Source organism: Pleurodeles waltl, chromosome 6, assembly GCF_031143425.1.
Source record: "Pleurodeles waltl isolate 20211129_DDA chromosome 6, aPleWal1.hap1.20221129, whole genome shotgun sequence".
Taxonomy (NCBI): domain Eukaryota; kingdom Metazoa; phylum Chordata; class Amphibia; order Caudata; family Salamandridae; genus Pleurodeles; species Pleurodeles waltl.
In genome coordinates this window covers 1,691,641,180-1,691,713,268 of record NC_090445.1, presented here as the reverse complement: position 1 = coordinate 1,691,713,268, position 72,089 = coordinate 1,691,641,180, and positions in this window count along the sequence as shown.

Below are 72,089 nucleotides of genomic sequence, written 5' to 3'. Positions count from 1 at the left end.
TTCCAACAGTTTAGTCTGCAGCAGAAAAATCCTTCACTGATTGTCATGGAGGTTCCTAAGGGAGGTCATGTGGACAATGAATATCAGACCAACACGTGAGATCTACTTGGTACCTTCTGAAAAACTTTGCATCAATCTTTGACAGTCAACCTCCAGCGGAGCATGCATGAAGACTACCTTTATCACCCATGCTTGCTGTCTTATATATGAGACCAGTCATTAGAAGGCATTCAGTTAAATAGACAGCTGTCAAGTACACGTAACTGCAAACACTGCCAGTGTAGCTGTCTACTAGGCATCAAGTGTATAGGAGAAGGACAGGCTTGTAAACTATAAACTGAACTAATCTAAGTCACAAATATTAGTGGCAGGAGACCTTCTACTGAATAATACAAAGGTGTTTGAATGAGTGGAATATCTCAGTGTAGTAGATGCAAATCACTCTAATGAGCCATTCAAACTAAGTGCACAACACTCAATCACAAGTGGATGCACTTACCAATATCCTTGTCAGGAAAACTATATACCATTAAAATTATAATACTTTGGTTGTTACTGTATAAAATCAGGGCTTTCTAGTGTATGTCCTTTTATGATTTCTCACACAGTGGATGCACCAGTGTCTAATTTCATCTTGGAAAACAAATGACCTATAAGGGCTATGGAGATACTTTGCTTTCTCTGGGAAAGGGGGTAATGGTCAAGGACTATTGATGCATAACTCAGATAAATGGGCAGAGAAACACCTGGAATATATACAGGAATTCATAAATTACATAAAACAGGTTCCTATTCTGCTGTAGTTACAAGCTTCACAGAATAAGTCCATCTTTGATTACTATCTGACCCTTAATAAAAATGCCAAGTGGAAAATTGAGGACTTGGACTATGTCCTAGGTATCCAGGGTTGCCAACTGACAGATTAAAAATGTTTATTAAATGTCCGGTGAGAATTCTGGGGAATGATATTCATGCAATTTCCGTAGCCAACTTTAGACAGCGCCACAGCCAAAAACAGGTCTCAACAGAAAAACACCAAATTTGCCAGACACCTAAATTTTCATCCAGAGAGTGTTCTTTTTGTGATTTGGTGTAAATCTGTTTGGTAGTTTTGGTGAAATTGGGGTTCAAAATGTAAAGTTATATTGACAGTTGGGCTGAAAATCAAGCCTTCTGATTGGCTGGCTGCAACATGAACAGCAGCACCAATTACAGGATTCAGGAACTTGGTTCCTGTCCTGAAAATGTTTTTAAAAGGATATAAGGGGGCAGGGTACAAATACCATGACACCCTAGATCAGAGTAGGCCCGGGCATAGAAATCGGCTATGCCAGCAAAGTGTATGGAATTCGGGCACTTCGTGCTACGCGCAGAGGCACGGAATTCCCAAATTCCACATTCCGGCACTGAGCGGAGTTCATTCGTGCATGCAAGATTGGATTTTGGTGCTCTCTCACTAGCGCCACGATACTCCCGCATAGATAGCGTGCACGCACAAGAGTTTGCGTTCGATCCTGTTGTTTCCAGCCACAGATGCAAGACTTCACGTTCACTCGCGGTGCTTCTGGCCGCGATGGCAGCAAAAACAGCCCCTCTCGTGAGCGCGAATGCACCTGGAGTAGATTTTCTACTCCAGATACGTCTAAATGTAGGAAAAATAAGTGGTTTTTGAGTGGATTTTCTTCTCCAATGGACCCTTCAAGTTGTTTTTTAGACTGAGAAGCCTTTTTTTCAAAACAGGAAGTAAGTGCCCCAGAGACTCCACCTTTCTGTTCCAGTCCAGCAGGCTTCTCCCGGTGGTTTGTACATCTACTGGTCACTTTTCACTTGGATTTCAAGGTGTAAGGATCACTGTATTTGTCTTCTGGATCTACCTTTCGATTTAAATACTTTTGCCCATATTTATGGAATGTTAGCGTCACCTTAGCACCATTTAAGTTGGCGCTTAAGCGGTGCTAACTTTATATTTTGATGCTAGACGGGTCCAGCGTAAAAACTTTGGAGTTAACGCCATTTTTGGGATGTGCCAGTCCACCTTGTGACAATGAGATGCAAGGTAGATGTTCCCTTTCTAAAAATGACGCTAGCCCCCAGCACCATATTTATCTCCTGATGCAGAAACCCCTCACAACTGGAAGGCTGGCCTAAATAATGGCGCTGAGCCTGTTTAGCGTCATTATTTAACGCCTCGTCAGACCAGGCGTTGAAGTGCAGGCAGGCCCATTTCCATGGGTAAACAACATGGAATGGGCACAAAGATGCCCGCCCCAACCCCCAGCAACCCACACCACAGGGACACTAGAGGATGAGGGAGCCCATCCCAGATAAGTGGCAGGTAAGTGTTTGTGCATGTGTGTGGTGTGCCTTTAGAGGCCCCTTACATAGGGCCCTCTGCCTGGCACTCGGTATGTAGGGCTTGTCCAGGGGACACTGGTCCCCTGTGGTGGGCATTGGGGTAGGGGTAATGACTCCTGTCTATACTTAGACAGGAGTCATTTTTTGGCTGCTTATGCATCAACAAATGACGCTAGGCTGACTAGCGGCAGATATTTTCCACTAACCAGCCTAATGTCATTTCTGAACCACTAGGGCCATTTCCCCTAACGCCATCCCTCACCAGCTAGCGACTTTTTTAAAGACGCTAGTAATTCCTTAGCGCCATTGTGCGTCATTTTATAAATATGGCACACCGATGGCGTTAGGAATGGCTTTAGCTGGCATTATAAAAAATAACGCACAACTGCATCAGCGCAGATGTGCGCCATTTTTCATGAATATGGGCCTTTGTTTTATGTGAAATCACACAAGTAAGTTAAAAAACCTATTGCTGAAGGGTGTTGTTTGTTTGCTTAGGCATGCACCAGTATCTTTTTGTACTTTAATTTGATTTTACAAATTTTATAGTGGTGGGCGGCCTCGAGTTTAAGTATGGGCTTAGTTATTTATTTTGCATTTCACTGATTTTTCATCTTTTTTGTAAAGGAAAATTGTTGCACATGTCTGTACCTTTTCTACGTTTGCAAGATTTGCAATATTATTTTACTATGTGGTCTAGATATCCAAAGGGCCATCTAGCGAGTAGGCCCAGTACTAGTAGTCATTAGTACATTAAATAAGTGTTTCAGTGATATATGTTGTTAAAACTTAATTTAGGACAGGGATGGCATTGGATTAAATAAAAAATGTTGGTTATTTTTTGCATTTCAGTTTTTTGCAAAAAGTGTATATGTTGTGTGGTAACACTGGATGGCAGAGGATGTGTGTAAAGTTGTGAAATTATTATAGCTGAGTTAATTTTCGTGTTTTGCATTGCTGAATTAATGTTAGTGTTTTCTTCAATGTTACAACCATGCTTCCTTGTGGGCATTGTGTTTGTGTTTGTCATCATCCACCATTTCCCTTTGTTCTCCATTCCGTGTGGCCAGGGACCATTTTGGGTAGTCTATGTCCATAGGCTTGCACGTTTTCTTAGTATTCCGTGCCTCCTTGTTCGCAGTTGTTGTTTGACCATGGGGCTGGCAGACTTTTCTGCATCCAGCCAGTGTGTCTTTGCCATAGGCTTGCATGTGTTCCTCTTTGCTTTCATTGCTCCTTGTTGTTGTTGTTTGACCATGTGACTAGCAGCCATTGTGTGCATGCAGCAAGTGTTCCTTTGCTATAGGCTTGTATGTGTTCTTTCTTTGTTTGCCATGGCTCCTTGTTCCTTGTTGTTTGACTATGTGGCTGACGGCAATTTTGCCCATCCAACCACTGTCCCTTTGCCCTAGGCTTGCATGTGTTCTTTGTTTGCAATGACTCCTTGCTCCTTGTTGTTTGATCATGTGGCTGGCAGCCATTTTGTCCATTCAGCCAGAGTCCCTTTGCCATAGGCTTGCATGTCTTCTTGTTATTTAACCATGTGGCATCCAGCCAGTGTGTCTTTGCCATAGGCTTACATACAAGCATCGTAAATTACTGATCATTTGTTTTTTTTAGGTTTTAATTTTAATTTTAATTTTTTATTTATTTTTTTATTTTAATTTTTTATTCTATTATGTTTTAATCCAATTGTTTATTTCATTGTCTATTTTAATTTTAATTATTTATTTTAGTTTATATAATTTTAATTTAAGTTTTTTATTTTAATTGTTATTCTAATTTTTAATTTAATTTTATTTAATTTCTTGTTTTTATTTTTATTTTAGTTTTATAATTGGTTTCTTTAGGTGTATAATAATTCCATTTCCTCCTGGACACCCTAGCTACGGAACACTGCAGACAAATTGGCAGCATAATTCATTTTTTGATGATTATTACATTTTGACTGGCTCACCTTGCCGCCATAAGTTTTTTAAAGGATTATACCATTTACCCAGGCACCTCTCTCTGACTACCCCAGATGTCCCCCATAAAACAGACGAAGATAAAACTAAGAGCTATATCTGCATGTTGTGCTGCCTGATTTTAAATGAAACTTTATGGTGTGGTGGTGTGGTTTGACTTTAAAGTATTTGAATAAATTGTTATTTATTACATAAGTAACCAACTCCACTAAGATTGCATTTGTCTATTATTTCAACCTGTAACAATGCCACGTTCTACTAGATACATGTTTTTCTTGCTTGGTTGCTTTTAGGTGCACAACAAAAGAGACCTCACATCATCTGCAGTACTGCCAAAGATAAGGCCTTACACTTACTTAGGTCCTCCAAACTCTTCTGCTTCTGCATCTCAGTGTCACTTCCGACTTAGAGCTTAACATGGCCCCACCAAAAGTTACTCCCTAGAAAGTGGCCAGTGAGAAGAAGCAACTTTCCACCAGTGGTGTGCTACCGCAGCCTTTTTCGGGAGACCTGTGCCTGCCACACCGGCCTCTGGGGTAGAACTCTGGAAGCAGTACTCCTCCATCAACACCACCACCCCAACCTAAGCCCAAGACCATATATGTCAGTGAAGCAGGCACTGCAATCATGGCGATGCTGATGAGCAGTGACATTAAATTGGATTTGCCCGTTCACAAAATAGTACATAGTTGTTTCAGGAAACAGAGCAAAGTGGACAGCAGCTGCAGCCAGCAACAGTAGATCTTCCAGAAGCTGGAGCAGAAAAAGAGGTCGAGCTTCCTGCCGAGCAGGAACCTCCTCTTTTAGAATCAATGGCTCACAGATCTCCAGCAAGAAAAAGGAAGGGAACTACTCCACCATCTTCTCCAAGCACCACTTCTGATGACAATGATAGGGACATGGAATGGACCCCGGCAGAGTCCGGGAGATGCCAGGAGAGGCAAGGGAAAAGAAAAGTCCCAGAAAGCCTTAGAATCACAGAAGGGGATGATGATAAGGAGGATGATGATGATGAGACAGTCATTGTGGAACATGGCACAGAGGAGTCCGATTTGTTGCCACTGACAAAGGCAGTAATATAGTCAAGGCCATGGCAGTTGGTGGCTATTTCAGGGTCCTGTGTTTGGCACACTGCATCAACCCGGTTGTGCAAGACTTTCTCAAAAAGAAGACATAGGCCCCCATTACAAGTCTGGCGGTCCAAGGACTGCCAGACTTGCGGTAGCGGTCTGACTGCCGCCAAAGCGGTGGTCTGACCGCTTTGGTGGTGGTCAGACCGCCACATTATGACCAGGGAGAAAGCGCCATGGTCAGACTGCCGGCACTGCCAGTTTCCCTCCACAGGAGGGGCTGGCAGTGTCGGCGGTCCTAATCCACTAGGCAGCGCTGCATGCAGAGCCGCATGGATTACGAGTCCCCTCTCCGCCAGCTTTTGTATGGCAGTAGCACCACCATGTAAAAGCTGGTGGAAACGGGGTGCATCCCTCATGCACTTGGGATGGGCAGTGCAGGGGCCCCCGTGGACAGCCCTGTTGCGATTTTCACTCTCTGCTTAGCAGACAAGGAAAAGCTTCACGGGTGCTGTTGCACCCTACGCACTGCAACATTGCCGCTGGCTTGATTACGAGTCGGGTCATTGTTGTGGGCTGTTTCCCACTGGGCCAGCGGGAAACTCATAATAGGGACTGCAGGAAGGTCACCGCTCTGTCAGTGACCTGACTTTGGGAGTTTGGCGGATGACCTTTTCCTCCCACCAAACTCGTAATGAGGGCCATAGTCAGCAACATGCTAACCACCTACATACAATTACTGTACTTATTTTAGCCATTTATTGAAAGCCCAGAAACAGCTGCAGATTATTCATCATGGTAACAGAGTACCAGTTAATGCCCTGATACAGGAGGTACCAACACGTTGGAACTTAACCTATTATGGGGGTTATTCTAACTTTGGAGGAGGTGTTAATCCGTCCCAAAAGTGACGGAAAAGTGACGGATTTACCACCAGCCGTATTACGAGTCCATTATATCCTATGGAACTCGTAATACGGCTGGTGGTATATCCGTCACTTTACCGTCACTTTTGGGACGGATTAACACTCCTCCAAAGTTAGAATAACCCCCTATATGTTGCAATGTCCATTTGAGCATTACACACATATCAATGTCTATGTCATTCTAACAGGAGGGGATACAATTGGGAACACTTTGACCATGGATGTGGGCCCTAATCAAATGCCTGAAACAGATGCTGCTCCCTTTTCAAGTTCTTACGCCAGAAGTTAGCAAGGATGACAGTACGATGGGCCAAACTATCCCATTGTTGCAACTGCTACAGGACCAGCTAAAGAAGGTGTCTGAACCGCTCACAATCCCAGGTGTGAACGAAAAGCCCAAAGTGCTTGCCTTGGTTGAGATCCTAAGCTATCGCTTCACTTGTAATGCAAGGCTGAAAAATGACATTATCTCATCCAAAGAGTACATCTGTGCCACCCTACTTTATCCACACTACAAAAATTATTTCCTCTCTCATTTCTTTTTCTGAAGAGGATATTTCAAAATACAAGTGGTAGGTTGTTGAGCAAGCTGGAGAATTGGAAGAAGAATGTTTAGAACTTAGTCCCACTCTGCAGTTCTGGGGTACTGCCTTTAACTTCCTGAGAGGGTAGGCTTGCCTCACAGCAACCAACACCATCAACAAGAAAACCAGCAACAACAGCATCAGAAGAATCAGGCTCAACCTCTGCATTGGCTTGGTTTCAAGTAGCAGCACTACAGATGATGTTCCAGAAGTATAGGACTGACCCAAAATAAATGTATGTGGTTCAAAACCCATTGGCGTATTGGTATGGGACAATGTGCCAATGGCGAGAGCTCAGCAGGCTTGCAATAAAGTATCTGGCTTGTCCTGTAGCAAGGGTGTCTGCTGAACATGTGTTCTGTGCAGCTGGTGCAGTTGTTACAGTGAGAAGGACCAGCCTCTCGCCTCAAAATGTGAAGAGATTAACCATGATCAAAAGGAAACAGTATTTTATACCACCTGTATACACTGTTCCCCAAAACACCACAGTAGGGGGAAGAGGACGATTGGTCAGAATCAAATGTGTTTGCTGACTAACTTCTGGGTGAACCACCTGATTTTGAGGATGACCTCTTCTTACTGGACTGAGTACGCCAGGACAACCATAGAACCTTTAATTATTTCTTATTGGATTTTTCTTTCTTTCTTTCTTTGCAAAAAAGAAAATGCTGCTTTAACATTATGTTTGTATTGGATTTATGCTGCCCCACAATTTATTTGTCACATATTACTATATAGCAGAATTGGAGTTGGACCCATGCGCCATGTACAGTGAAGAAGCCCCCAAATTCTGTTCCGGACATTGGAGACAATGCCTGCCTCCCTCACATGCTGTTGCCTCTCATTTGTTTGCATCACCTAGCAGGCCAGCCACAGGAGATCATTGATTGAAAGACGGCCAGTGCCAATGTCAAATTCCAATGTGTTGCTTCTTGCTACCAGTGGAGGAGATAATATTTTGCTCAACCACATGCTTGGATTGAAAGAGATAACTAGTAACTATTGCACCAATGAGTGGTAATATATAGAGTGATTGTGAATGATGATTGATGATGTATGTGATGGCTGACAGTGAGGGAGGGAGTTCAACAAATAACATTTGTAAACATGATTCTGATGATTTGCAGCGTTTTAGGGCTGATGGGTGATAGTTTATTCCTCAAAGTGATTGGTCTTTTGAACTAAGTGAAATTTACCTGCAGGATCTACCTCTTTTTTTTGGTTCCTCAGACCAGACCATTCACTTTAGTTACCAAGACAAATCTACACAAAATGCTTCAGTTCTGTTTCTCTATTTGTTCATCAACAGCAGTGCACTTGACTACACCAGTCTACTTCGCTCGGTTTGGGACTGGGGCGGAGTTCTTAAGAATAAGGAGGAGGAGGAAGGAGGGACTCATGGTGAGCCTAACTCAACAGCTAGAATGTTATCAACTTCAAAGAGAAACCATGATGATGGCGAAGACTCTTAGGCCTAGTACTCACTCAGCTCAGTGGACTGGCGAGAGTTGCGTTGTTGGGTAACGCTTCTGAGTATGTGTTTGCTGCATTGCTGGATCAAACGTCAAACGTCTCTTATGTTCTTGCTATGACTCTGAGTCTTCTTGACACCTCATGAAGCTTATGTTGCTTCCCTTTGTCATTCTCCTTTACTCTATGATGCAGTTACTGTTTTTTTCACTACACAGGCTTTCTCCTAGTCCTCTCCTGCACAAAAGCCAAAAGCAAAGCAGACAGTGAACATTGCAACGGTGATGGACAGGAAGGCACCTGTACTGCCCATGCAAGGTGCATGGCTCTCCTGTGGCCCCATGTACCTTTTCTCCACCAGCCTTTCATCACAGTGTTACCACCATGAAAAGGATGGCGGAGAACAAGGTCGTAATCCGGAGGCCAGGACTACATGCAGCGCTGCCCTGGTGGTTTACGATTTCCGCCACCGCCAGGCTGCTGGGATGATAGATCAGTGAAGCGTGTGGCAGTCGGACCGCCACACTCATAATGAGGCCCATACTATCTTGGGTCTCTCTGGGGCAGAAGGATGGTTTTCAACGCATTTAACTAAACTGTGCCATACGTATCCTATCATCATTCCCTTCCAAAACAGATTGCTGATGGTGTGCTTCTCGGCCCCCGATGAATATTTTCATGGTTTCTTTAGTGTAGTATTTGTCTTTGTCATACCTTTCCCCAAATCCCCTTTCCCATCTACTTATCGAGTTCCCTAACCCTCTTCCTCCAGGCTGTGAGATTTGTTGAGATATGACTTAATGTTACACCACAAATGCATCACACACATGCTGGGGCAGTTGTGGTGAAAGCAACACCAGCTCACAGAGTGACCTTCTATTACCTGAGCAATATTCCACACCGGCCACATCAACATCATCAAGGCATGTTGTGCTGTGTGCTGCACAAACGCCTAACCTTGTCCAACCACTCTTGACTCTGAGCCAACTTCTGCTGACACCATGATTTAATTTTCTACGTTTCGTTTTTAACTACTAGCTCTCCACCATTGCTCAGAAGAAGTTGATATTGCTAGTTTTATTGCCCTTTCAGGTCTTCTTTGTTGTGTGTCAAATACTGTAATTGTGGTAGTCTGGTCTTTTTAAAAGTATGATATATATGACCCACTAACTGTTTTCTTTCAATCTAGTTGACAGTGATGGATAACCCTTTGATTGATCTTGCAGCTGGAGTTAGCCTGGTGAGAGTGGCACCTTCTGTTTTCCCTGTTAGCGTGCTAGCCTGCTACTACTACTACCTACTATTCCCTTAAGATGCCATCTTAGGAAAACCCTGCATTAAGAAGATTTCCTCGCTTCATCTATTCAGGTAAGAGAAGAATTACGGAATGAAGTTAACCTGTTGAGATAGTAATTAACTCCTACTGAAGATGTCTATGTGTATCAAGGTTTTTTGTAGGCACAATAGGCAACGGCAGTCGTCCCCTACTTGTCAATATAGTTGCAGAGGGCAGTAGTGCAAGGGGATAGGTAAATGACATACACTTTTCTTAGCAGATTTAGAAAACAGGCTGCACTTAAAGACAGAAGTGCAAGCTAAAACACCAAAATGAACATTTGAGGCATAAACCAAGTAAAATAAAGCATCCCCTTTTTAATTTTAACAAATACAAAAATTCAACCATTCCACCCACAGCAGGTCCACCTCTCTCCCCAAACAAATAGCCCCATCCCCATAAAGTCCAACTAAAGTCCAAAGTGAAGTCCGGTCTCAACTCCCTCCCTACCCTCTCCACCCACAAGTCCCTCCCACCAAAACAAAAAGTTAAAAAAGGGCTTAAAAGAAGGCATTTTCTATGTGGGTTTGGAGCTGGTTCAGCCTCTGCTCTATGCTCCCTAGCCGGCTTTCAATGCGGTTGAGCCTCTGCAGGACATGAACCTGGAATAGCCTGTCCAAGTGGGAGGGGTGGCAGCAATGGCAGTCAGGAACCCTGACAGTTGGCGATGGCACTTGCAATGCAGTGGCTGTAAGACTGGCACTGGCGGGCTGCTGGGCTGGGTCCTGGGTCGGAGGGAGCTATTTCAGCCTCTTCCTCCTCCAGGACAACCAGCTGCCGGTATTCTACCTAGATGTTCTCCAGCCTCTGCCGCCACAGCCGGGCCAGTAACTCCTGCCAGATTGGTGGTCGTCCAGCAGGAGTAGCTATATTGAGAAAAACAAAATTAAAAAGACAAGTTGTAAACAATGCTCTGAACAAACACTTCTTCAAAAGTGGCTAGTGGGTGGAACAGTAGCACTTAATTGCTCGTGCCCAAGGAACATTCAAATTTGATGCGATTATGATTAGGAGAGCCACAGGACCAATTTTATTTGTTTACCCATACGTGCCTCACATAAACAACACTGACTGTCTGGTAGAAAACAATTGAGGCAGGATAACACCAGATTAAAAAAACTGTGATTTAATTTTTTTTCTTCTAAATGCTTTTCTAGTAACTAAATAAACACTTTTCGTGGAAACATAAAAATTAATTACCTCTCATTTATTAATAAGGTATTATGCACTATGGAGTTCAAGTTGTTGTGCCAAATTAATGGAGGCATGCTAGTCATTGCTTTGAGTACTTTGCTACTGTCTGCAGCTAGGGCAGCTGTAGTTGACAAATATCTATCTTTAATTACAATGGCCCTGCTTTTGCCCAAATGCCTTTCACTTAGTTTCTACCCTGACCACAAAGAGGCAGATGAATAAATAAGATATGTCCCACATGCCATGTATAAATGCGGATATATTTTTTACCCTATCTGCCGTAAGTAGACAGTGGGAAAAACAATGCACTGCACTACAGGGAAAGGAACGGGCTATATAGATTGTATTTGGCACTTTCGTCACAGAGTATCCCTTACGCCAAACTTGAAATCAAATTGGGCACTTACTACTCCCACTTTACTCACTGGCCTCGCTCACCATCACAAATTCTTTCCAACAAATTCATTCCCTGAGCAGTAAGGAAAGGAAACTTGAATTACTCTTCTGCAGAGAAAGGGAGAGGGATTAGGAAGGTAGGTAGAGCTTTTGCTATAGAATAGAGGGGTATCAGCAACCACCGATTCATCATGTGCCTAAGCTTTGGCTTATTCAGTCACCTTGTAGATGAAAGTGTAAAGGGAAAAATCTGAACAGGCGTAAAATAAATCTGTTATGGGAAACCCATTAAATATATTTTGGAAACACTTCACATAGCCATAAAAATATGGCACATGCCAAATATGGATTTTTCAATTTGTTTGGCAGGCTGGGATGGAAGAACTTAGGACAGAATAAAGGAGTGAAGTACTAAGGGGTAACTGAGTGAGTGAAGGAAAAAACAACACACCTTGTGTGTTTGGTTTAAAATGCATTGAAAGCTTTGAAAATGCCACATTAACTGAAGCAGGCGCAACATTGCACAGCCAACACTGCAGGCACAAATTTAACCATACTGCACTTCTTCAGTCATGGGTGGCAAAATGCCATGGGCAGGGAGGGGGTTGATGAATGATGATGATGGGTGGGATTCATATCTGCCTCGTTTAACAAACACTGTGAGCCAAGGGATAGAACACAAATTAAAATACCCCACACTTTGAACCATGGCTTTGAAGCCATAAAATATAAAGTAAGCGAAGTAGGTGAGAGGTTTTTATTTTTATTTTAAATGTTCGGAAATCAACCAGATCTGCTGATTTTCCTGACATTAAAAAAAAAGTTTTTTAGCCTTGGCCAGGTCCGTGAGGGACCCCTAGACCTGGCCCCTTTTCTTTTTTTCACTTTTTTGTTGGACTCAGGTGAAGCCGAGTCCCAAGGTGGCTGCCAAAACTTCCTTTTTATAGTGTTGGCAGCCAATCAGATATCAGCATTGAGACAGTTGGCTCCATGGACGATCTCCAACCCTGGATATATCTATATTTTTTAGACTCTAATATCTCTAAAACTACTGAAGGGATTTACATCAAATCATAACAAGCGTCCTTTCTGGACCAAGAGCTAGCTTTCTGCCAAATTTGGTGTAATTCCATTCAGCCGTTTGGGCAGCAGTCGTGTTCAAAATATTGAACAATTCAATTGACGTAGAATGGGGAAAAGGTGTTTTGTTCCCCTCCACCTACGTTTCTAGGTCCCCGCTTGAGGGATCACCTTAAAACTTTCAAGGCAGCAGCTGAACTGACCAAAGTATAAGTTTTGAAACTTTTGTGAAGATTTGTCAAACAGCTCCCAAGTTATTGGCAAAACAAATAATGCTCTGTCTATGGAAGAATGGTTCTAACTATAACTACCTACTGGTGACTATATATATATATATATATATATATGTATATATATATATATGAAATTGATCGTGGTCACCCACAGTGAGTCACACTCATACTCCGGACGTGGTGGGATTCAGAAGCCTTTCATTGTGTTATTGCATGAAGGCACAAACAAACTCCAACGCGTTTCGGTCCGCACGGACCTTGCTCACGGACTATTTCCCCATCTGCAGTTTTTATTGCTCTCCATTCATTTCCTATTTCTGAGAAATTTAGTCTTTTGTGAGTCGAACTAATATTTTTAAGCATGATTTCACTTGCACTGCAGTAAAAACATTCACGTTCATATTTCAAACAACATTCCCTCCCAAAAACAAACAAAAAAATGTTTGTGCTGTGTGACTGTGCAATTTTAAAATGAACGATTTGCTCAAACAGAGGCAACAGTGCGTGCTCAAACATGTTCACGAGATTTAGTGGAAGTTTTGCAATGAACAGTTTTTTTAGATTATCGCAATTACTTCATCAGAGTGCCTGTTTGGCATTATTGATATTCCAACTTGTGAATATTGTTTCTTTATAGTCACAAATCAAACTTTAACATGTTTGTGTTTATTTGCACCCTTTGTGTGGTCTTGCATTGCAGAATATGTTCCCTCACAATCCGTTCTCAAGTGCAGGGATTTACATTAATAAGTTTCACATAGATGTGCTGCATTGACCCTTCATGATACAATTACCCACTCTTCACAATCCATTTTCAAACATATTTAATTATCCTGCATGATAAAATTCACCACTCATTGCATTCTGGTAGTTTCATTGGTTAAAGCCCTCCAGTGAGCTGTGGACATTTGATTTTTGTATCATATTTATGTATGTGTATCCCAATTATACATCATTTTTGCCATGTGTGGGTTCCCGTAGCTGAAATTGCTTCTATCCACTGAAATCTCTGCGACATTGCATTTCTTCCCAAGTGAACATGTAGCTCTTCATCCTGATTCAACCCATAAGGGTTAAGAGTTCACAACAGCATGATATATTTGAGACTCTCTTTGCCTTAAGGTCTGCCCCTCATCACCTCCACCTCTGCTTTTATTAATTGATCAATGGCATAAAACGTCAATTTTGACCAGTCACTGTTGTGATGTCGGGTGATCTGTTTTGCCCCCTCATTGCTCCTGTCATTATTGTTTGTGGCTCTTAATGTTCCAGAATCCGCTTCGTTAGTTCACAAATTGTGCTGCCAATATACTTGGAATTGCACATACTTTCAGTCACATACACTACATACTTTCTTCTCCATGGGATCCTTTGTTTAATTTGCCATTTTAGATTGTTGGCTGTGACAAAGTCCCATGTATTAACTGCAATTGTGCACACCTTGCATTTGTTGCATTTCCAGAAACCGGGAAATTACATTCATCTCCCTCTCTTTATTTTAAAGTGGCTGTGCATCAGCTTCTCTCTTACAATTTTAGCTCTTCTAAGAGTGATTTATGGATGATCTACAATATTGGCAACCGTGGGGTCAAGTCTTATAGTCCCCAGTGTTTTTTCAAGATCTTTCGGAGCTTCTTTGATTCTGCAGAAAATGTTGTGCATAGTCTTATCTTATTGGTTGCCTGAAATTTTTCTTTTCCTTGCAAGATTTGTTGCCTACTGGTGTTCGTTACTTTGTCCATCCCTGTTTGGATCAACTTCTCTGAATATTTTCTTGTTTGAAATCTCTGTTTGGTTGTTAATGCATGTTTTTACCACTTCTGGGGAGCAATATATATATATTCTAAGAAAAGGGCTATTTTTTGTTCACTTCCTCCCTGGAAATGTTGAGGTGATCCTTCAAGAGAGGACTGAGAAAGAGGGGTGTCCCAAAACACAATTTCATTCAAAAGGGATTTTTCAAATGTGCTACTATGGAAATGGCTCAATGGAATTGCACCAAATTTGGCAGGAAGAACGACAATAATCCAGAATGCATCTTTTTTCTGATTTAGTGTAAATTTGTTTAGCAGTTTTTGACAAATTAAAGTTAAAAAATATTAAAAATATTTGCATAGCTACAAGGATTGGTTCGGGAGACTTTCTCCAGTACGTACAATCGCACAAATTTAAAAAATTGAGACATCTGATTAATCAAAACGGATTTTTTTCCTGTCAGCTGTCTCACTACTATAGGGCACTAAAGCCAAGGAATGGTAAGAATTGGGTGTACCTGTAAGTCCACTGTAAGTTTTTGGTATGGTTCACAGTTAGTCTTTTGCACAGAGAACTGAAAGCAGTCTGAGAGGCAGGACCTAAAAAATTTAAACATGGAGGCATATTTACAAGAAGTGATCCATCGCTGCAATGTGGCAGCTATGCGTCAAAAAAACTTGTGCTGCGGTACAACCGTTTTCTACACCATGGATGCATCATATTAACAAAATGGTGGACCACTGCATAAGGTCCCATGGTGCAAAAAAAAAAAATTACGCTTCCATTGGAGGGATGTTATAAAGAAAACTGACGTGCTGCAAAAGTGATGCATGACTGCTTTGAGGCACGTAAGGAAAGGCAAATCAGCTTTGCATCACTTTTGAGTGCGTAATGTGTCAGAAATCCTTCAAAAAGTGACGCATTTCAGAACAAACGTTTTCCCCATTCATAGAAAGGAAAATATGGAGCAGGCAGCAGCAGGCAGGGTAACAACCCCAACAACCACAGGACGAGACAGATGTCCAAGCAGAGTCTCAGGGGAAGAGGAAGAGTAATTTTAGTGAGGAGGAGAATCAAATACTCATTACAGAGGTGACAAAGCACGGACATCAATTGTTTGACACCTCAACGTTGCCATTAGGGAAGAAAGAGGCTATCTGGAAGTCCATAGTGGATAAAATCAACAGTGTAAGGCAAGTCAAAAGGACAGTGACAGACTGCAAGAAGCACTGGCGCGACTACAGGTGCAGGACCAAGGAGAAACTGGCCAGCAACTTGAAGGCAGCCATGCAGACCAGATGAGGAGGACCTGAGGTCCAGGAGGAGCTGATGTCTTTGGAGGAGCAGGTGAAATGAGTCATTCCAGCCGAGTTGGTGGCAGAAGTGGAAGGAAATTACACTGCAACCCATGAGGACCAATAAGCCACACATGGTAAATGGCAAAAAGGGACAGTATCACCTAATATGTTAGGTTCTGCAGCGCAGCATGCTACGTTTCTGCGCTGCGCTAAGTGCAAGGGGAATGGATGGAAATGCCACATGTTCAGTCACATATCATACAAATGTAACTTAAGAAAAACACTCACATGTTGCACAGCCCAGTCCACATCCCTCATGTGTGATAGGTCCATGTGTGATGTGCTGCACCAGTCCAGCTTCACCCTTGGATCTTGGGATTTTTCAAGCAATGGATAACTTCAGTGTTCAAGGCTATAAGTACCACAATACCAAGCAAAACATCTGGACTGGAAACCCACAACATGGCATCACACAGGAAACCTGACCACCCTGACTTGGACAATGCATGTCCACTTGCACCATGAGGCTAGTGGGTTTCTCATGGGGTCATGCAGCTATATCTGGACAGCAATGCAATGGAATGGAATGTGGGTGTCAGAGAATCAATTTCTCACTGAGAGACGAGTTAGGTGTTGGACATGTGAAGTACCACTATATAGGACCATGAGCAGAGGCGTGTCCAGAGGGGCATTAGTACAACAATAGTGGCCCAGGGCAGCACAGCAAGTGAGCATGCTGTACTGCCATGTGTCACAGGGAAAGGGCAGAAATGCTACGTATTTTCAAAAAATCATGTATTCCTGTTCCTTACCCCAACGTTTGTGTCCTTACAGCTAGCTAGTGTCAATGCAGGTACACTTGCAAAAGCTTGCAAGGGTACCTGCACTGCATGCAGGAGTGTCTTTGTGCAGCATGGCACACCTTCCTGCACACTAACAATCCATTGCGGGCTTTACCTCGTCCCATCTGTGCCGCAGAATGCAGCACACATGGAAAGAGGCAAAGAGGAGGAGAAATAAAGTTATTTCCCCTTGTTATGCCTGCCTTGGGGAGGTATATGGTTTTTGCCCATTTCCAGGTTTACACTTCCTTGTAAATCTGGGAATGAGTCACAAGCCATGGGGGTTGCATTGGAAAACACACCACAACGTCCATGGAATTACTCCCTGATGCAGACCAAGGCAACGCAGTCAGTTTCACTGTCTTGCCTTACGCCATATCAATGAGGCCAATCATAGGCATGCAAATAGTCTTTGCGTGGCCTCATACATATGGGTCTGCCATCTGTGCTGCTTAGCACACACTGGCCACTGTTTACACAGATATCACACCCATGGTAGGTACATACACTTACACATTCCTGCGATGTTGCAGGTTGCTAGCTGTGCAAAGCAGGGTGGATGCACTACCAATATGAACCTTGCTCACATAAATGCAGAATGTGCATGCCAGACAGCACAACGAGGCAGACTGCCATGATGTAGTATATATTAGGTTGACAGCAAGTTCAAATTGAATATATGAACAAGCCCTGTTCACTTTCATAGGAGCTGTGACCTGAATATTGGCAACAGGAAATGTTTGGCACACTGTTGACTTGGGACAATGTTGGTGCAGTGTACATAGTAGTGCTGTAAACATATGAAAAAACATTAGGAATAGCCATCATGAAAAAAAGCGCCAATCATCAAGCTTAATGTGTTTCTTACCTCAATATATCCACACTGGCAGGACAGGCCAGCAAGCTGTGCAACTGTGTTCCAATGTGTGGTATGACACAAACAAACACCCTTGTCACACAGTGGCATGTGAACAATGTACAGATACTGACAGCTGAAAGGCAACTACAGTGCAGCTTCCTCTCAGTACATACAAAGCACATAAGTACCACACATCAATACTGAGATGAAAGTGAATGAGGATACATACAGTATAACTACTGTCAACATCTGGCATTGATCAACATTGACATATACCCAGTTGATTGCAGAGGGAGAAACACCTCCTCCTGACCAGCTGCCTATCCAGGATGACCAGCCTTATGCCATGACATCCTTCCCCCCCCATGGATAAAGACACATTTCGTCAAATCCTGGACCACATTCTCTCACCTTCCCTGGGTGTGGGAGGGGCTGTTAGCATCATTGGGTCTTCAGAGGAACTGCCTACAAACCATCCTGTACCATAACCCCGCCCCAGGCCAGCTCTGTACTCCGAGGACCAAGCAGTAGGAGTCCAGTGCAGATGTTGGATCAGGTGCGGGTAGGGATGGAGACCATTGCGGGCACCCTAGAGGGAGTCCATAGGTGCCTCCGTCCCAATAAGGACACCTCTGATGCAATTAGAGGCACTTACACTCCTCTCGAGAGTTTGGAACAATCCCTGGCTGACATTGCTAGTGTCGTGGAGCAGAGGCAACAACAACATCCCTACTAATGTTACACCAGTGAGGTTGCCACCCAGCTGGAGGCTATATGTACCATCCTTCAATCTATGGAGTGAAAGCAGGACTCCTATATTACAGCAATGGATGCCTTCCACCATGATGTTGTTGCTGTGCTGACAAGCCAGCAGCCCTTCTCAGCGCAGTGCTGCCTTCTTTGTTGGCACAGGCAAATTCTGCTGGGGATAGGGGAGCTACATGTTTAGCCCCTGATGTGTATGTGTTTCAGATGCTTCCTTCACAAACACCACCCCCCTCAGGGAAGGCACACATCTGAGGAGGACAACGTGTATTTCCCCACTTTCAGGCAGAGAACTTCCCAGTAACCTTTGTCTGTGGCCCTGGGCCAGTTTCCCCTTGGTCTTGTGTTGAGTAACATGCCATCGCCCTTGTCATCTGGCACTGTCTACTTTGTGTTTCCCTCCTGTTGCTCTTATCCATTTGTGGCCTGTAAATGTGGCCTCCCTTCTCCAAAGGAAATTATGATCTCCTCCTCACTCGAATATGCCTCTCCTCTACATTTATCAAGACATGTGTCCCCCATGGACTCCATCTGGACATCCTTTAGATTTAAAACAATGTTGGGGTTCTTGCTGAAATAACTGCAGTTGTGATCGCTCATATTTACACAGATGTCAATAAATGCACTATCTTCAACCTGCGTGTTGTATGTCTGTTGGTGATTGGCCTAAGTAGATCATGGTGGATGTGCTCACCCTAAAGACACTACCAACTATCTAAAGTGGATTTTATTCCATGGAGCCATGGACAAACCTTCACGGGCCAAAGAGAATAGATTATGCGAACCCTATGTGCATCTAAACTAACAATTAGTTACCCAAGGTCACAGGCATGAAGTGTATCAATTAGCAATCAGTCAATGGTAGGGGTGAATCCAGTTACAGCACAGGTGGGGACCACTTCCATGGATAACAGCCAGCAAACAACACTGCAGTGACAATAAAATAGTGCAAGGGCGAGTGTGTAGGTGGCTGGCATCAGTCTATGACCCAAAACCTCATTGATTACTGACAATTGTTTGGCATAATCATCCATACAATACATGTAGCATATCTTACAAACACAGCGCAACACTATGGGAATACCTGTTTTGGGTTGTGTGACCATTCACAGCAAGAATGACACTTTACATTGTACAATCATGTTTGAAGATCCCTTATGTGACTCCATTGCAAACTTGACAGGTACACATGTATACAAACACTGCCCGGAAATCCAACAGCATGTCCTTAACACAACCTAACAATATATGACTCAGTACGCAGTAAATCATGAAGCAGTCGTGAAAGTAAAAAAACATTGTTTATTATTATTTATTAAACCTATAAAATTTATGACAGCCTGTCCTTAACACAACCTAACAATATATGACAGCTCCTACGCAGTAAATCATGAAGCAGTCGTGAAAGTAAAAAACATTGTTTATTATTATTTATTAAACCTATAAAATTTAAAACTAACTACACTACACTACTTTACTTGTCCTATCTAAACTGAGAGTAAACTAACCTATGCTAACTAACATACACTAACTTAACTAAAATCTACCTTGACCTACCTAACCAAAACTTTTACTACCCTACACATATACAGCAGACATATTAACCATCAACCACCACCCCCTTAATACACGTTTTCACACCATAGCAACCTAAACTACACCTATACACAAACTACCTAAACACTGAACCTAAACAAATGTATATTGTCTTTGTATTTTATATGTATTTATTAAATATATCCTAAACATCAACCCACCGAATTAACAACCTACCCACCCATATCCCCAGATAACAAGTCAGTAACAAAATGTCAAAAATGACTATTACTAAACTAACCGATCACTATACTACAACCTATCCTAAGCTATACTAAAGTACTAATCTATTAAACAATAAATAACAAACAGGGGAAGGGCAGAAAGTCCAATGGAGGCCTACATGTGGTCAGCAATCCGATCCACAGACAGCCTCAGAGAGTTCACCATAGTAATAAGAGTGGTTGTGTGGAGTTCCATGCCAGACACACGTATTTTCACTTCACAGAGGTCTTTAAGGGCCTGTTCTTCGAATGCAGAGGACTGTCCTGTGGTTGTGGTCTGGGACTGTGGTGCATGTGTTGTCTGTGCTGTTGGTGTGCCAGGAATTGCAACAGCTCTACCACCATGGGGCACATTGACCTCCTTGCTGGTGTCTGCCTTTTCTGGACCTTGGTGCCCCTCAGGTCCAGACTTCCATGTCCCAGCTACCTTCCCATCTTTGTACATACAGCCCATCCATCGGTAGGCCGGGCACCATGCCTGAGGTGGCAGTAGCTTTCAAGATGGATACAATATGCTTTTTCCTGGACAGGCATCCTGTTGTCTGTTGAGAGGAAGGAAATATGCATCAGACAGAGCTGAATGTGTAGATGTCATAATCAATATTAGGCTTAACTTACCATAAACATCATATCCCGCCAATACAAAAACATTTTTAATTTAAAAATGAAAAAGCTTCATTAGAAACATATACTTCTAATGTACCAAAGCAAAGGTACTCATGTGTCTGCATTGTAGGTATATGAAATGGCAGTGTATGCACAAAGAACCTAATACCCATAATAATAGTAAGACCGATTAGGAACTGTGTTGCTGTGTACACTTGAAATGGTACCCATGGTCCACCTACCTCCTCCCTGGGGTTTCTCATGCAGCTTGCAAGAGGGTATGTTCTATGGCCAATAACCTATGTGAAATGAGCAGTGTCTTACAAGCACAGGTATTGTGCCTCAGCATTGCATAACTGACACAGCAAATACATGAGGCCACACACATTGCAGCATAGACGGACTCTGCGCCAGGTAGTTGAAACATAGATGAAGGGTGGCCAGCTATCCCCCCATTAAACTGGCCTGTTGGACTCTTCTCCGATACTGACTCACGTAAACACCTTTAACCCTATTACATAGTTCATGTAATGAAATCCAAGCAATACCATGTGACCCTTTACGTATCCTTTGTCCATGTGATGACTGTGTGCATGAATGCTTTGGTTCTCATATGTATGAGTATCTTGTGTTGTACCTTTCAGGTATTAGCCAAAAATTAATCAAGGGGCCAGTTTTTGGGGTAGACAGTATGGGTAACACCACCAGCAGATGGACTGTGTAATGGCCTGCATGCTGACAACAAACTGCGGACACGAATGTGTTACGTTGGTGTTTTACTTCACAAAATACTACAAAGGCATGATCATGTGTTAATAGGACATTGGGTATATGAGGGCATGAATAAAGGCCTTTACCATGTGTGGACTCATGACGTGTGTCACATCTAGTGATACCTATTTTGTCTGCACTGAGGTAGGACTCCTCACATCTTGTGTGGGCCTGCCACACAAAATGCCCACACATTGCCATGTGTACAACTACACTAGAAATACGCATCACACAGGCAGCCTGAAGTTCAATCATCCAAGGGCATGTTCATATAGACTTTCTCTCTAACATCCTTAAAACAAACATGACATGTTGGAAAATGCTCCTCTGCCACCCCATCTCACGTCACTGATATGCATCACTCTGAGAGATGCTCAGGTACCCATGATCCTGGATGACAGTTGCCATGTGTCATAATAAATGTGGTCTAAGTCCAAGTAAATCATTGCTACAGACAAAGTACGTACAAACAAACTCACAGCAACACACAGGGATTTGTCATTTGCCCACAAGATTTGCTATTAACTTATACATATTAACTTTGCGACATCACAAATACAGATGCAGCTTCTATACTAGGAAGGAATCTTGTTTCATGATGCCTAGCCTGCTTACATGGTCACACAAGTTTATTGAATTACAAAGGCCTAGCTACTGCTACATACATGGATCCAAAAACATTTTGATATTTAAATGGCATGAATGTCTGAACATGCCTTCAGTCCTTCACACTGTACCAACTGTGGTGGAGATGACAAATGTATTCTGCATGTATGGGCATAGTATGATGTGAAAAAAAATTAGGAGGACTATTACTTTATAAAGGAAGTTCACTGTGTATTATTTCTCATTTGTTGACTATTGGTAGTGTTGTGTTGGATATGTGCTACACCCGGACCCCACCTGGGTCCTGTTTAAATTTGGACTTGGCAAACATATTGTGTCTTGATAATCTCAGCCTATCTCATGAATTTTTTCTGTCACATGATTTGTGGAAAATGTTGTTACTTTCTGTACGTGTTATGGGTGGAAGACATTTGAAATTATGACCATCAGTTAGTCTTGGGGCTGGTGATGGTACATGTGCAATAAGCATCCACACAATAGCTGGCTAAACATTACCACAACAGATTCTGAGCTATCCATCATATGTATACATTGGCAATACATGCGCATTGACATTTGTTCCTAGTGATTGCACATGCAACTTTGTCTCCCTTTATTAGTGATGTAACATGTCATGAAATTTGTATTCAGGTGACTGATGAAACACCTACACTTCTTAGTGCAACCAATATCAGAGAATACACACAATCCTTACAGAGCACATTAAACATTCAGGTGACATTCACTGGTAGGATCCCCTAAGTTGTCCACCCCAGCAGCCATGTACGGTGCAGGTCCACCTACAAGACAAAAACATGAAACATTTCTGTGAATTTGGAACATGTACTCTGTGTCCATATGAACCATAGTACATTGACTTCACAAATGTCTATTATTGTCTTCATGTAGGACATGTAGCATATGGCAAAGCTATAGCTTAATGATAAACATATGTATGCCATATTGCATTGTTTAGGGATAATATCAGAGAAATTCATGTCTCAAGTGCACAGAGTGGAGACAATGTACCAAACCATCCTTCCTACCTACATGATGCAAGGGTGCCTGGCTTTGATGGCTATATGAACAGAATAAATTGACAGACCACACTCTGTAATGTCTTAATTTTTCTGGCACTTTCTCAAATCAATACGTGTTCTGAACAGTGCTACCCACATCAGACAGTAACCATGAATGTTATTTTTCTTTACTAAGCTCCTTACATATTATTACTGCATGGCAAATAAACATTGTCTGTACATGCCTTGCATGGGCTCATAAGGGAATTGTGATCATTTTCTAAATAACATGTATGTTAAATTGTTAGGGGTGCACCAAACATTCTGTCTAACTTGTGGTGACATGTGAGTGTGCTCCCCTACAACATACATGGTGTGTGGCCCCCCACAGTTTTGAGTCCGTAATGAACTAGCAGGCCAGGTAACAACACTCACTGCACAGTGTTGGATGGGTCCCCAAGCACTTCTGGGCCTCCCCTGCACTGCATGGTCTATTTGGGCTAGTGTTAGGCCACTGTGAACATGCCTCTGTGGCATGATAATTTTTCTTAATACAGTTAGTCTGTGTCATGGTATACTACCCCCAAAACAGATATGACCCTTCCAGTCGACAAAGCAATAACAGAATTGTTGCTAAAGACGCACAGCTACAAGCTCATGGAATATAGGTACTTACCAACAGGCGCACCAACCTCCATTCCAAGATGATCGAGAGGATCAGCCTCCCAGCTAACCACTTCTGCCCATCTGTGCTTTAGTTGGTGGACAGTCCGTTGTATGCCGAAGACACAGGCCATGTTGAAGTATAACCTTCCACATCTCCTTCATCTCTTGGGTTGGGTAACCCTGGCTCACCCTACCCCTTGTGGTGATCATGTTTGGGAGATAGTGGACCAGGAGCCACAGGAGGCCCCTAAACTCTTCCTTTAACAGATTCTTTTATTTGCCCCTCCCTGACATATCCCTAGCAAGATGAAACACCCTTAACTACAACTAACCTTAAACTAACACTTCCCCTTACCCCTAAAAGTACAAACACCTAAATAGACGAATACTCAACAATACAGTGCAAAAAACAATACAAAATACAATGACAATATGCAAAAACACTTTTGGAACACAACAGGGACAGCACAGACACCAAAAAAGACCAAAAAACTCCACTAATCAACTGAGCACACACCAAACACCTCCACCAGCCAGCGCAGACAAAAAGACTGTAAGTGAAACTTCACACTTTCTTGTTTGCAGCCATTGCATCATTTCCAGGATGGACGTGTCACGTTTTCTACAAATGCATTGTTTTCTCTGATGCATTGTTGGAGAATTAGGCAATGTGTGATTTATGCGCAGCGCATGCCAATGCACAATGCATTATTTTTGGTGGATTGGTGTGGATGCATGGCTTCTGAGTGACACACCGGTTACAATGTGTCACACAAAAGGTTAATGCATGTGCTTTTAGTTAGTCAAATAGCTTAGTGTGTGTGGTTTGTGTAGTGTATTGTGCAATTCAAGTAAACACTCCCAGGGATCAGTAATCTTGGTCAAATTTTCTTAAATGACATGCTTGAAGACTTGGGATGTGTTGCAAGTGCATGTTAACAGTGTGCATATGTGTGACTCATTGCACTAATAATGCGGACAAAAGGACACACAATATATCATTGTGAAATACAATTACATATTGTGAATTGTTGAGACCTTGACATCAATTATAAGTCTTATAGTTTGTATCATGCTTGGTTGGACACACATAGCTGCGTAGTAGTTTTATTAATTAGACAGATATTGCAGTCCTATGCACGTGTAATACGTGATTATGCCAAAACTTGAGAAAAACACTAGCTGTCTGAATTCCTTACATAGGATGTGTTACGGACACAATACACACTCAGGGAATGACATACACTGGCTGCTTCGTCCAGTCTACGGTGTACGTGGCATCCCGGTCACAGATTGACTGTCTAGATGTATAAGGTATTTGGCTAGGCCTATATGAAACCTGTAAATATGTGCAAGACAATATTTACAAGACAGAAATACCCAACGACCAGCATATAATGTTGTGGGACACACACATCTGCTGTCTGGGATTTGTGTCTGGGACAATATGTGTGGCACATGCACATTACCACTGCGGAAAAGTTTTTGCCTAAATTGTTATTGTATATTTTGATCATCACAAGGCCAGTTTGAGTAGCCAAAACTAGTGTGATGCCTTCCAAGTAGCAATATATTTAGCATTTCCCTGCATCATATTATTTGGCAGCAAAGAGGACTTTTGTGAACTTAGACTGTGGGTTGGCATTCACACCAGATGGTCATATGTGCATTTACGGACACATTACGCAACTCTAACTTGGAACGCGTCAGTGCATGCTATCTTGGCAGAAGTGATTTTTCATGTAGTTATACCTTCACATCTATTTCGTTTTCTTGATTTTCTTTGGGTCCAGTTTTTACCAGCACACATAGATGGAAGAGTGACAGTATTGCTTGTATCAGAGTTAGACACATCAACACGGTCACAATCATTCCTGCATGTAACAGTTGCATCCTTGCCTAGTGGGGCAAGTTTGTCAACATTGGGCCTAGGTAGCCAATCCAGCAACAGCACAGTTAAGGACTTAACATTTATATGTGTTGTGTGAGATACCACACTGATTGTGCTTGCAAACATTGATGTAGAATATGGTGACTATCTGGGTTGCACTGTGTGCCCATACACATCATATGGTCCTCTGTTCACAGTCCTAGGACTAGGAATTCACTATACTGGCCTCCACAAGTATAAGGAAGTAAAAATGGCTAGATTTACAAAACACACACGCAGTTATTGTACACTGTTTACATTGAGACTCCCTTTGCACTGTGGTATGGTGTCTGATGGTAAGTATGCTATAGCAGCACACATACTCACAACATGTCCACACTGTTCCATGTTGCTACCTCTGTATGGTGTCAATCAATCAATCAATCAATATTTGTAAAGCGCGGCTACTCACCCGTGAGGGTCTCAAGGCGCTGGGGGACGGGGAGCTCCGAAGAGCCACGTCTTGAGGTTCTTCCTGAAGATGGTGAGCGAAGGGCTTTGTCTGAGGTGCAGGGGGAGGTGTATGTCTTTCCCAAGCACATGCATTTGGCACATGTTGAAATGCACACATATTTTGGGCCACATGTTGTTGTCCCGGGGTGAGTGTAACACCTTGCTACATACCTTTATGATGGGCCAAAAACTATTTGGTGAGATGTAAGTGTCTTGATGTTTACAGTGACTGTGAAATGAGATTGCGTACAGAAGGGTAGTGATTCATTCATTCATTTACATTTTTGAACATTCTTTCAAAAACAGAAATATATTTGTGTCCATCAAGCTACAGAAAAGTTCTGGACAATGCTGTTCCTTCAATGGTGATTGTGGCTATATTTTGGCCTCTGTTCTCATCTTCATCCTCCATTTCATCTGGTGGTTCCTGGTCCTCATGGCTCACATCCAATGAGACCTTCATCCACACACATATGTTGTGCAATATACATCACACAAAGATAATTTTGAAGACCATAGGGGCGGAGTATAGCAATCTCCCCCCAGAAATGTTCAGGCAGCAGAATCGAGACTTCAGTAACCCAAAAGTCCGCTCCACTATACCCCTGGTCTTTCCAAATGTTTTGTTGTATGTGTGCTCTGCTGCAGTCTGGGGATGTGCAAATCGGAATCGGTCATGACTAATGGCTGCAGACCATATCATTGGTCAGCTGAAAAGACAGAGAAAGAAAAGTCACTCAATGGTCAGGGTGATTGATCAACCCACATTCAAGTACATGTCAGTTTTGTGTACTGAATGACATATAAATTTCTACCAGTTTTGGACACTATTGGTTACATTCAGGTTAACATTTTTAAATCCACATGTCTATTCCTGTTCTCTGTGTCATATTAAAACATGTGTATGGCCTGCTACTTTTGACAGTGCCACAATGCAAAAATCACATTTGGGCTGTAGCTTAGTGTGATAGGTGTTTTTAGGTCCATTGCCACTGTAAATGACAGTATGTTGTTCATAAAAATGAGGATTTGTTTCATTCCAGAGTAGGCTGTACCTGTACTAACCAGTTTCACATCCACATATACATGTGTCCTTGTGGAATCACTGATGTTGCTGAACTACTTGCCAATGATAGAGCCTTAAAATTGTTCACTTCCTTCAGTGAGTGATATCTGGTTAGTATGCGTGGTGCACTCTACACGTGTTCCCTGGATAGTTGGATGATTTATTGTCAGCCTTCAGGTGCTGATTTTCATCAATCATTATGTCATGATGCACTGGGATTAACACATGTCTATGCAATGTGTGGGCAACTTTAGGTAGGACACCCTGTCTACCACAGACCTGTACACAGTACATTGGTGTCAAAGTAATGTTGAGATTGCTATCTGAGTACACTGTTTTACCTTGTCCAGGTTGCATTACAATCTAGGTTGATGATTGATGAATGCTATATTTGGATACGTTATTTTAGGGTTTGTGACTTGCGCATTGCTGATTTACTATGTTTTAACTTTACCACCAGAACAGGCGGATCAACACATTGTTTTCATCTGTCATGGTGAACGTATACCTGAGCGTATGTCAGTACATGTACTGTCGGTATGGCTGAGAGATATGTTATTTTTGGACTGCTGATGTTACTTTGTGAACCTGTTTAGACATTTACTCATGTTTGGGACTGGATGTCACACATGGCCTTTCGAAATGACTATTCCTGACACTTTGAAAAGCATCCATGCATACTGGCATGTGTGACACACTTATTGTTTTACAAAAAAATGTTTTACACTAGCCAAAAAATTATGAGTCTTGACTGACAGAGAGAGTAGGTATACCAGTGAGGGGACACTTATCTCACACTTCACTATTGTGTTGGTGTAGAACTCATACTGGGATTTCTGTCCTACAATAAGCCTTATTTTATATCCATTACCCAGTGCAGATAATGTGGTCCCATTCATTCACAGAGATTGAAATATGACAGTAATAGCCACTGATGTTCAGTAGGTACTGCCACTGATAGAGTAATGAGTGAGTGCATTTCAATTTGGAACATCATTGTCTAAACATTGCAGTGAGTTGCGGCAGCTATGTGGACAAGAGACACGTGCCCGGATATATAAAAATGTGACACTGTGCAGTGCTTCAAGTATATTATCAGCACTGCACTGCCTCACTGAAATCAATCAATCAATCAGGGAATTTGTAAAGGGTACTACTCATCCGTGAGGGTCTCAAGGTGCTGGGGAGGGGGTCTGCAACTGTTTGAACAGCCATGCCTTGAGATGTCTCCTGAAGGTAAGGAGGTCCTTGGTCTGACGCAGGTGGGTGAGAAGAGTGTTCCACGTCTTGGCGGCGAGGTGCGAGAACGATCTGCCGCCGGTGGTTGCTCTGCGGATGCGTGGGATGGTGGCAAGGGCAAGGTCGGCAGAGCGAAGCTGTCGGGTCAGGGTGTAGGAGAGCCGTCTGTTGAGGCATTCTGGTCCGGTGTTGTGCAGTGCCTTGTGAGCGTGGGTAAGGAGTTTGAAGGTGATTCTCTTGTTGACGGGGAGCCACTGTAGGTCTCTCAGGTGGGCTGTGATGTGGCAGTGGCGGGGGATGTCCAGGATGAGGCGTGTGGAGGCGTTGTTGATGCGTTGCAGTCTTTTCTGGAGTTTGGCTGTGGTTCCTGCATAGAGGGCATTGCCGTAGCCCCGTTTGCTGCTTACGAGGGCTTGGGTGACTGTTCTTCTGGTTTCAGTGTGGATCCATTTGTAGATCTTCAGAAGCAGGTGGAGGGTGTTGAAGCAGGAGGAGGAGATGGCATTGACTTGCTGGGTCATAGATAGTGAAGACTCCAGGATCAATCCCAGGTTGCGTGCGTAGTCGGTGGGTGTCGGTGCAGTTCCCAGTGTGGCAGGCCACCAGGAGTCGTCCCATGAGGAGTGGGTGAAGCAGAAGATGAGGACCTCAGTCTTGTTGGAATTCAGTTTCAGGCAGCTGTTCTTTATCCATTTGGCGATGGCCTTCATTCCTTCGTGGAGGTTGGTCTTGGCGGTGTCTTTGGTGAGGGAGAGGATCAGCTGGGTGTCATCAGCGTATGAGATGATGTTGAGGTTGTAAGATCGGGCGATGTTAGCAAGTGGAGCCATGTAGACGTTGAAGAGGGTCAGGCTGAGGGACGAACCATAGGGGAACACCGCAGATGATTTTGGTGGCTTCAGAGAAAAATGGAGGGAGGCGGACTCTCTGAGTTCTGCCGGTGAGAAAGGAGGTGATCCAGTCCTGGGGTCTGTTGTGGATTCCTGCATCGCTAAGGCATGTGCGTAGGATGTGGTGGCAGACGGTGTCGAACGCGGCTGAGAGGTCCAGGAGGATGAGGGCCGCGGCTTCGCCTTTGTCCAGTTTAGTTCTGATGTCGTCGGTGGCACCAGTGAGGGCAGTTTCGGTGCTGTGGTTGCTGTAGAATCCGGATTAGGATGGGTCCAGAGTGTTATTCACCTCGAGGAAACGGGTCAGTTGTTTGTTGACAATTTTATCTATGACTTTTGCTGGGAAGGGGAGCAGGGAGATGGGCCGGAAGGTCTTGAGGTCCTTTGGGTCCGCCTTGGGTTTCTTGAGGAGGGTGTTGATCTCTGTGTGTTTCCAGCTCTCCGGGAGAGGACAGTGAAGGACATATTTTATGCCATACATCACAGTCTGGCCCACAATGGGATGCTTAGCATCAAGAAAGGCACAATTGCAACATGGGGATTGGGTGGCTGCATTGTATGTGACATTTACTTTGTACATGAGGGGCCTACCTTCATTCATCACATGAACCCTTGGAGGCCTGATTGTCTGTGTGCCATGGACTGCACCACATATAGGTGGTTAGAGTGTGTTGGATGACTCAAATATTTTTTATGTGGGGCACGTGACCAGGGGAAGGTAATTGATTGGCTAGATTTCACAGTTTACTTGGTGGGGGATACACCAAATGCCTCATGAACAATAGGAGTTACACGTGGACACACAGACAACAGCCATGGAAGCCCTTCCTTGTACACAGTGATGCAACAGGTTGTTCCTACTATGGATAGGCATACACAGGGGCATTTTTACTAGAAATTGGTGTAGAGCAGCACCGTAAGCCTTTCTGCTATGCTGCCTATGCCAATTCAAAAGGACAAAAATGCATCATATTTAAAAGATACAGGGTATTTCTATCCCTTCCCCCTGCGCTGGGGCACAAATTGCTGCACCAGGGTCAAGGGTTTCTGTGATGCTGACAGGATTGTTTTGTGCAAGAAGGGACAACTTTGTGTACTAACTCAATACAGAGAAGCATTTTCCTCTTTCTAAGCGTGCTGCAAAATACAGCACATATAGTAAGAGGAAAAAACAAGGACAAATAAAGATATTTCTCCTTGTTGTGCCTGCCCTGGGTAGGTGTACAGTTTTGCCACATTTCCAGATTTCCAGGTTTTTGGACATCTGGGTCGGCGTCAAAACCCATTGGTGTTTTGTGGAAACACCCACTACAACACCCATGGCACACCTCCCTGATGCAATGTAAGGCGACGCAGCAACTCGCGCAGCGTTGCCTTATTCCATATCTACAAGGCCATGAAAACCTACACAAAGTGGCCTTGCGTGGCCTTGTAGATATGGGTCTGTACTGTACGGTGCTCGTGAGTCACAAAAAATCACACACCTGCTGTGCGTGGGGCTTGTAATTATGGCCCACAGTGGCTTAGCATGTCTTAACATGTGTGACTTGTGGGTTTGCATTGAACGTGCCATGACGTATGGTTCCAGTGTGAGGCACACCCCTCAACATATGCACTGTCTCAGGTATGAAACACAGAGATGGCTATTTTGCATAAGCGTTTTACTGTTCTTAGGTATGTCATGTACTTCAGATGTACTTGCCAACCAGTAGGCCATTCCCATATCTCCCATTTTGGAAGCGCTCATTGATGATAGAGTGCCTGAAGATGTAAGGATCATGAGCACTCCCAGGGTACTTTGCCAGCAAATGATGAACATCTCCAGATGGCCCACTATTCCTTGTACATTTATTGAGTAGGGGTGCTTCCTACTGCGGTACAGGTGGGATGTTGTAGCAATAGGCACCAGTTGCATATGTGTGCAATCCATTCTCTATAAGGCATGTGGGAAGCCAGCTAGGGCATAGAATCCTTGCTTGGTGTCCAGTTGTTGCTGCTATGTCTTGTGGAACATGAGGTAGTAGGGTGTCAAGCTGATGATGGCATTCAGGACGGGGGTAGAAAGACCAAAAAGGATGGCTGTGAGATTCCTGCCACTCTGGCGGTCTGGACTGGCCCAGATGCCAGCATGTGGAGGACAGATATAAGCTTGACCTGTGGAGGGAGGTTGGTGCACCTCTGTGATGTTGGCTGCAGCCTTGGTGCAATCTGTTTCAGGAGCCTTGTGATGGACTCCCTCCCGAGCCTGTAATAAATGATGACCTCCTCCTCCCTGAGGTCGATAAGGGTAGTACTTTGGCAGTACATATGCTCCCTTCTCTTGCGCTGCCTGCGTGGTGGTGGAAGAGGTAGTGGTCTTGCTGCTCTGAGCTGAAGTATTGGCTCCTCCATGGTGTAGTTGAGCTTGCCAAAGTGCTTTGGGTACGTTCTGGTTATATACCAGTGCTGATGCATCATTTCGTACACCCGGGTTTCTGAAGCAAAGGAATTTTGACATATTTCAGGCTCTGTGCACCAACTGGCAATGATGGCTCACTTTTCCCTAAACTCGTAATTATGACTGCATTGATTTTACACTGGATTTTACAAAGTAATGCCTACTTGCATATATTTAAACTTGTGTGACACAGCCGGTTCAGGCATAGGAAAATTATAACGCAGGCCTTCGAATGGTGGTGCATTGCCGTAGATGCGTCACCTTGTAAATATTGAGTTCTGACAGCCCCAGCGAAGCTTCACAAAAAATGATGTAATGGTGGCATGAGCTCCTTGTATACCTCATGGTTTCCAATCGAAGATCAGCTACTTTGCTTTCCTTGAAAAGCATGATACAGTTTTTTTTTTACCACTCATGCGATCGAGAATAGATTTGGAAATAGGAGACACTGGTGGCCTGGTTCAAAGTCAGGTGCAACTAAATTTATGCTTGCTTGCGTGCATATGAAAACTAGTGTCTAGGTTTTTCCATACTCAGATTTATGGGGTGTTGAAGAATACAATCTGATTTTCCAGACAGATAAAAGGGCCTGTAAAATCGCAAGAATCTTTACCTGCAGCAGGTGCCAAATCGCATCTCACTTTTTTTGCCATGGGGAATCATACAATGCTGCGCCTTTCTAAAACAAAAATACCATTCCTCCCTTACTTCAACCCTCTATCACTACAACTCCATGCACCGACCCTTGTATACGTTAACCACCTGCTCAGAGCAAGTAGTAAATATAGGCATGAACAGGGAATTACATGTGATTTTCACAGATGGAAAAAGCAGCCCCACACAAAGGGTGGAACTGGTTTAAAGCAGAGGTAAGGTGGAGATGGGCTCAAAGACGGAGCACCCACCTGTAAGACGGGTAGTTGCTCCACCTTCATCTTACCTTGACATCTACTATCTTTAAGTGCAATGTTCTAAATTCCCCGTTAGTGCGCAGAGTGGAGACTTTGGAAACAGAAAACCAGAACTGTGGTTTTCTCAAAGTATCCTGACCACACAATTCGTGATTAGACGTGGGTTGATGTTTTCATCCCCCTCCATTAACCTCTGTTTGAGCAGGGGTGGGATTTATGAGTTGAGTGGCATTTACTGCATCCGGCAACTACTGGGTGTGTTAAATATCTCACCCTTGATAAACTTCAGGAGGTCAAACCGACTGAAATTTACTGGGAAAAGTTGCTTGGTATTTACCATATTGTGGATTTTGGTGCCGTAAAACCCAAAAATCTGCATGTTACTGCTTAGAAAAACGTAAAAGATGCTATTTATCACACCCGGCAAATAAAGTAATGTAGGTGCGATATAAGGCACCTGGATTCCAATAAACTCAGAATCATTATCTTTGTGTGATTCTTGGCAAATTACACCTCGTCCTGCTGCTCAATTCCTTAAGCTCTCACCGTTTAGAAACAGGCAGAATGATGTCTTAATGTGGCATGTAATAAGTCTTGACATTGCTAAATGGCATCCTGCTTGTGTATGTGTGCTTGACCAGTGCTAGACTACTCACCTTTGCTGTGCTGGACAGTTCTGACTTTGCACCTCCAGAGAGCCACAGAGAAAACTGCAAAAGCACACCGAGGAAATTCCAACCCAGGACTTCAACTCACATCTTCACTGCCAGAAACTGAAAATTCTGTCGGCTGCCATAAAAATGACGACTGCTCCCCCTCCTTGGTGGGTTCTGTGGGAGCACGCGCACACAAACCCGTCTCAATCATCCCCTCTGCCTAATTATTCCGTCTCTCAAAGGCTGTCGGACTCAATTAGAATAATCTTTCATGCCTACATTTTTATGGAGAACTCTGAGAATCTGCACCAGGAGCTGCTCCCGCCTCCCCCAGACCCCTGCCCACCCCTTCCTTTGGCGGTGAGCAGCGACTAAAGGAAAAATAAAAGTTTTTTGAAATATTAGTTTAATAAGACATGAGAATAATATTAAGGATATGAGTCTTGCTTATTTATTATTTATAAGCGCCGCTTGATTTAGAGAAGCGCTTGCACACATAGTCGCGGCCGCAGAATAGCTCTATCTCCCACAATATATATATTAAAAAAAATACAATACTCGCCTGGAGATTGTGTCCACGTATTTTCAGATGGTGATTTAACATGCACAGTTTATCAAGGCCTGTATGTGGCACCGAGGAAGGTCTGTCTGACTTTATGCTGGAATATAAATAACCAACGCGCAGAGCAACTTTAAATTACTGCTAATGTGTTTTACTTATGTTCCCTCTAGAACCATATGTGGAATAACTGGGAGTCGCGAGGCCCATGCTTGAAAAATAATATCCAGGCGTTTCCATTTTTATTATTTTCGCGCATTTCTTATTAAACCGCGTGGCTGGGTATACCTTAGGACTTTGCAGTCGGGTGTAATCGTCGGCATATAAATGGCGAGGTTAATGCTGCGTGGAAAGGGCGCCGCGAGCCAGGAGCTTTGGCGTTTGCTTTATGGGCAGTCGGGGGACGCGCTGCAGCCGCCACGTGGCCCGGCTCGCGCCCGCCCTCCCGCGTGAGCCTCGCCTGCAGCAGACCCCGCCCCGTGCCAGGCCAGCGCGCGGCGGAACAGAACCCCATCTCCCTTCTTTGTAACCTCTCGCCTGGACCAGCACTCGTTCCACTGCAATCTGCTCTCCCCCTGCCATGCAGCACGCTCCGATTGTACAAGCTACCCCCCCCCCCCCCCGGGAATATGGCAAGCAAAAAATATGTGAAATAATATTGCACCCACTTTTTCCGTACCTAGAAAAAAAAGTTTGTCAAAAAGAAGTATTTACTGTGGATCTAAAGCCACTGTAAGAGCTCTTCGTACATTGTTGTATTAATTAAAGCAACAGAGACCTCATGTAGAGGGAGATTAGGAAACTGAAAAAGAAAAATAAAGTAATTTGATTATCTATCACTTTCTGTGCATTTTTAATACAAAAGCCCTCATTGCTTTGTTTCTACGCAGAATGCTGAATTATGTGAGTGTTATTGAAAGTGCAAAAGGGGCGTGGCTAAGGCGACAAGTAGAGAGCTTGCTTTAGGGTGACCAGAATTTTAAAGCCAAAAACCGGGACATTTCTCAAAATAGAAGAAGCACTGCATTTTTACTCCAAACGAGTGCACAGAATGACAGCGCTCATCTGCACAGAATTACAGAGGAGCCACTAAGAACATAAATAAAATGCAATTTTTAAAGCCAATATAATGCTTGTTAATTAAATTGCTTTCTCATAGCACCTGCTAACTATCTGTTCCTTGGAAAACAAAAAAATCACCTCCCACTGTTTTCAGGTGACCCTCTCTCAAAACCGGGACATGGGCTAAATTTCCCGAAATCTGCCGGGACAGCTGGTGAAAAACCGGGACTGTCCAGGCAAATCCAGGACGCCTGATCGCCCTAGTTTGTTTACCAGTGATCCATCAGGCCTGTGCATTGGAATCCAACTGCCACTACTTCCCTCATGGTCTATTTTTAGAGAAAAAATTATATTGTAGTGGTATTACAAGGATGCAGATTACACTCTCATCTTGTTTGGAAAGGGATGTGCTACGACTGATTGGGGTGGCCACCCTGCACCACTTTTTGTCACTCGTAATTCTACATCCCACGGAAAACAATCTGGTCAGATTTTGCCTGTATGTGCAGAGGGATACTTTGTTTCTTTACTTGTGCTCAATAGAACACTTTTAATAATAACTAGCTTTTATATGTCGCTTCAAAGAACTGGTTTGGCCTCTAAGCATAGTAACAGATGTTATTAATAAGTAATTCAGTGATATTCAGTTTAGTCAGAAGGATACAGATGTGTGGTCTAATTATGAATGTCTTTTTAAATTCTGTCCCATGCGTAAAAACCTGTGTTTACGCATGGGATGGAATTATAAGTTTGGTTTTATTTAGTGCATCCAATAATTATCAGATGCATTTAATACCCTTACATTTGTTAAATTTTGCCGAAATTTGCCAGAGAAAAACATACAGTAATTAGAGTATCATGTAGATTTTGGTGCATTAAACACCAAAATCCTCTCTTTACTACCCATAAACTCATAATAACTGTTAGAAATGGGGTCTTTGGTTGACAGTCAAGTTACCACCTGTACAAGCAAGGACCCTCACTCTAGTCAGGGTAAAAGAGAATCACCCTCGGCTAACCCCTGCTTACCCCCTTGGTAGCTTGGCAGAGCAGTAGGCTTAACTTCAGAGTGCTAGGTGTAAAGTATTTGTACCAACACACAAAGGGGGTCATTCTGACCTTGGCGGTCTTTTCGCAAGACCGCCGAGTTACCGCCGCGGTGAAGACCGCGGCGCTATGCCGCTGTGCGCATTCTGACCGCTGGGAGCGTTCCGCCGGAAAACCGCCAGCAGCCACACTGGCGGTCGGCGGGAAAGTGGAGACTGGTCAACCTCCACCGCCACGCCAGCAGAACACCGCCCACAGAATTACGACCCACATTTCTGTGTGGCGGTCTTCTGTTGGCGGTCTTCTGTTGGCGGTCACCTCCCCATGGCTCCTGTCACCTCCCGGAGGACCAACGCACAAGGTAAGTTGATCGTCCGTGAGGGGAGGGGGTGGGGGGGGGTGTTGTGTGATGTGTGCGTGCATGGGGGTGTGCGTGTGAGTGTGTAGAGGGGGTGTGTGAGTGCGTGCATGCGGGTGGGGAGTGCTGCTGTGCCTATGGGCAATGTGTGTAGTTCGGCGGGTGCGCATGTCGGCATGTATGTGTGCGGGTATGTGTCCCCGTTGTGTATGTGTGTGTGTAGGGGGTGTGTATATGTGCATGTTGGGGGTGTGTGCATGTCGGGGTGCGTGTATGTGCATGTCGGGGTGGGGGTGGGGAGGGGGTTCGTACCACCTCTGGGGGGTGGCAGGGGGGTGGAGGGTGTGGGGGGAGGACTCGGGGGGGCAGTGGGGGGTGGGGGAGACCCCTATCAGTGCCAGGGAAGGAATTCCCTGGCCCCGATAGTGTCTACCGCCATGGTTCGCATGGCGGTTCCCGACCGCCAGAAACCGCGGCGGTAAGCAGGGTCATGATACCGTTGGCGGTCTTGGGTCGACCGCCGGACCGGAGTGCGCAGACTCCAGCCCGTCGGTCATGACCGCCGTGGCTGTCGGAGTGGGGAAGTGGCGGTCGGTCGCGGCGGTGACCGCCGCGGTCAGAATGCCATTTTTTATACCGCCGGTCTGTTCGCGGTCCGACCGCCGCCTCTCCGCCGACCGCCAAGGTCAGAATGAGGGCCAAAGTAACTTAATGACAACACTACAAAATGGCACAACACAGGTTTAGAAAAATAGGAAATATTTATCTATCGAAAACAAGACCAAAACAACAAAAATCCACAATACACAAGTCAAGTTATCAATTAAAAATCAAAAAGTGTCTTTAAGTAGTTTGTACCTGGTGCGTGTCAAAAATAACCCCGCACGGGCTGGTGTGCGTCAAAAAGGGCTTGCGATGCTTCAATATTACTCACGAGCGAGACCTTGCATCGTTTCCCCCTTCTGTCGAGTCGGTGTGTGTGTCCGTTCTTCTCTCCACAGGAGAGGGATGCGTCGATCGGTCCGCATGCGGGTCCAGGCATGCCTTGCGTTGTTTTTGCACGCACAACGATGGTTTGCGTCAGAAATCCAGCCGCAAGATGATCCGAAAGACACACAGCGCGGGTTGCAATCTCCCAGCCTCCGCCAGCGATGCTGCGCGTCATTTCTCCTGCTCCGTGCGTCGATTCTTCGGTCGCGTTTCCGGCGAGCGTTGATTCTCAGCCGCGGAGCCAGCAGCGCGTCCTTTCGTCAGCCGCAGATCGAAGCTGTGTCGATCTTTTCCCCGCACGGCGCTCTGTGCTTGGATTTCTTCCTCTTAGGTTGCCAGCTTCTCCTTTCAGGGTCCCAGGAACTGGATGGGCACCACAGGACAGAGAAGGAGTCTCTCCAGAGGTGCCAGGTGCTGGCAGAGAGAAGTCTTTGCTGTCTCTGAGACTTCAAACAACAGGAAGCAAGCTCTAAATCAAGCCCTTGGAGATTTCTTCTCGAGATGGAAGGCACACAGAGTCCAGTCTTTGCCTTTCTTACTCTGGCAGAAGCAGCAACTGCAGGATAGCTCCACAAAGCACGGTCACAGGCAGGGCAGCTCTTCTTCCTCAGCTCTTCTCCAGGCAGAGGTTCCTCTTGTTTCCAGAAGTGTTTCCAAAGTCTGTGGTTTTGGGTGCCCTTCTTATACCCAATTTCTCCTTTGAAGTAGGCCTACTCCAAAGTAAAGTCTCTTCTGAATGTGAAATCCTGCCTTGCCCAGGCCAGGCCCCAGACACTCACCAGGGGGTTGGAGACTGCATTGTGTGAAGGCAGGCACAGCCCTTTCAGATGTGAGTGACTACTCCTCCTGCCCTCCTAACACAGATGGCTTATCAGGATATGCAGGCTACACCCCAGCTCCCTTTGTGTCGCTGGCTACTGTGAGGTGCAACCAGCCCAGCTGTCAAACTGACCCGGACAGGGAATCCACAAACAGGCAGAGTCACAGAAATGGTATAAGCAACAAAATGCTCACTTTCTAAATGTGGCATTTTCAAACACACAGTGTCGAAATCAACTTTACTAAAATATGTATTTTTAAATTGTGAGCTCAGAGACCCCAAACTCCACCTGTCCATCCACTCCTAAAAGGAATCTACACTTTAGTCAGATTTAAAGGTAGCTTTCATGTTAACCTATGAGAGGGAGACGCCTTGCAACAGTGAAAAACGAATTTAGCATTATTTCACTGTCAGGACAGATAAACCACATTACTATATGTCCTACCTTAACAATACACTGCACCCTTCCCTTGGGGCTACCTAGGGCCTACCTTAGGGGTGTCTGACATGTAAGAAAAGGGAAGGTTTAGGCCTGGCACGTGGGTACACTTGCCAAGTCGAATTTACAGTTAAAACCGCACACACAGACACTGCAGTGGCAGGTCTGAGGCATGATTACAGAGCTACTTATGTGGGTGGCACAACCAGTGTTGCAGGCCCACTAGTAGCATTTGATTTACAGGCCGTGGCACCTCTAGTGCACTTTACTAGGGACTTACTAGTAAACCAAATATGCCAATCATGGATAAGCCAATTACATACACATTTTGTAAAGGAGCACTTGCACTTGCACTTTAGCACAGGTTAGCAGTGGTAAAGTGCCCAGAGTAACAAAAACAGCAAAATCAGAGTCCAGCACACATCAACAACCTGGGGAACAGAGGCAAAAAGTTAAGGGAGACCACGCCAAGTATGGAAAGTCTAACATGTGTCCCTTCCAGCTGAAAGTGGGGAGCAACTATCCAACCTCATGTGAGTTCTCATCACTAAGACAGAAGAACCTGGACAGACCATCAGCATTGGCGTGTTCTGTGCAAGGACGGTGTTCCACCGTAAAGTCCATCCCCTGTAGGGAAATGGACCACCTCAACAGTTTTGGATTTTCACCCCTCATCTGCATTAACCATTTGAGGGGCATGTGGTCGGTCTGAACTCGGAAGTGAGTCCCAAACAAGTAGGGTCTTAGCTTCTTCACTGCCCAGACCACAGCAAACGCTTCACGTTCTATGGCACTCCACCTATGTTCCCTGGGTAGTAACCTCCTGCTAATGAAGGCTACGGGTTGATCTAGGCCCTCTTCATTAAGCTCTGAGAGTACTGCTCCAATACCATGCTCTGAGGCATCTGCACAACAAACTCCTTGGAGTAGTCAGGTGCCTTTAGCACAGGTGCTATGCACATGGCAGCCTTCAGGGCATCAACAGCGTTCTGGCAATCCTCTGTCCAGATCACTTTTCTGGGTTGCTTCTTAGAAGTCAACTCAGTTAAGGGGGTAACAATGGTACCATATCCCTTAACAAACCTCCTGTAATATCCTGTGAGACCTAAGAAGGCTCTCACTTCAGTCTGGGTCTTGGGAGGCTCAGAATTATGTCAATCTTAGGCTGTAGGGGTGCCACCTGGCCACTCCCCACCTGGTGTCCTACGTACACCACAGAACCCTGCCCTATTTGGCACTTGCTCACCTTAATAGTGAGGCCTGCCTTCTGCAGGGCCTCTAACACTCTCCAGAGGTGTTGCAGGTGTTCCTCCCATGTGGAACTAAACACAGCGATGTCATCCAGGTAGGCGGCACTGAACTCGTCCTGCCAACACCTGGTTGACCAAACTCTGAGAGGTGGCAGGGGCATTCTTCAGCCCAAATGGCATCACTTTAAACTGAAAGTGTCCATCTGGGGTAGAGAATGCTGACCTCTCCTTGGCCCCCTCAGTTAAGGCAATCTGCCAGTACCCAGATGTCAAATCAAACGTACTGAGGTACTTGGCAGCTCCTTACCGGTCAATGAGCTCGTCAGCTCGGGGGATGTGGTGTGCGCCAGTCTTGCTGACCGCATTGAGTCCCCGGTAGTCCACACAGAACCTGAGTTCTGGAGTGGCACCAGGTGCAGCAGCCTTTGGGCCCAATACCACTGGGCTGGCCCAAGGTCTGCTGGAGTGCTCAATAACCCCTAGGGCAAGCATTTTGGATACCTCATCCTTAATGCATGCCCTGGCCCTTTCAGTCACCCTGTAAACCTTCTGTTTAAAGGGTGTACTGTCCCCAGTGTCCACATCATGTGTGCACAAGTGTGTGATTCCTGGGATCAGGGAAAACAGTGAGGAAAACTGTACCAACACGTGGTGACAGTCACCTTGCTGCTCCTCATTCAGGGAGGGGGAGAGGATCACTCCCTCCACTGACACATCTTTTTCTCCTGCAGACAGGAGGTCAGGAAGAGGCTCACTCTCCTCTTCTAACCCATCATCTGTTGCAAGGAGCATGGACAGTTCAGTCCGCTCAAAGTGAGGTTTGAGGCGGTTGAGATGCAGGACCCTTAAAGGGTTCCTTGGAGACCGCAAGTCCATCAGGTAGGTGACTTCACTCTTGCGCTCCACCACCTCAAATGGCCCAGTCCACTTATCCTGGAGCACCCTAGGCTCCACTGGTGCCATCACCCACACTTTTTGTCCAGGTTGAAACTAAACCAGAGTGGCATTCTGGTCATACCAGCGTTTCATGTCCTCCTGGCTTGCTTCCAGGTTCTCCTGAGCGAGACTCCTGAAGCAGGCAGTCTGGTTTCTCAAGGCCAGCACGTAACTGAATACATCCTGGGGGGGTTACTAGGAGCTTCCCCAAAGCTTCCTTAGCCAGACTTAAAGGTTCCCTCACAGGGTGGCCATAAATCAGCTCAAAGGGACTAAACCCAAGTCCCTTTTGAGGTGCCCCCCTGTTGGTGAACAAAAGGCATGGCAAGAGGACGTTTCACTTCTGCCTCAAGGGCTCTGACAGGCCCATGATCATGCCTTTTAAGGTGCGTTTGAATCTCTCAACCAGACCATTACTTTGGGGGTGGTAAGGGGTGGTGAACTTGTAGGTTACCCCACACTCCTTCCACAGAGACTTCATATATGTGGATATGAAGTTGGTATACCTATCAGATACCACTTCCTTGGGGAACCCCATGCGGGTAAAAACCCCCATCAAAGCACGACCCACCACAGGGGAAGTGATTGATCTCAAAGGAATGGTTTCTGGGTACCGGGTGGCATGGTCCACCAAGGCCAGGATAAACCTGTTGTCCATGGCTGTCTTGGGATCCAGAGGCCCCACAATGTCAATACCTACCCTCTCAAAGGGAGTACTGACAACAGGCAAAGGCTAAAGGGAAGCCTTACATTTCCTCCCACTCTTGCCACTTGCCTGACAAGTCTGGCAAGACCTGCACTGTGCATCTGAGTGCCTGTGCATTAGGGGCCAGTAAAAGTGGGTGAAAAGCCTCTCAAAGGTCTTGTCCTGCCCGAAATGTCCAACTAAAGGCACATCATGAGCCAACCCCAGTAGGAAGGCCCTGAAGCACTGGGGTACCACCAGCACACGGGCTGACCCAGGCTCAGGAACCTTAGGCTCGCTATACAGGAGGTCATCCTCCCAATAGCTCAGGTGTGATCCTGGCTCCTTGCCAGCCACCTGGTCTGCAGCCTGCTGCCGCAAACCCTCCAAATTAGGGCATGTCTTCTGTGCTGCACAGAATGCTTCCCTGGTGGGTCCCTCTTCCTGCTGCCACTGCGACAGCTCAGAGTCCTCCCCCAGTTCAGCCACCTGTTCCCCTGTGGGCTCTGGGGCGTCACCCTCAGGCTCCGCCTCCTCCCAGAACGTGGGAACTTCTGGGGCCTTCCTCTTCTTGGCGGTCCCCTGGACCACTGATTCAGGCTCCAGGGGCTCTTGATTACCCTGACGGGCTGCCATTGACCGGGTGGATACGCATACCCACCCAGGCAGACCCAACATCTCCAAGTGAGACCTGTGTTCCACCTCCTTCCAAGGGGAATCCTCCAGGTCATTGCCTAGCAAACAATCAACAGGCATGGTTGGACTCACAGCTACCTTCAAGGAACCTGAGACCCCCCCAATTCAAAGGGAACCTGTGCCACTCTGCACAGGCGCTCTGAGTTGTCCACTGCAACTACTTGGTGAAATACCCGGGGATCTATCTGCTCTTCAGACACCAGCTGACTCCTCACTGTAGTCATGCTTGCTCCTGTGTCTTTCAGAGCCTCCACCATCTGTCCATTAATGGTCATCCACTGCTTGTACTTCTTAGTGTTTTCAGGCACTAGGGTTCTCTGGACCATCTCACTGTCCCCTAGTGAAACAAGGGTCAACTCTGCTGGTTCCCACCCACCTGAAACCAACTCCTCCCCAAGCGCTACACTGGCCAAACGCTGAGACGGGGCACCAGTGGGTTCCAGTGTACTTTTGGGGCATTTGGGGTCCCACTCACATGACCCACCTGGTCACATGTATAGCACGTACGTGGGGGACCACCTGCCACTGGCTTCCCTTTGGAGAGCCATGGCTTCTTCTCACTGGGGGGTTGGGAATCCTTACCCTGGGAATCAGTTTTGGGCCCGTTAGAGAACTTCCCCTGTTTACCCTTACCCCCCCCTTTCTTCTGAGAGGGACCCTGCCCACCCTTGGCGTGGTCTCCCCCATACCTCTTTTGGACCCTGGTGCTCTCCCAGCGGTCCGCTTCCTGTGCAAGCTTCCTGGGGTCAGTCAGCTTGCTGTCAATCAGGTGCTGGCGCAGCTCTGGAAAACATAAACTGTACAAGTGCTCCCAAGCAATCATATTGTAAAGCCCCTCATATGTAATTACCTTACTGCCCTTCACCCAACCATCCAGTGACCTGCAATAAGAATCAACACATTCCAACCATGTTTGGGATTCCTTCTTCTTGTAGGACCTAAAATTATCCTTGTACTACTCAGGGGTAAGACCATACCTTGTAAGCAAGGCATCCTTCATGCTAGAGTAGGTGAGATTCTGAGCATCCCCTAAGGCTGTGAGTGTATCCCTCCCCTCTACCTCAAAGTGCTTCCACAGACCAGCCCCGCAATGAGCTTCAGGGACCAGATTCATGTGGAGAGCAGACTCATACCCCTTGAACCACAAGTATATGTCATCCTCCCTCTTGTAATCTTTCAAAAGGTCTTTAGGAATGTGCAGCCTCCTCTCAGGCTGCACTGTAGGGTTGCTGCCACCATCTCTACTGGACTGGCTTCTATGATCCATCTCTCTCAAGCTAAGCTCATGAGCTATCGCTAACTTCCTCTCCTCACGGTCTAGCCTTCTCTGCTCCCACTGGTACTCCCTTTCTGCCTGTCTGTCCTGTAACCCCTCAGGTGTCAGACCCTTAGATGAGACACTGCTACCTGCCCTGGAGGCCTTCTCCCTGGACATAACAGGCCCACCCACAATACCATTGTGTACGGAACATTCTTCCTCCTCCTCCTCATCTCCCTCAACCTCTGTGTGCCCTTCAGTGCTCTTGACTGTCACCCAGGCCCTCAGCGCCTTTTGCAGCTCCTCCTTCCTGGATGAGCTTTTAATGGGACAGTCAAAACTTTTACAGAACTGCTTCAACTGAGCCTTGGTATAACTCTCCAATTTCTCAAGGTCAAAGCCAGCTCCAACTGATGCAACTCCAGCTTGGGACATGATGAAGATTCAAAACAAGTGCAAAGTTCCAAAGGCAGAAAAACAAGTTCCCAAATGAAGTTTCAAAGAAAGTTAATCAAGGAATCAGTGAACAAATAGAAGTAGAACAAAAACAGTCCCAAAGAGAAAAAATCTAAAGATCACCAAACAAGTAGTATGTGGTCACGTAGTGGTCTGCACTCAAAATAGTAGTGTACACTTAATCACTGTATGTCAAGTACAAATATAAGTCCAAATCCCAACCGCTGATCACCAAGGGTAGAAATGGGGTCTTTGGGTGACAGTCAGGTTACACCAGTTCAAGCAAGGACCCTCACTCTAGTCAGGGTAAAAGAGAATCAGCTTCGGCTAACCCCTGCTTACCACCTTGGTAGCTTGGCAGAGCAGTAGGCTTAACTTTAGAGTGCTAGGTGTAAAGTATTTGTACTAAAACACACACAGTAACTTAATGAAAATACTACAAAATGACACAACAGAGGTTTAGAAAAATAGTAAATATTAATCTAACCAAAACAAGACCAAAACGACAAAAATCCACAATACACAAGTCAAGTTATCAATTAAAAATCGAAAAGAGTCTTTAAGTAGTTTTAAACACACGCTAGTGCTGCTAGCATGAAAATGTACCTGGTGCGTGTTAAAAAAAACCTGCACGGGTGGGTGTGCATCAAAAAGGGCTCGCAATGCGTCGATATCACTCACGAGCTAGACCTTGCATCGTTTCCCCCTTCTGTCGAGTCGGTGTGCGTCAATTCTTCTCTTCGTAGGAGAGCGATGCATCGATTCAGTCCGCACACGGGTCCAGGCAGGCCGTATGTTGTTTTTGCACACACAACGATGGTTTGCGTCAGAAATCCAGCCGCACAATGATCTGAAAACCATGCAGCGCGGGTTGTGATCTCCCAGCCTCCGTCAGCAATGCTGTGCGTCATTTCTCCTGCTCCGTGGGTCGATTCTTTGGTCGCGTTTCCGGTGAGCGTCGATTCTCAGCCGCGGAGCCGGTGGCATGTGGTTTCTTCAGCTGCAGATCCGAGTCGTGTCGACATTTCCCCTCACGGCGCTGTGTGCATGGATTTCTTCCTCTTAGGCTGCCAGCTTCTCCTTTCAGGGTCCCAGGAACTGGATGGGCACCACAAGACAGAGTAGGAGTCTCTCCAGAGACTCCAGGTGCTGGCAGAGAGAAGTCTTTGCTGTCACTGAGACTTCAAACAACAGGAAGCAAGCTCTAAATCAAGCCCTTGGAGATTTCTTCTCAAGATGGAAAGCACACAAAGTCCAGTCTTTGCCCTCTTACTCTGGCAGAAGCAGCAACTGCAGGATAGCTCCACAAAGCACAGTCACAGACAGGGCAGCTCTTCTTCCTCAGCTCTTCAGATCTTCTCCAGACAGAGATTCCTCTTGTTTCCAGAAGTGTTTCTAAAGTCCGTGGTTTTGGGTGCCCTTCTTATACCCAATTTCTCCTTTGAAGTAGGCCTACTTCAAAGTAAAGTCTCTTCTGAATGTGAAATCCTGCCTTGCCCAGGCCAGGCCCCAGACATTCACCAGAGACTGCATTGTGTGAGGGCAGGCACAGCCCTTTCAGGTGTGAGTGACCACTTCTCCCCTCCCTCCTAGCAAAGATGGCTCATAAGGGTATGCAGGCTACACCCCAGCTCCCCTTGTGTCACTGTCTAGTATGAGGTGCAACCAGCCCAACTTTCAAACTGACCCAGACAGGGAATCCACAGAATCCATCAGGCAGAGCCACAGAAATGGTATAAGCAAGAAAATGCTCACTTTCTAAAAGTGCCATTTTCAAACACACAATCTCAAAATCAACTTTACTGAAATATGTATTTTTAAATTGTGAGCTCAGAGACCCCAAACTCCACATGTCCATCCGCTCCCAAAGGGAATCTACACTTTAATCAGATTTCAAGGTAGCCCCCATGTTAACCTATGAGAGGGAGAGGCCTTGCAACAGTGAAAAACAAATTTAGCCATATTTCACTGTCAGGACATATAAACCACATTACTATGGGGGTCATTCCAACTTTGGCGGGCGGCCTCAAGTTCCCCAGTCAAAAGACCGCAGGGGTCATTTCGACTTTCCTGCTGGGCTGCGCCGCCATGGAGGATTCTCTGGGCCAGGGGAAATCCGGCGGTAAACCGCCGGATCCCCTTTTCTGACCGCGGCTTTACCGCCGCGGTCAGAATGGCCCTGGAAGCACCGCCAGCCTGTTGGCGGTGCTTCCGTTGCCCTCCACCCTGGCGGTCAGAGACCGCCAGGGTTGGAATGAGGGCCTATATGTCCTACCTTAACCATACACTTCACCCTGCCCTTGGGGCTACCTAGGGCCTATCTTAGAGATGTTTGGAAAGGTTTAGGCCTAGAAAGTGGGTAAACTTGCCAAGTCGAATTTACAGTTAAAACTGCACACACAGACACTGCAGTGGCGGGTCTGAGACCTGATTACAGAGTTACTTATGTGGGTGGCACAACCAGTGCTGCAGGCCCACTAGTAGCATTTGATTTACAGGCTGTGGCACCTCTAGTGCACTTTACTAGGGTCTTACTGGTAAACCAAATATGCCAATCATGGATAAACCAATTACATACACATTTTGTAAAGGAGCACTTGCACTTTAGCACTGGTTAGCAGTGGTAAAGTGCCCAGAGTAACAAAAACAGCAAAATCAGAGTCCAGCACACATCAACAACCTGGGGATCAGAGGCAAAAAGTTAAGGGAGACCACACCAAGGATAAAAAGTCTAACAATAACTGTTATTTATCACACCCGATATATAACGTATTCTGTGGTATCATTATTTATCAGGGATGATAAATAATGCCTCAGCTTACAATCATGCCCTTAGTCGGCCTTTCTGGAATTTAAATTTGTGTCCTGCAGATCAGGCTGATTTTAGTTGTTAGACTTTAACTCACTGAGCCATCTTGCCAGCTTTATAGTATTAAGAATATTTGTTTCAATGTATGAGTCAGGAGAAATGCTTTATTAACACATCAAATTAATTTAAAAAAAAGGACTAGGGCTAATAGTCAGAAATAGTACAAAGATGTTTAGGGCACCAAAAGAAACATGCAGGACTCGATTCACAAAACCATTTATGCCTGTCAGTTATTCTCACAAGTATTCCTGGCAACCGTAAACAGTTTTACTACTGAATAATGGCACCCCATAATTGCACACAATTATTGAGTAAAAAACCCCCACAAAGCAAGCAGAGTGGGAGAATCTCAGGGCCTGATTACAACTTTGGCGGAGGGGGTTAATCTGTCCCAAATGTGACGGATATCCCACCTACAGTATTACGAGTTCCATAGGATATAATGAACTCGTAATATGGCGGGCGGGATATCCGTAACATTTGGGACGGATTAACCCCTTCCGCCAAAGTTGTAATCAGGCCCTATGTCTTTTTTGACTTGAGAGTTGGTGAACAACCACAAACTCATGACTCTGGGCCTCATTATGGCATTGGGGGTCAGACCACCCAACCGCCAATGAGGTGGGGAGGACGCCACCATCATACCGGTGGCATCTGCCCCTGCCCTATTACAATGTTCCTGCGTGCTGACCAGGAGAACATTGCAATAGAGAGTTCTTGCCGGTCAGTCTGGTGGGAACAGTGCTATGATATAGGACTTGGCTCCCTTAAGGGCGCCGAGTCTTATATCGTAGCACAGAGGGGGCCGACCAGAACACAGAGCACAGCAGACAGTGCGCATTCCGATAGTGCTGAGCAGGGGCCCCCCAGCACCCCCTTACCGCAAGCCTTTCCATGGCAGTCAGACTGCCATGGAAAGGCTGGTGGTAAGGGGAATTGTAATCAGGCGGCGCTGAGTCAGCGCCACCCTGGCTGAGTACAACTCAGACCGTGTTCCTGGCAGGGACGGCGGTCCCACCACCATGGTCGTAATCGTGGTCGGACCGCCAAAATTGCGGCAGTCTGACCGTCACCACGAGTGTGGTGGTCCTTGGACCGCCACACTTGTAATAAGGCCCGAAGTCACATTCACAAATTCTTTTGCCGTTCTCAAAATGATCAGAGATTTTCTCAAGCAAAAGGCTGGGGAACAGAGCACTCACAAACAGGCAGACTCACATCCTTAATATTATTCTCACATCTTATTAAGCTACTATTTAAAAAAAATATATATATTTTTCCTTTAGTCGCAGCTCACCTCAAAAGGATGGGGTGGGCAGCGGTCTGGGGGAGGCGGTAAAATCTCCTGGTGCAGATTCTCAGACTTCTCCATAAAAATGTAGGCATGAAAGATTATTCTGATTGAGTCTAGAATGCGGGAAAAGGTGTGACTGGTGCACATTTCTAAGCGTACTACTGGGAATTGTTTGCAATTCCAAAAGCTGCAGATTCATACCCAGGCTTAAGAGTGTCTCTACAGGTGTATATGTTAAACGTTTTCTTATGTATGGACCCTGAATAGGTTGGTACCTTTTTATAGACTCTCGGAAAAGTACATGATTGAGTGATCTAATGTTTATGCTAACTTTATTTTAAAAGGCAATAAAATAAGGAGGCTTCAAAATAAATATATGCTTTGTTTGAAAATAAAAGAACAGATACGTAATATAGCACTGTGCAATACTAGGAGAATTAAAAAGAGATCATAACATTTAAAAAATATACGTTTTTTAAATTCAGAACATTTGTGGACTACAAGCAATTTGGCCCAAAGTATCTTTGGAAAATCCATTACTCAGGCTCTTCTGCTAAATGTCCAATGCGTAATCTTTGGACAAAGGCGCTGTTATAATGACCCCCAGGTTTCAAAATCGTCGAAATCCATGCAAAGTCCTTACTCATAAAACCAGAAGGACATTCCACTTAGTTTAATACTTCTTGAAGACTCATGCCTGCTTTGGAAGCCATGGAATTTTGAGTAGAAACAGCAAAACATAACATGCGTACTAAGCCTTTGTTAAGCAAATGATCCCCAACAATCACATGAAATTAAGAACAAGTCTCTTTACATGCCTGTCACTCATGTCCTTGTATGCCAGGATCAACAAGAAGCTCACCAGAAGGCTTCAAACCATTCAGAGGTTGGCGGCCTGTATCACTCTCAGCCTCCCACACCACACTCACATCACATCATTCCTGAAGGAGCTTCACTGGCTTACCATAGACAGGCAAACACAATTCAAACTCCCAACCCACAGTTTCAAGGCACTACATCACACTGCTCCAGCATACCTAGACAATCACATCCAAAGGGGGTATAAATGGTGATACAACCAAAAGCACCTCCGGGGACAGCCCTGATCACATTACAAAACAACATCAATAAAATTACTCATTACTGATTCACTAAAGAGGCTGCTGAGCATGACCTTTGCACCCTAGTACACAATTGTGGGAGAGCTGTCTAGCACAGAATTTGTATTTGAAACATAGCCTTCTGGTACAAAATCCTATTCCTTGGCAATATTCTACAGTGAGTGTTTGTCCTGGAAGTGCAGGACACATGCATTGTGTGGAATGTTTGAATAAATGGTTAAATTTCTCCTTCTTAGCACATATTTTAAGGAGGCATTAGTTATTGATAGGATGCCCAGTCTGGCAATCTTTGCAGATCAAGCCTTGCGTCACAAACTATGGGCGTTTGTGTAAATCTAACATTAAAGAAACACCCTAGTAACACCCCCATGACACAAAGTGGCACAATGTGCTATTTGCTCTAAGAAAAAATCACTTTCCATGTACAAAGAGCATTTTGTGCAGGAGAGTAATTACCCTTGCAAGATTTGTTGTTGCTTTGCCACACTGCTTGACTTTGCGCTGGCACAAAAATTTTGCAAATCCGGGCCATAGCATCAATAAGTGGACCGATTATCCGGTATCGCCATGGCGTCTCGCGCTCCTGTTCTATCACACCTGTCTTCTAGTTTTGATGACTTTGACTTACACCTAACCAAGGCACTGTGCCTCCTGGTGGTCTGGATTTCCCTGGTTGAGTTATCTTTAGCAGGCGGGACATCAAACCCACGCCTATCTGCACGGAGCTTCCATGTCAAGGACTGGCTGGTCCAGGAGGCTGAACTTCTCGTTGAAATATTGCTGTCAGTCTATGAATGCAAACTCTTGTTGATAGCATGAAAATAAATAAATACACCAGCATTTCTACAGAGAACAGAGGGCCAATGTCCTCCTGGTCACCTCGTGTAGCACTTCACCTATATTGTTGGCCATAAATCCTGGCCAGTGAAAAGCCATTTAAGGCAAAGTGTCTGTTGTGAATGACAACCAGGGCTACTGGAATTATCAAATTTTTTGGCTGCAATGTTTTACGCATAATAATGAATTTGCCCCGGCTGCAGAATTTAACAAAAAAAGCTGAAATAGATCAAACCTTACTAGAAATGCAGTAACACTTTGTTCTGCAGTGAAGGCCCTTCACAAAAGTCAACTGGTGAACTTTCTGTTGCTTATTGCTGTATTTGGGTGTCAAACAGGTACTAATGAAGTGAAACCCTTGCCCAGATAGTTTTAACATGGGGAAAATTGACCAAAAACTGAGGTTATACTATGACAAAATGTGCTGGATTATACCGCATAATTTAGCCCTCCCATGCCGCTTACTTCCAGTGGCTTTGCAGATGACCCTTGTTGAGTGCTAGAGACAGGTGTATGTCTAAAGCAGTGCTGCCCTTGGTGGCAACCTAGAAGCTAGAAGGGGTTTAGTGGCCTCATCCTTGTTTTGGGTCACAAGACAAACTAAAAATCGGGGTCAATGGGTAAATTCAGTAATCCTTAGAGGTACTTGGGGATGTGGGTGGACAGATACAGAGGGTAGAAGCCGCTTTAGTGCGGCCGCCTTCCTAGAACTGTGTACCTCTTGGAGAGTGAAACAACATGTAAAGAGACAATCACCCCATTCACCCCTTGAACGCCAGAGAAACATGTGCCAAGGGCGATCCTGATGTGCCTTCAGATTCAAAGTCACCAAGACTTCAAATGGACTATTGGCACTCACATCTGAAAATAAACAATGATTCATTATATGGCGCATTATTCCCTTGATATGAGCACTTGAATGTTTAATCAGCTGCAGGGCTGGTGGCTGATTTGAGAATTCTGATAATGTAGTAAACTTTCGAAACTAATTCAGCAAGTTTTTTTATGATCTCAGTCTGTAAGTAAAGTGTGCAAAGTTTTTTTTCAAGGAACTAAGGGCCAGATGTAGGTAGCCTTTTGCACGCCGCAAACTGCGAAAAACGCAGTTTGCGACGTGCAAAAGGCCAAACGTGATGCACAACCGCAATTTGAGGCTGCGACTCGCAAATAGGAAGGGGTGTTCCCCTCCTATTTGCGACCGCATCGCCATGCTGAGTTGCTTTGTGACTGCGAATATATTCTTCAGAGCAGGCAGTGGTCCTACGGACCACTGCCTACTCTGAAAAAAACGAAACCAAATGGTTTCGGAAGTTTTTCTTTTTGCAGCTCGTTTTCCTTTAAGGAAAACGGGCTGTTAAAAGAAAAAAAAAAAACTGCTTTATTTAAAAGCAGTCACAGACATGGTGGTCTGCTGTCTCCAGCAGGCCACCATCCCTGAGAGTGCATGGACTCGCTATGGGGTCGCAAACTGCGACCCACCTCATTAATATTCATGAGGTGGGTCTTTGCGACCCCATAGCGAGTCGCAGAAGGTGTCTGAGACACCTTTCTGCATTTCGTTTTGCGAGTTGCAATTTGCGAGTCGCTATGACTCGCAAATTGCAGGTCGCAATTTTCTACCTACCTACATCTGGCCCAGAGTCTTGAGTACATCCAGATTATTGACCTACCCTGGGTTCGTGGAGTTTCCTATAGTTTGTTCCCACAAACTGGCAATATTTCCTCCTGAAGGATGTTTGGCAAAGAAAATGGATGCCACATTGTAGTGGCTCGCGAAGGGGCAGGGCGGGGAGGAGACACGGGGGAACACCTGAAATTAAATTAAAAAAACAACACGTAGCTTTTTCGGCCGAGACGGCCAACCAAACACACATGCGCTCTGAGGGGGAGTGCTGAGCACTCCCCCACAGGGCCTGTCACCCTGTGTCCCCGCCCCTTTTAAAGAAACGAACATAGATTCTTTAAAAGGTTTAGCAGCTGCTGCTGCCGGCGGGGGGACGAGGCCCATACAGATGAGCCGCCACTGATGTCACATTTATGTTGTGAACCAACTTCAACAGTGTTTTTCTTGTAAATTTGAAGTTGGATCGTTGTTGCTGATCCTTCTTCACCGAACAACTTGAAATGGGGCAAAAACAAGGACAAAGGAGCCAATGAAGTTCTGAGAAAGACAGAGGCAGCCTGAGGGACTTTCCACTGACCATATACAAATCTCCCAGGCGCTGATAAGCTTATACAATTGGATAGTATGAAGTGAAATATTGAGAAAGGCAGGCATGTAGTCACAGTTTGCAAGCGTGCTTTATTGTTATTTACATTGACAAGGTAATTAGATGAAATGTGGAAAAACATGTTCATAAACCTTGCATTCGCCAGATGTGCAATCTGCACACTGACTGGTTTCAGAATGGGTTTGTTATTTGCGATGTGACCTATGTATTAATAGGTCACATTACAAATTATCCACTCAATGAGGATTGCAAAATGACCTTCCTAATGAATATTAATGAAGCAGAGCAGAATTTGTGACCCTCTGTGATTGACTGTGAATGAATAAATGGGGTCTGCAAAGGACAGTATTTGTATCTCCAGCTGGGAAATATATAGAGGGGTGCAGAAAGCTATGATGGAGGTTGCACGGTGGGGTATGATCAATGAATTGCAAGTCACATCTGTTTACTAAGGCTGTAAATTTGAGAGAGGCCCATATTCATGGGCTTTTGACATAGGGAAGTGCAGCGAGTCACCTTGTACTCTGCCCTGCATCAAAAGGAGTGGAGGAATGCTTCATATCTATGGCATACAGTGCATTCCTGCCTTTTCCCACCGCACTGGCACAGTTTTGGCAGCCTGGCACCAACGCAGGCACCTACGGTGCAAGGGTTTCTGCTTCGTAGGCATGATTGTTTTATGCTGGAAGGGACACCTTCCTGCACAAAACAATCCTGAGAGCCATTTTCATTTTCCTCTGTTCCCGGCAGAATGCAGCATACATGGAAAGAGGAAAAAATGAAGAGAAATAAAGATATTTCTTCTTGTTGTGCCTCCAGTGGTGGGGCGGGGTCAAGGTTTTGGCACTTCCCCAGGTTTACAAGGCATTGTAAATCTGGGGATGTGTCAAAATCCATGGCTGTTGCGTGGAAACACCCACTGCAACGCCCATGGAACACCTCCATTGTGCAGAGTGAGGCAATGTTGCAATTTGCTCTGCCTTGCCGTACTCCATATCTATGAGGCCATTTAAAGCCATGCAAAGTCGCTTTGTGTAATCTCATAGATACGCGTTTACGGTTTGTGCCACCTTTGCATCACAAAAAGTGATGCAACGGCAGCACAAAGGGCTTATAAATATGCCCCAAAGTCTATGTTACAACTACTAAGACAACTGGAATTTCTTAAGTGGACTACCACCACTGGTTAGTAAAAATAATTAAAAACACACACACATATATATATATATATATATATATATATATATATATATATATAGTCAACCACAAAATGACGCTGCACTCTCGTGGGGGCTTAAAAATCCAAATAGATTTAATCAACATCAGTGTCCTACCAACGCATATATATACACACATTTATATATATATATATATATATATGTATATTAACAAATAAAGGTTCCACTCACAGCCGGCTACATCCACCAAACGAGGCTGGTGCAGACAAACGGGCGTGGCACCCGTTATAAATAAATAGGAGATTTCTGCCAATCCATTCAAAAAGCAGAAAAAAGAAGTCGCACCCAACGTGTCAGCTTCTCATCTTAGTAGTATATACTTTTTTTAATCAGATTGCTTTTTTGAATTGTTATTTCGAATAAAGCTTTGTGCTTGAGAAGCTAACACGTTGGGTGCGACTTCTTTTTTCTGCTTTTTGAATGGACTGGCAGAAATCTCCTATCTACATATATATATATATATATATATATATATATATATATATATATATATATTCACTGAAAAAAAGCAAAGATTACATGGACATTATAGTTAGGTTCTGAATTTACTCGTACAAAGCCATAAAAATTCAGCAGTTATAGCTACCTCAGCTAACTATAACTGGCGCTCCCGTAATGCACTGCTTATGACCTCACATATTACATCACTCATGACATGGTCAGTGACATCACTGATGACATCACTGATGACATCTCATATGACATTATCCATACAAGCAGTCTATACCCACTTATTTGCTGATACAAACTTGTGTATACCCACACACACACATCTACTCACATACTTATTCAGAGATGCATAAAAGTAGTGATATACAGACATTCATTCAGTCAAACAGCCAAGTTTTTAAATTCTATTTCCTAACTATAACGTCCCTGTAACCTTTGTTTTTTTCAGTGAATTTCTACGTTTTTTAAAAGTTCAGTTTCCTAACTATAACATCCCTGTATCCTTTGGCTTTTAAGTGAATTTCTAAGTTTTTTAAATTGTATTTCTTAACTATAACGTCCCTGTAACCTTTGTTTTTTTCAGTGAATTTGATGTTTTTTTTTAATGTATAGTAATTTTAATTACCGTATGTTAATCCAACCAGCACAGCGCACAGCCTTTGGCAGTGAGCGGCCACGGCTGGCCACAGGGAAACAAAACCCACTATGAACACCCCACCTTCACTTCCATCACCCATGAGAAGGGGAGGTTGCCCGCAAGACCTGGCCTGCAGCCAGACCCTGAGGCCAACACTCTCTCACCACCCAAACCCACGCTGTGCACAGCCCTTTTTGCCGTGCGCAGCAGGTGTTAGCTGCAGCTTCTCTGGGTGTGAGACTAGGTGTGAGAGGGTATATTTGGGGGTGAGAGTGGCTGTCAGATTGTCTGTCTGGGTGTGAGAGTGCTTACATCAGTGTTTTAGTGGGTGTGTCAGTCTGTATGCGGGTCTGTGAGTGGCTGCATGAGGGTGACAGTGGGTCTGTGAGTGGGTGTGTGAGTGACTGAGTGGGTCTGTGAGTGGGTGTGTAAGTTTCTAAGTGGGTGTGTGACTGGGAGCAATTGATTGAAAGAGAGATAGAAAGAGAGAAAGAAAGAAACTGAGAGAGTAAGAAAGAGTTGTTTTAGGCTTTAATATATCATATACTTAGAATGAGATATTTTTGTTGAATTTAGCAAAAAAATGTATTTGATAAATTAAAAAAACTATGGCCCTCATTCCAACCCTCGCGGTCGGTGATAAAATGGCAGTAATACCGCCAAATTATGACCATGGTGGAAAGAGCTCAGACAGGCAGGTCGCTTCCCCCATCTGCCATGCAGCCCCCTGTGGGTTGAACCTCCGTTACCGCTTTTGCCGCCTGACTACTCGCTCCCATTTTTCTGTATCCCTGCGCTTGGCTTCTGTGCCACTTCGTTTTTTTCATTCTGTGCCCCTGTGTTTTGCTTTCTGTACCCCTGTACCCCTGTACCCCTGTGCTCTGTTGTCCCTCCAGGTTTTCCCCTGGGTTTTTCCCCAGGTTTTTCCCTTCCTGCTGAGCCCCTGCTGCCCCGCCCCCTTCACTCCCATTGGGTCCCCGCTCCCAGCTGCTCCTCCCTCCCTCTGCCCTCATATGGAGGCCGCGAACCGGTGGTAGAGAGCGACCTTTGACCCTGTCACCAGGCAGGTCGCTCCCCCCATCTGCCACGCAGCCCCCTGTGGGTTGAACCTCCATTGCCGCTTTTGCCGCCTGACTACTCGCTCCCTTTTTTCTGTACCCCTGCACTTGGCTTCTGTGCCACTTCGTTTTTTCATTCTGTGCCCCTGTGTTTTGCTTCTGTACCCCTGTGCTCTGTTGTCCCTCTCCCGCCGTCTTTTCCCTGGGTTTTCCCCTGGGTTTTTCCCTGGGTTTTTCCCTTCCTGCTGAGCCCCTGCTGCCTCGCCCCCTTCACTCCCATTGGCCGCCCACCTCCCACCTCCGAGCTGCTCCTCCCTCTGCCCTCATATGGAGGCCGCGAAGCGGGCGCGCAGCGGACGCGCGCAGCGGGCGCGCCTAAGGCAAGCCCGTCTGCGCCCATCTGGGCCTGGACCGCACCCAGCACCAGAACCCCTGGAACCCGCACCCCACGCAACGCCAGACTGCACTACGACACAAGCACCCTCCACGCACTCAACACCAGACGAGACCACCCCTGCTACCGGGCCACCCCGAAACGCACCCAGGGTCCTTTCACCTGCCGGAACTGCAGATTCACCAGCATCCAACCCTCCACACCACCAGCCAGAGAACCCAACCACCTCCGCTGCATCCTCCTCAACACCGCTCCGCTCGCAAGCACGCCATCGAACTTTGGGACCTCCTAGACTCCACCGCCCCGACGTCACCTTCCTGACGGAGACCTGGCTGAACGCCACCTCAGCAGCAGACATCGCCATAGCCATCCCACAGGGCTACAAGATCTCCCGCAGAGACTGCACCAACGGAGTGGGAGGAGGAATCGCCATCATCCACAAAGACTCCATCAAAATCTCAATGAACACCAATGTCACCCTCACCACCGCCGAGCACATGCACTTCCAGATCCACACCGACCCCAACACCACCCTCGGAGGAACTCTCATCTACAGACCTCCCGGACCCCGCCCACAGTTCAGTGACACCATCGCCGACCTCATCAGCACCCACGCCCTCGCTTCCACGGACTACATCCTCCTCGGGGACCTGAACTTCCACTTCCAACAACGACACCAACTCCACCGCCCTGATCGCCAACCTCGCCAACCTCGGACTCAAACAGCTCGTAACGACACCCACTCACGCCCCCACTGGACACACGCTCGACCCCATCTTCTCCGCAAGCCCCCACGTCTCCTTCAACCACACCACCGAACCACACTGGACCGACCACAGATGCGTCCACTTCACCTTCAGAAAACCCACCACACACCACCGCACCCAACAGCTACCACACCGCTGCTGGGGCAAGATCACCGAGGACCAACTGACTACCGCCCTCGCCCTGAGACCACCCACTGACCCCACCGACCCAGACACCGCCGCGACCAACCTCACACAGTGGATCAACGACTGCGCCAACACCCTCGCCCCTCTCAAGACCTTTACAACCAACCACACCAACAAGAAAGCCGCCTGGTTTACCGAGGACCTCCGGATCTCCAAGGACACCTGTCAGAAGCTGGAGAAGAAATGGCTCCACGACCGAACACCAGACAACCACATAGCCCTCAAGAGCACCACCCGCAGACATCACCAACTCATTAGGACCGCCAAGAAGACCGCCTTCAAGGACCGCCTAGACAACAACGCACACAACACCAAAGAGCTCTTCAGCATCGTGAAAGAACTCTCCAACCCCAGCTCCATCACCAATGACATCCCGCCATCTCAAGACCTGTGCGACTCCCTGGCCACCTTCTTCCACCGCAAGATCACCGACATCCACGACAGCTTCAACCCCAACCCCCCCGCACCCACCACCGAGTCCACCACCCCTGCGACTACCACTCGCACCAGTCGCCTGACCGCCTGGTCCAGCGTCAGCGATGAAGACACCATCAAAACCATGAACTCCATCCACTCCGGATCCCCATCGGACCCCTGCCCTCACCACGTCTTCAACAAAGCCAGCACAGCCATCGTGCCCCACCTCCGGAAAACAATCAACTGTTCCTTCGAGACAGCAACCTTCCCAGAAAGCTGGAAGCACGCCGAGATCAACGCCCTTCTGAAGAAGCCTAAGGCGGACCCCAAGGACCTCAAGAACTTCCGGCCCATCTCCCTGCTCCCTTTCCCGGCAAAAGTGACCGAGAAGATGGTCAACAAACAGCAGACCCGCTACCTCGAAGTCAACAACATCCTGGACCCTTCCCAATCTGGTTTTCGCAGTAACCACAGCACAGAGACTGCCCTCATCGCCGCCACTGACAACATCCGGACCCTGATGGACAAAGGAGAAACAGCCGCCCTCATCCTCCTGGACCTATCAGCAGCCTTTGACACAGTCTGCCACCGCACCCTATCAGCAAGCCTCCATGACGCCGGTATCCAAGAGAAGGCCCTGGCCTGGACCACATCCTTCCTCTCCGGCAGAACCCAGAGCGTCCGCCTCCCACCCTTCCGCTCCAAAACCACCGAGATCATCTGCGGCGTCCCACAGGGATCCTCCCTCAGCCCGACACTGTTTAATATCTACATGGCCCCCCTCGCCCACGTTGCACAACAACACAACCTCAACATCATCTCCTACGCCGACGACACCCAGCTGATCATATCCCTCACCGAAGATCCCCACACCGCCAAAGCTAACCTCCACCGAGGAATGAAGGCCGTAGCCGACTGGATGAAGGACAGCAGACTGAAGCTGAACTCAGACAAGACGGAGGTCCTCATTCTCGGACCCACCCCATCAGCCTGGGACGACTCTGGGTGGCCCACGTCACTAGGCACAGACCCGGAACCCACGGACCACGCACGCAACCTGGGGGTCATCCTCGACTCCACTCTCTCCATGACCAGGCAAGTCAACGCCGTCTCCGCGTCCTGCTTCAACACCCTCCATATGCTCCGCAGGATCTTCAAATGGATCCCCCTCGACACGAGAAAAACTGTTACCCAGGCCCTCATCACCAACAGACTCGTCTACGGGAACGCCCTCTACTCAGGAACTACAAACAAGCTCCTGAGACGACTCCAACGCATCCAGAACGCCTCGGCCCGACTCATGCTCAATGTCCCCCGCCACAGCCACATCACACTCCACCTGAGAGGCCTGCACTGGCTCCCCGTCAACAAAAGGATCACCTTCAAGCTCCTGATCCATGCACACAAAGCACTGCACAACCCTGGACCCACCTACCTCAACAACCGACTCAGCTTCCACACCCCCACCCGAAGCCTCCACTCTGCCAACCTCGCCCTCGCTACAGTCCCCCGCATCCGAAAAACCACTGCCGGTGGCAGATCCTTCTCCTACCTCGCCGCCAGGACCTGGAACACTCTCCCCACCATCCTACAACAGACCCAGGACCTGCTGGCCTTCAGAAGACTCCTCAAGACCTGGCTCTTTGACCAGTAGCACCCCCCCGTCCCCAGTGCCTTGAGCCCCTCGCGAGTATGTAGCGCGCTTTACAAATGCAGTGATTGATTGATTGATTGAGACAGCCACGTTAACACACCAACAGCCAGGGGGGAATCAAGAGGCACCACAGCGGTAGCTGCCTACAGCCAGGCGGAAGTCAGTGTTCCGCCCACTGTATTAAAAGATGCCAATCCTCCACCTTTTCCGGTGCAGTGATTGATTGATTGATTGAGACAGCCACATTAACACACCAACAGCCAGGGGGGAATCAACAGGCACCACGGCGGTAGCTGCCTAAAGCCAGGCGGAAGTCAGTGTTCCGCCCACTGTATTAAGAGATGCCAATCCTCCACCTTTTCCGGTGCAGTACAAATGACATCAAAAGCTTGGTGGAAACACTGCACAGAAGGGAAACGACTCACCTGTGGAGACTCATGGAAGAACCACGCCGCCATGGGGCCAGACCTGCATATATTCCCAATGCTGTTCTATGTCCTGCTCCACCACGAACATCACCGACGGCGAAGACGACCACGGTGAGTACAGCCTCCTAGCACACAGGGGAGTGGGGAAGGAAAACAAGAGTGACACACACACGCAACACGCAACACCCCCACCCCCAACACCATACACACAAGCAGATGCAGTAACATAACATATGCACCCTGTACCCCTTTGGAAAAATGCAAGGACAACACGAATAGATAAAGGTGAGTGTAATAAGATAAATAAGGTAGTAATATGTGCATCCAATCTAAAAGTATATACATATTTACAAATGAACGGACACTGCCCAGTCCTCAATGTTCGTGGGCCACAGGGCCACATCACAAAGTCCAAGGCCCCGCGTGACTCCTGCAACAACACGGAGAGAACACTGCAGGGGCATCCGTTTGAAAATAGGCAGGCACCTCAGCGGGATGGGAAATGGGGGGGCACCTCAGTCGGCAGTTGGAACAACACCACTGGTCCTGGAGGGGGCAACATGCCCTGTGCTCTGTCCTAGGGAGTGCAAGGTCACAGTCTCTCAAGTAGGTGACTTGCCCACATGCTCTGGAGGGGGCAACATGCCCTTGCTTGGTCCTGGGGAGGATGGGGTGAGTGGATGGCTTCTCCACTGGCTCTGGAGGGGGCATCGTGCCCTGTGATCGTCATCCTGGGGAGGATGGAGTGAGCGGATGGCTTCTCCACTGGTTCTGGAGGGGGCATTGTGCCCTGTGATCTTCATCTTTGGGGAGGATGGGGTGAGTGGATGGCTTCTCCAATGGTTCTGGAGGGGTCATCGTGCCCTGTAATCTTCATCCTGGGGAGGATGGAGTGAGCGGATGGCTTCTCCACTGGTTCTGGAGGGGGCATCGTGCCCTGTGATCTTCATCCTGGGGAGGATGGGGTGAGTGGATGGCTTCTCCGAGGGGTCATCATGCCCTGTGTTTCTGATCCTTGGGAGGATGGGGTGAGTGGATGGCTTCTCCACTGGTTCTGGAGGAGGCATTGTGCCCTGTGATCTTCATCCTGGGGAGGCTGGGGTGAGTGGATGGCTTCTCCACTGGTTCTGGAGGGGGCATCGTGCCCTGTGTTTCTGATCCTTGGGAGGATGAGGTGAGTGGATGGCTTCTCCACTGGTTCTAGAGGGGGCATTGTGCCCTGTGATCTTCATCCTGGGGAGGATGGGGTGAGTGGATGGCTTTTCCACTGGTCCTGGAGGGGGCATCGTGCCCTGTGTTTCTGATCCTTGGGAGGATGGGGTGAGTGGATGGCTTCTCCACTGGTTCTGGAGGGGGATCATGCCCTGTGTTTCTGATCCTTGGGAAGATGGGGTCAGTGGATGGCTTCTCCACTGGTTCTGGATGGGGAATTGTGCCCTTTGATGCAGGTCTTGGGGAGTGCAAGGTCACAGTCTCTCAGGTGGGTGTCAATCCCACAGGATTTGCAGGGGCAGCCCGCACAACAGCCCATGGGCGCAGGACTACACACTGTCCACCCGTGGTGACGGCTGCTTAGTGGTGGTGATGGTGATGTTGCCGCTGGTTGTGGGAGGGAAGCTCCTGCCCATCCCCTGCAGCCTTGGATGGCTGCCCAGTGCTGGTGGTGGTGCTGCTGCTGCTGGTGGTGGTTGTGGGAGGAAGCTCCTGCCCATCCCCTGTAGCCTCGGATGGCTGCCCACTGCTGGTGCTGGTGCTGGTGCTGCTGGTGGTGTTTGTGGGGGGAAGCGCCTGCCCATCCCCTGCAGCCTCGGACGGCTGCCCACTGCTGGTGGTGGTGCTGGTGCTGCTGCTGCTGGTTGTGGGGTTAAGCTCCTGCCCATCCCTGCAGCCTCGGACGGCTGTCCACTGCTGGTGGTGGTGCTGGTGCTACTAGTGGTGGTTGTGGGGGGAAGCTCCTGCCCATCCCCTACAGCCTCAGACAGCTGCACCACCATGGTTGGTGGTGGGGGCTCTGACTGAATCCCAGCACCAGGCCCCTTGCCCTTCCTGGAAGCAGCTGGGGATGGCTCTTTGCTCCTCTTGGCAGCAGCTGGAGATGGCTCCTTGCTCCTCTTGGCAGCAGCTGGGGTGGCACCTTTACCTTCTCGGTAGCAGCTGGGGGTGGCACCTTGAACTTCCTGGCAGCATTTGGGCAGGCACTCTTTCCATGTGGCTGCCTGGTGCCCGGGATCCCTTCCCACCATGAGTTACTGGGGACACTACTGGGACTGTGGACTGGGTGGCTGAGGTGCTTGCCTGGGTTTTACACATCCTGGCCAGACATGAAGGACGGGGGGAGGGGTAGGAAAGAGGTCAGTGGTGGAGAGGAAAAGCTTCTTAGGGACATTGGGGCGGGAAGAGGGAGAAGGTCTGGGAGTAGAGGAAGAGGGAGTGGTTGGAGGAGGTGTCTGTCTGCTGTGTTTGGGTGCAGGTGCATAGGCTGGATGCTGTTGTGAGGTGGATGGCTGTCTGAGTCCTTGCGTTTGTGTACTTTGGGAGGTGGGGGCACAGACACAGTGGGAGAGGACACAGGGGACGTGTGCATGGCTGTTGGGGTGGTGACTGCCAGTGAGGTGTGTGTTCTGATAGGTCTGCTGGTGATGGGGCTAGTGGATGAGGATGTAGTGCATGCACGCAACTGGGAGGGAGGTGAGGAGGAGGAGGGGGAGACAGTGGAGGCAGTGGATGTTGGTGTGTCTGCATCTGGATGGTGTTTGTGTGAGTGCCTGTGGGATGATTTGTGGTGCCTGTGTTTGCCTGTGCCACTCTTGTGTGTTGTCTTGGGTGCATGCTCGTCTGCCTGTGTGCTTGGAATAGGTTGGGGTTGAGGGGAATGGGATTGGGTAGAGGTAGTTGAAGGGGGGAGGGCGTAAACAGGGACAATGGCTGCCATCAGAGAGGAGGCCAGAGCCTGGATAGATCTCTGTTGGGCCGCCAAGCCAGTGTGAATGCCCTCCAGAAATACATGGGACTGTTGCATTTGGGCTGCCAGCCCATGGATGGCATTCACAATGGTTGACTGCCCAACAGAGATGGATTGCAGGAGGTCAATAGCCTCACTCAGGGCAGCAGGGCTAACTGGGGCAGGGCCTGATATGCCTGGGGCGAAGGAGATGCCCACCCTCCTGGGTGAGCAGGCAGGGGCTACTCGCTGAGGGGTTGCTGGAAGGGCGGTGCTGGTACGGGGGTGGCGGTTGTACCTGTAGATGGGGTGGGCACAGAGGTGTTGGCCACCACCAGGGAGCTTCCACAGGAGGTATCCGTGCCCGAACTGTCCCCTCCAGTCTCCGCTCTCTGTCCCACTGGTGCCCTCAGCGTCGGTGGACTTTGCCTCCTGGGTCCTGTGGGATGCAGCTCCTTCCGTCGCCGGTGCCTCTGCTCCTCTGCCAGATGATGCTAATGCACATAAGGACAGGATGACAAAACAAGAAAGGGGGAAAGAGAGACAAAGGATACACTTGGTCAATAGCTGCACCAACACTACTGTTGGCGTGTACAGCACTCTCACACACAGGGAACAGCCCTACACGCTATGGATGGCGCTACCAGTAACAATGCTAGCCACCACGGCATGGGGAGGAACACATACCCCCCACACAGGCATACCTGGGACCCACACAGCCCTGCCCAGTAGTGGATGCCTACTAGCTAGGTTGGAGGAATATCACATCAGAACCTTGCCCAACATGGGACCTACACTGCAATGTCAGGCCTGGCCTAGGGGCACCCACAGACACATATCCCCCACCCAGCTACCACCCCACGAGACGTAAGTAGTAATGAGGGGCACTGTATTCACCCCATTGTTGCTGCTGTGATGCCCCCAAGCACCCATCCAGCTCTGGAGAGGACACCTCCAGTATGCGGGCCATCAGGGGTTCAGGGTTCGACAGGCACCCCTTCCTTGTTGGGAGGCCATCCCCAGCTTGGCCTCTGCCGTCTTCCATGCCCAGCGTCTCAGGTCCTCCCACCGTTTGCGACAGTGGGTGCTCCACCTGCCGTAGACCCCAGGGTCCGCACGTCCTTGGCGATGGCACGCCATATACCCTTCTTTTGATGAGCACTGACCTGCAGAGGAAATATACACAGGGAAAGGTATTAGTTAGACCGTCCTGCCTGTTACACTCATGGCCCACCATAGCCCTCCCATCCCCTTATGCACAGACATGGAACAGCTTACATGCTGTACGCTGCCCAGGGTCCATCCACCAACCCCGCCTACCTGAGGCCTTCACACACACCACTCCATGCATTCATGCCCCATGCATCGTGCTTACAGTGTACTCATCTGTTGGTCTGGAGGCCTATACAGCTGTCCCTACTAGGACCCCATCCACCAGTCGCTCCAACTCCTCCGAGGTGAAGGCAGGGGCCCTTTCCCCAGTCACACGGGCCATGGTAGGTGTCAGACACAGGTCACAGCAGCACATGCAGTGTAGGTCCTCTCCTGTTGAATGTCAGGTAGCAAGTGAGTGAACAGATAAAAAATGTCAGTCACGTCCGCGGCGGTGCATACCGTCACCGCCGGCGTCCATCACCATTGGCCACTGTACCCTGTAGAGCCCAATCATAACCAATGAGGAGTTGCACGGCGGTTCCCGACTGCCTCACGCAACGGCGCCCAACGTCAGCGGAATTACCTCACTTCCAACTGTCCCTCCATACAGGACAGGCAGACGCCACTTCAAGAGGGGGGTAGACCATGGATCCTAACTGTGTCACGGATCAAAACTGTACATTCACCCCACTGGGATCCCCCCTCTTGTGCAAGTCCTATCAGTGCTCCATTTCTTGGCAACTGGTTCTTTCCAAGTGCCAGTGGGCTTGGCAGCAGGAATGTCACAGCCAATGTTCTCAATAGTGCTGACCAGAGTGTTGTCTGCCCTGATTAAACACATGTGCAGCTACATTGTTTTCTCCCAAGTGGAGGATTTGGCCACAGTGAAGGCTGACTTCTATGCAATGGGACATATCCCCAACATCATTGGGGTAATTGATGGAACACATATTGCATTTGTCCCTCCTCCCCCGGCAGAATGAACAGGTCTTCAGAAATTGTAAAAGTTTTCACCCGATGAATGTGCAGATGGTGTGTTTGGCAGACCAGTACATATCCCATGTCAATGCTAAGTATCCAGGCTTGGTGCATGATGCTTTTATCTTGAGGAATAGCAGCATCCCAAATGTGATGGCCCAACTCCAGAGGCACAGGTTGTTGCTAATAGGTGAACCCTGGTGGCTGTTGGTGTATGGGTATGGTGTGGGCCATATGGTATAGTGTGTGGCTAACAGCTGTCCCTCGGAATTTGCAGGTGACTCTGGTTACCCCAACCTCTCATGGCTCCTGAGGAATGCCAGGACAAGGGCAGAGAAACGTTACAATAAGGCACATGAGCGAACAAGAAGGACAATAGAATGTACCTTTGGCCTCCTGAAGGCCAGGTTTTGGTGCCTCCACCTAACAGGTGGATCACTGTGCTACTCACCCAAGAAGGTCTGCCAGATAATCGTGGCATGGTGTGTGTTGCACAACCTTGCCTTGAGACACCATGAGCCTTTTCTGCAGGAGGAGGAGGCTGGAGATGGCCGTGTGGCAGCAGTGGACCCTGTGGACAGTGACAGTGAAGATGAGGAGGCAGAGGATGAAGACAACAGAACTGCAGTGATACGTCAATACTTTCAATGACACACAGGTAAGACAGTGATACTTCACATTTCATTGACAGTTTTGTGTTTCACATTGTCACTGGCAGGCTGTGAATTCCCATTTCTATGCCCACTCACTGTACCCTTTGGCAACTCTTTTTGCAGATGTTGGTGCCTCACTATTGCTCCTGGTGTGTTCACTGCAGCCAACTACAGGTCTTTCCTATGTATACATTACTGTACAGTTGCATTGCAATGTTTAAACCTTGTTAAACTAATGCATACTTAAATCATTTGACATACTCCATACTTGTATTTTTTTCAAAGGGTGTTTATTTAAGTGCTATGAAGAAAAGGGGGTAGTGCAATGGGATGGGGTGATGATGGAGGAAAGTCCAGGGTAGAGTCCAGTCTCTTGGTATCACAGGTGCATTGTCCAAGGGGACATAGGAAGAGGAGCAATGGCAGTTCAAGGTGGACAGGGTGACAGAGTGGGATACAAGGGTGACATTCAGGAGAGTCTTATTACCTGGCAGGGGTCTTGGCAATTGTCTCTGGCTTCTGTCTGGATCGCAGGGAACGTTTGTGGGGTGGTTCTACTTCTGCTGGGGGGGGAGTGCTGGGGGGTGCTACTGGCCTGTTGGTCCTGTGGCGGGGCCTCCTGTCCACTAGCGGAGGCGGAGGGCTTTTCAGATGCTTAGCTAGTGGTGTGAGACTGCCTTCCTCATAATGTTGGCCATGTCTGCCAGCACCCCTGCAATGGAGACCAGGGTGGTGTTAATGGCCTTCAAGTCCTCCCTGATCCCCTGGTATTGTCCCTCCTGCAGCCGCCTGTTCTCCTGCACGTTGTCCAGGATCTGGCCCAGCGTATCCTGGGAATGTTGGTATGCGCCCAGGATCGCAGTGAGTGCCTCCTGGAGAGTTGGTTCCGTGGGCCTGTCCTCCCCCGGGCGCACAGCAGTCCTCCCAGCTTCCCTGTTGTCCTGTGCCTCTGTCCCCTGAACCGTGTGCCAACTGCCACTGACCCCAGGTCCCTGATTGTCTTGGGTATGGGGGGGTGACCTGGGGTCCCTGTAGTGGTGGACACATGTTGATTGACGTGTCCTTGGGACAGAGGTATGGGCACGCTGGTTGGGTGCTGTGGTGGTGTTTCTTGAGGGGGGAGGCTATGTGGTGGTGTGTGGCTGTGGCTGGGTAACCGACTGTCCGGAGGTCCCTGGTGGGCAAGGTTGGTCATTCAGATCCAGGCGAGCAGAGTCGCTGTCATCACTGTGGGCCTCTTCTGTGCTGTGGGGGGACTGGATGTTGCTGTTATTATGTCTGTGTGTGACATATTGTGCATGGGTGGGTTGCCCTCTAGGGTTGTTATTGCCCTGGCAGCTTTTCCTTGTGTGAGTTGTTATGTGGTGGGCTCGCTGATTCTCTCTTGTGTGAATGCTTTGGTGATAGGTGTCCATGCAGGGCTGTGAGTGGTGTCCATGAATTGGTGGTGCATGCTGGGCTTGCCATTGGGATGAGTGGGTTGTGATGGTGGGGTGTGTGGGAGGAGGCGGAGTGATGGGAGTGAGGGTGGGGGTATGTGATGGCATGCAGGTAGGTGGTAGTAGTAGTATAGAGGTGTGGTATGTGTATGTGTGTCAGGTGTGTGTAGTTTGAATTGTCCAATGTAGTGTTGTTTTGTTTGAGTGTGTGTATTTTGAGTGCAGCAGTATGTACCGCCAATGGTTTAATGCGGTTGAATGTCCGCCATGATGATTCGTGGGTCATAATGTGGTGGGTGTTGTTCAGTTGGCATAACGGTGGGAGTTTTGATACCGCCGGTTTATCAATGACCTTTGGTGTGGCGGACTTGTGTGTGTGGCTGTATAGTGATGGATTGGTGTGTGTGTATCATAATATGGTGAACGGATATCCGCCACGGCTGCGGTATGTTGGCGGCAGTATTTTGGCGGCAGTCAGCATGGCGGTAAGTGGGATTTACCATCAATGTCATAATGAGGGCGTATACTTTTTTTTACTTGAAAAAAGGGAAATTGGTCCAGCTGGACTCAAACCCCCATAGCTCAGAGTGAAGGTCTGCGACCTTGACCCTGAGCTATGGGGGTTTTCTTTTTTTTTTTTTTGCCCTTTGTGGGCATTGTAGCGAAAATAAATATATTAAAAAGTGGGGATTTTTAATTTAAGTTTTATTATAAAGCCCTTTACAGGCTATGTGGGACCGGCAGGAAGCCCTCAAGTGCACTCCCTGTGGTCTCTACTTTTTATTTGTTTTTTATTTTTTGGAACAGTGCCCTTATGGGCTACCTGGCACCGTGGGGGAAGCCTTAAGGAGGCCCCCTCCCCTTATTACAATAAAGCCCTGGGGAGTTGGCGGTCCCCAGGGCAGTAGGGGTGCCATAGGTACCCCAAAAAAATTAGCCCCGGGGAGGCGGTGGCCCCTGGGGCAACGAGAGGGGGCCAGGAGGCCCCCCCTGCTTTTTTTTTAACAAAAGCAGGCCCACCTGGGGGCATTAGACTAACGAAACACGGGAGCCCGCACTTCATTTTTAAACTTTTTTATTTTACCAGCAGATTTATGGATCCACTGCATCTCTGCTCACAAAATCAACGCAAAAATTGTTTTTAGGCACCACCAGAGCTAATGGGTCAGGGTGTTCGTACCCTGGCCCCTTTTTCTTTTTTTGTACTTTTATTTTGGGACTCAACTCAAGCCAAGTCCAAACATAGCTGACAACAGTTCAACCACTTCTGTTATCAGCCAATCAGATCTCAGCATGTGATCGTTAGGGGTCGTGAATCCTTCATGTCCCTAGATATACAAATTTGTTTTCCCCTTAATTTCTCATAAACTACTGAATGGAATTACACCGAAAAAAAAAGCACTCTTTCTAGACCAGGACCTACCTTCCTGCCAAATTTGGTGGAATTACACCCAGTTGTTTTTGCGCTTTCGCTGTTCAAAATCCCTATGGAAAAATGAATAAGAAAAACATGTTTTGGACCCCCTTTTTTCAAGCCCCCCCCCCCCCCCCCCCCTTCGATCACCGTGAAACTTTCCAGGCAGCAGCTGACGGAGCTGGCAAATATTTTGGAAAATTTTGTGCAGATTCGTCAAGCAGTTCCAAAGATATAGGCAAGTAAAAAACACTTTTTGTATGGAAACGTGATTCTACCTAAAACTACCTAGTGGCGACCGCCACTAGGTGATATATACACATATATTCTGCATTAAACTGACTGCAGGGTTAGCCTTGGTGATGGTTTTTAGCTTTCACATGAGCAGTTTACATGTATACTGAATATTATTAGGGAAAGCCATGTCCTATCTTTGCAGTTGAGAAAGCTAAGAAAGAATGTGACCTTTGCTTGCCTTCTCCTTTGAGTCTTACATCCCATTCCTCGCTGCTCTCTCCTCTGCGGCCCCCTTTGTTTTGTTATGTTTTATGTTTGTCACCAATTCTACTGTCATTTTTGCTTACTTACTTTCATTTTACTGATGCCCTTAATCCGTACTACTTCTACTTTCATAATCATAGTCAAAATAGAAAAAGAGCTAATCCAACTCAGCTATTTATTTCCATATTTTTTACTTTATTTTCCATTTTGTTTCATCTATTCGTTCTATTCCCTCTCTTTTTTAGGAATGTTTGTAAGATTTTGTGGACTTGGAATTTGATATTCGTCCTTCGTGTTCTGCTGTTTTTACACATTTTTGGGTAATTCTTACAAATTATTTTGTAACTTTCCAATTTCTCACAAAACGATGTTCAATATTTTGGATTCGCCTATTTTGCATTCTGATAATTTGATTTTGCATTAAAGCAAGTACCCCAGACCATTTTAAGTACTGGAGAATGGCATCCATGCCAGATTTTGAGGGTAATCTAGGGTGATGTAAATTATTTCTATTTACATTAGTTTCATTTAAATGAATCTTTGGGGATAGTGTGAATCTCTGGCATGAATTCCGCATTGCTGGACTGAAAATGGCTCTTGGTAATGGCCCTCAGGGTTTTATGGGTGCAATAGAATTTAATGAAATGCTCAGAATAGTATGATTTTTGGTAAAGGGCTGAAACTGAGTTGAACCCATGTACCCGGGGTCCACATTCAGCAACTTTATCATGGTATGACATCTCCTCTTTAGACCACACTGTGCGAGATCTGTTCTTCAAGTGTCAAAGCTGTGCATAGAGGTGTTTTCCTTGTCTCATCAAGTCTTGATAAAGGTCTCTACCATTGTGGTACCATGGCCAACAGCATCTCCGTCATCAAGGTTTATCAAAGCACATAGCAAAACTGCGTTTACTTGTTATGGCACAACTTTTACCCTTGCAAGAAGACGTTTTGAAGTCCTTATTTGCAACCTGGTCCTATATGTATCCATGTTTGGTGACACAGTACTACATATGCCTAAGGCATACATAGGTGGTCATTCACACTTTGGATGGTGGCCCTTCAGTCCACATGATCATTGGAGGCTCCAACCTCCACTCCTCTGATGGGGAATTGCCCACCAAATTTAGGGATCCCTGGAGATCTGCCTAGAGGAGATGTTGTGTGACACAAGTGCATTCACTGCTACAGCGGAGGGACGTGTCACTGCTGATGCTGAGCAGATCGCCATATTTTAGTCAGCCGGTGAAATATTTATCTTTCTTTATTAGATACAAATCCCAAAAGATGGGGCCTAGTCCCATAAAAGAACACCTCAGAGGCTCTGATGCTTAGGAAAGTCTCTTCCTGTGCATGGGAGCTATTGGTTGTCTTCTCCCAGGTGGTGATGCCTCAATGGGGGATCCAGACAGGTGAAGGAAGCTCCTAAACAGGACGCGGAGACCTAGAAGCTGGTGACCAGCCTCCAGGCTTCTAATGATGCTCTGCCGTTGGGTTAGTAAGCGGACTGCATCTTTTCAGGAGATTCTCACTTTTTATTACATAACACTGTCCAGGTCCATGATACTTCTTTGGGAACTTTAGCAGAATCTGTGGACAAAATACTCCTAGTTTTATGAGTTACACCAACTTGTGACAAACTTACAACAGCGCCTTGAGACCCTCATGGGTGAGTAGTCGCGCTTTACAAATCCGTGATTGATTAATTGATTTGCCTCGATTGCTCAAGTGATTGCATGCTAATTAGCTGGCATGCAGAAGTTAAATACAGGCAAAACTTTCACTTGGTGTGAACAACTCACATTTTACTGAACCTCAATTAGTAGGCCAGGTACAGGGGGCTCAGCTTTTGAGGACTGATTCACAAACATTATTGTGCACTTAGGCTCGCCTTAGGAGTGTAAATAAAAAAATCTGTGGGGAAATGTTCAAACATCGCGAGTCACAAAATCAAGTCTGGTTAGAATTTGAACATGGAAAATTAACATTCAGACTGGAGAAAATTCACTGGCACTCAGTTTCTTCTTCATTTTAAAGTTAAGTTTTAGGGATGGGAAAGTGGGCGTGCGAATGGGTGGTCGTGCAAAAAGCATAGAACACACAGAAGGCCAAAGTTTTGTGGAAATTCACAAATATTTTGATTGGTCATTCCCACTCTGGACACACAAATAAATATATTTCATAAAAAAGGTACAATAAAAGTGTTTCCTCAATGGAAACGGGAAGATAACACCTCAAAATTAATGCATATTTACCTGGTAGAAAAAAGGAAAACAAAATATTTTACACTTACGTCTGTGGAATGCAGACAGTCTCTTTAATCAATTTACAGCCACTCCCTGCCCCTTCAGCTCACTCCTGCAGCATTCTGCTTTCTCCCTTTGTGAGGCTTTTTCGTTTTTCTCTTCCTCCGTCTTTCCCCTATGTGTCTTTTGCTCACAGTAAATGCTTGAGGTAGAAAAATAAGTGGCGAGCCTCAAAAATAAGTGCCGATGCCCAGCACCGGAAACCACCAACACAAATTAAGCACTGGATGAAATGAGTATGCATTTTGTTTGCATGTAAACACATGCACTGGAGGGACGCTTTCAGTCCCAGCAATAAAATCGTGATTGCCAGTATATTGTTATTTTAAGATAACATTAGACTACCTCACTTATAAACTCACGTTTGGTTGTTATTTAACAAGCGAGGGAACACGCACAAACATGCATATGTACGCACGCACTAACATGCGCACACACACACACACACACACAATTAAATGCACTTTGTGCGGATCATAGTCTTTTCCCCTCCCTGCTTTTTCCTCATTTCACATTGGTAAAGCTCCTTAATTAGTAAGCGGGAGCAGGGCCTGTGCTTCTTGGCGCGTCCTATTTGTTTTTTCTGCACACCGAGGACCCGCACTAAATCACAGCGGGGCGCGCCTCACTGTTGTTCCATTCTGCCTATTTAGCAAAAGATAGCTATTTCTTTGTAAATAAGGCCTTAAGTGTTCATTACCAAGTCTCCGCCGAAGTCATTTAGCCGGCACATTATTTCTGATTAATTTGTGTCCTTTAAATATTTTTAGCAGGAGGTTGTTCAATAAATTATTTTGTCTAAATGGAAGTAAATTAACTAAGCGCATTTAAAAATGGTAATTCAAGCCAAGTAACTAAAAACAAAAGCAAATTGGATTAAAGGGGAAATATATATCTGGTGAGCAGAGAAGGCGGGTCCATTACAAATCTATGCTAAAAGCTTCAGTGGGTCTAGTTCAAAAATGTTTCTTGCAGAGCACCCCAGGAAAAATGTGGGAGTCAGCCTGACTAGTCTGAGGAAATAACAAGCATCTGCAATGCAATGGGTCTCGTGTTTTCTCGAGTTAGAGCTATTAGCGTTGTAAATTCCTAACTGGACTTTCCTTGCCAGGTAAATTGAAAATGAAAAGTAAAACAGTTGACAGAAGTGAGACAATTCAAAGCGTCATGGCCGCCGTGAGCATGAGAGTTATTGGCTCCCTGCATGAATGTCTAGAAAGGATCGTGGCTGGGATGAAAGGCAAACCAAAGCCAGAGGAGGGGCCATCACACGCTGTAACAGGAGGAAGCGTGACGTAGTGCGATGGCCAACAAAAATGTTCACCTAGTGAAATCGCCTGGGATAGAACTTAGCGCACAAAGGAG